This window comes from Dreissena polymorpha, chromosome 10, assembly GCF_020536995.1.
Source record: "Dreissena polymorpha isolate Duluth1 chromosome 10, UMN_Dpol_1.0, whole genome shotgun sequence".
In the NCBI taxonomy this organism is placed as follows: Eukaryota; Metazoa; Mollusca; class Bivalvia; order Myida; family Dreissenidae; genus Dreissena; species Dreissena polymorpha.
Genome location: NC_068364.1, coordinates 6,761,648 through 6,813,334, shown reverse-complemented (window position 1 = coordinate 6,813,334; position 51,687 = coordinate 6,761,648). Strand labels below are relative to the sequence as shown.

At 33.9% G+C, this 51,687-nt stretch overlaps 1 protein-coding gene and 1 long non-coding RNA gene across 2 annotated transcripts; both read right to left on the bottom strand.

Moving 5' to 3' along the window:
* Nucleotides 1-12,139: 12,139 nt before the first annotated feature.
* LOC127848347 (uncharacterized) lies at nucleotides 12,140-20,751 on the bottom strand. Its single transcript, XR_008034459.1, has 3 exons — nucleotides 20,676-20,751; nucleotides 17,317-17,494; nucleotides 12,140-15,796 (listed from the first exon to the last, which is right to left on the bottom strand). It is a non-coding gene; the product is annotated as an uncharacterized LOC127848347 (long non-coding RNA).
* A 22,198-nt stretch (nucleotides 20,752-42,949) lies between these two features.
* LOC127847951 (C-C chemokine receptor type 3-like) lies at nucleotides 42,950-44,131 on the bottom strand. Its single transcript, XM_052380202.1, has 2 exons — nucleotides 43,474-44,131; nucleotides 42,950-42,978 (listed from the first exon to the last, which is right to left on the bottom strand). The coding sequence occupies exons 1-2, from the start codon at nucleotides 44,129-44,131 to the stop codon at nucleotides 42,950-42,952; spliced, it is 687 nt and encodes a 228-aa protein (XP_052236162.1).
* Nucleotides 44,132-51,687: the final 7,556 nt, after the last annotated feature.

Here is a 51,687-nt window from a genome sequence, read left to right as displayed (position 1 = left end):
GCCATCAATAATCAATTTTGCCTGTCATTGAAAAGGGATTTCCATTGTAGTTGATAGGCAAAAATGAAAATCGATGTCAGCTAAAATCGATTTTCGGTTGCAAAATCGTTTTGTGAACACGGGGCCTGGTCAACTGGAAATAAATTACATTTATCTCTTTCACAAGTATTTACTTTACAAAAAACACTACCATCACTCAAATTGCTTTTGCCGTTTAAACCCACAGTTGATTAACATAGCTTATTCAAATAAGGCATGATTTTTTCTTCTTCATAACAAGACGACACGTGGGTTTTTATTTCCACTGTGAAAAGCTTATGACTCACATTGGTTTGAAACAACTTGTGTAGGTGGTAATGCACTAGTTTATATCCATAAACAGATCATCAATGTTGTCGCATTTCCAGTTTTCAGAAGCTGTCAGCGGCAGAGATACGTCTTATTTTGTTGTTGACCACATGACATAATAAGGTATCATTCTATGTTACTGCTTGAGTCAATACGTACGGGTTTTCCTAAAATCAATAACTACGCGTGACTGTATGTTTGTGATCAATTCTGAACTTAGTGTTAGGGTAGACTTATCAACATAGCCCCCAATGCTTTGATTTTACGGCCCCAATGCATCGTTGACAACGTTAACTATGTAACAAGTGTTTGTTTGTATGTATTTCCTTTATTATATAACAATTCATGTCGGTAACAAGTAGTTATTCATGATACATTTTCTAGATTGTCCTGCTGAAGCAAAAATTCTTATACGCGTTCCATTTGAATATTGTATTTATATTTGTTTCTGGTTTATCGCCTGATTTGGATATGTATTTTACAAATATTCAACACTTCATTGGATTTATTAAAAATATGCGCTTGCAATAATGTTTATTACAGCTTCAAAAAAACTTATTAAGTGTCTAACTACGGTTTACAAAATCCATCAAACTCGTGAAGTAGAATAGGCTGTGAGAGGGTACTTGTATTGTTAAACTACCATTTTTATGCATTTTCAGAGTAATCTAGTACTGATGTATGTTATCATAGCAAGATGTAGGTACAACATTTTTTTTCAAACTACACGTGTATTACTATAGCAATAAGACTGACTAATGGTTAGGCATCTCAATTGCTTACAATGCATCAGGATAAGCATATTCAGTTATGAGTAATGGCAAGCTGAAGAAGTAATACATTCAAAATGTCTGTTTGACGTTCTACATTTTTAATTAATATTGTCAATATCAAGTGCATCATTTTCAAAAATTTATTACAAATCATTGTGCAAGAAAGTCTATATGGCAAAGTGATATTAGCAAAATATCCCTCTTGTGTAGTTCCCGAATTTGAATCCCAGTTTGAACTATTTTGTAATCATGCTGTTTTTATGCATGAGCTCTTTCAATTTAATGTTAAAATATTTTAAGTTTTAAGTAAGATATCTTTAAAAAAATCAAAACAACATCAAAACAACGTATTGTAAAAAAAAGTATCCTTTAAAATAGGCTAGATATAAGTGTACTTATTGTAATAATCGTCGTGTTTGTGATTAAACGTGAACTATGATAAATAGAAGGTCAAATGCTTGAAAGTATGCATAATAACAAATATACAGGACGTATCAACCATTAATCGATGGTATCATGGGGATGTAATAATGATATCAGCATACGTCTTTTATCAAAGAATTTGGACAATGGCTCACCAGGCTCCTTGGGAATTTAATTGACTTTACTATAAGTTTGAATAATTGTTTACAATTTCCGATTTTAAGTTGTAGTTTAGTGTTGGGGCTAGCTTAATAACGGCACACCAATCGTTATACGTAGCTCGATAATGAACAAATACAATTAACCTGTTGTGATTATAACATCGTTGTATAAACAAATTCAGTATTGGAAATTAAGAGAAACATTTAAACGTACGGTCCATGAAACGCGCCTTTAATAGATGGGAGATAACTATTTTCAATGTCTATAGAACTAAAGTTCGACCTTGCTGTGGTTTCTTCTCTGTATTGCACTAAGTGATCGTAAAATGACTTCCTCAGTACAGAGCCAAACGTTTTATTAAAAGAAAAATTTAATAAACCTATGAAATATTATAATCTTGTTCGCAACTAAAATCATAATGTTGCATTCTGTTTTTGAAAAAAAAGATTCCCGTACTACCGACTAAGAGTTTGATTAAAACATTGTGATTTATAGTTCATTTATCTAAGGCATTAATGTTTGATTGCTTGCAATTTCCTATAATTTTATATTCGGCACTATTGTCTTGATTACGGATTGAAACATTGCCTTTTTTTAAACGGTTAGAAAGCTATATGTAACCGAAATTCAAACTACGGAGCGCTAGCAAATTGAGAATACGTAAAGAACGTTGTGTTAGTTTGTTCTGGCGTAATTTTACGTTCCAACTGATCAGCGTATACTATTAGGATTCTTTTTGTATACCTACTCCCGAGTGATATTGAATAATAGGTATATTTTCGTAATCGTATTTTCGAATTTTCGTATATCGATTGGATCATATAGACGAATAAAATAACATGTCTTTATTGCAGAGCATATTGACCGAGAAAACATACTTAAATGTCTGTATAGTATACTTACTTACTTTACTTAATAAATTATATAGAGTTATATAAACATTTTTTTGTTGTTGCCCCGGTTAAAATGGTACACGAATATACATTTGCTCATTGTGTTTCTTTGTTTCGCAAAAATGAGAGTTTTGAGACAGAAGTGGATTGTGGGGGCATCCGAGTGTCCCGGGCACATCTCTTGTTGATTATGCAAAACTGTTTCGTTCTAAGCCACTAATTCCAATGTTTCATACTAATAAAGAATGTATTGATAGAAATTACCAGCAATCTAGAAATAATTTGTTCTTAAATGTATTTCTCAATGTAACCTGCATGAAAATCGTTTCATTACATTAGCAAAACTTTGCAGACGGACAAACCGATAATTTAATAGTCCTTACACATAAAAATCATTCTACTTTTTTTCCGTCCGTTCTTCTCACACATTGTTTAATGCTTTTAGTGATGCGGTAAGTATGGTCAGTGGAGTATGTGGTTGAGTCAAGATGAGTCTCTGGTCAAGTTTAGTATGTGGTCAAGCGGAGTCTGTGGTCAAGCGGAGTTTGTTGTCAAACGTAGTCTATGGTCAAGTGGAGTCTATGGTCAAGAGTAGTTTATGGTCAAGCGGAATCTGTAGTTTAGTGGAATATGTTGTCAAGCAGAGTGTGTGGTCAAGTGGATTATGTGGTCAAGTGGAGTCAATTGTCAAGCGAATCCTTTGTTCAAGCGGAGTTTATTGTCAATCGGATTTCGTTATCATTCGGAGTTTGTTGTCTTTCGGAGTCTGTGGTCAAGCGGAATCTGTGGTACAGCGGAGTCTGTAATCAAGCGGAATCTGTGGTACAGCGGATTCTGTGATCAGGCAGAATCTGTGGTACAACGGAGTCTGTGAGCAAGCGGAATCTGTGGTACTGCGGAGTGAGCAAGCGGATTCTCTGATTCAGTTTAATGCGCATAAAGGTTGTTAAATTACAGCCTTGAAATATAAATTGTAATAAATGAAAATGTTTGTTTTGTACAATTATTGTTCGCATAAAACAACTGTTACTTTGGGGGTGATTTCTAAGTAAGCATCGTTCCGTGTTGTGTTTATTTTAAAAGAGTTTCAAGTTTAAAGTCATGGCGTCATTTAACAGAAAATTTATTTCCTTTGATAATGAAAACTCATTGGAACTCCAATAATGTAATACCTTGCATGTATTGTATTGCAGAGATTGCACTTACAAGTTGAAATGGAATGACAGTTATTAAACGAGATTTCCTATTAGCACCAGCTGGTAAGAAAACTGTGCGTATAATGAGTAAGCGACAGTCAAATATTACAAGCAATGATAATATTTACAATACAATTCTCGCATTTTAATTGGTTATAAAAACGGAAACTTTTAAATTATACAAAAATGATTTTGTGTAGGGAAGTTTAATGAAGTTACACAATAGACTAAAAATTATTTTGGGTTATCATGAGTGGTACACTCAACAATGTAGTAAGACCAGACAAGATAAGATTTAATTAATATCTATTATTTCTACAGCGTATATTTAGTAAGATTGTCATTTGTCAATGTCTTGACCATGGACGCTCGAAAAACGATCGGAAGTCGATACCGCTGAGATCATCATCATCATCATCATCATCAAAATCATCATCATCATCATCATCATCATCGGCAGCGTCTTTATCATCTAAATCACCATCATCATAATAACACTCAAAACCAATTCATTTTTATATAGTATTATACAAAGCTAAGTATGCCTGACCCGTCATTGTCATTCGACCGTAAATTTGGACGTTGACATTTAGCATAAAACCAGGGGTCATTAAAAAGTACTATTATATTTCTAATCGTAAACTACATGTTGTTGGAAATAAAATACATAAAAGCAATCTACAAGCTTAACAATGTTTGAATGATCGTTAATATCAAATTTTCATGCGATTACATATTGTTCATATATTGTTAACTTAAGAGTACATTATTACTTTCTCAGATAAAAAGTTCATTATAAACGTACACACTATTTTTTCTGAACATGTTGCGGTAAGAAAAACATTAGTGAACAAAACCTTATGAAAGCAAATGTTTTATATGAAACATGTAATAAAATGTTATTGCAGGTTATATACCACGATGTTGTTGCTTTCACATTGCCCTACAATTATGGAGTTATTGTTAACACTGTGACATATGGACTCAGGGTTTAGTACTCCATCAAGGGTCAAAACAGTTAGTTTGTTCTTGCCCTCGTTATCCATCTGCACGATATTGTTTGATGACCATCCGCAGACTAGTACATGGCCGGTAGAGGTCACATGTACATCCCAGGGCTCCTTTAGCTCAGGGTCAGCGAAGGTGGATATGATTGACCCATCTCTGGTAAGGGTGAGAAGTTTTTGTTGTTCATTGTTAGTCACAAAAATAATGTCACCTTGACGGCTCACAGCACATTTTACCACTGGAAAACATAGTACGAATTTAATAATATTGATACACTGAAATAAATAAACAATAAAACTTTCGTAAATACGAATCTATATTATGACAGTTGCTTTTGTAATGCACACGCAATACATGAATATGCTTATTTCAAGAAATGGTTCTACTTTGTAAAATCGGACAGGCGTACTTGAGATTCGAAAATGTTAATTTCATTTATTCCTTTTATTTCTGTGTATCATTAACGTTTTAATGATTTCATGATTTCATTGTCAATATTTGTCTTTAATGTCTCTTTTTCGTGATCTTTAAATTATGTCGTAAATATAATTTCTCGATAGACCAAAACTAACAAATGCAAAGATTCGTTAAGTAGGCTTTTTCACTCAAGAACGTAATTTTAAGCACTTTTTGCTGCATTTTTTTTTGTTAATTTTATTAGAAAATGATAAACAAAGGGAAAATACAATAAATATATCCCATTATTTGACTTGTTTCAATTTTTAGTGTTTTTTTATTATATACTAAATATTATGTTGTTTACACCTTTTTTTTAAAGTAGAAAACACATGCGGTATAGTTTTGTCGTTTTTGTTTTTCATTTTATTACTTCATTTGATGGCTCAGTATTGTCAGCAATTGTGTGCCCATTAACGTAATGAAGATAAAAGCATACGATAATGATGGAATGTAAAGCGCAAGAATAGGTACATGTTTGAAACAATATTTACTTATTTGAATCATACGTCAAAACGAACACGTCATTCCAAACAGTCCAAGATTGGTTTCTTCCATTTAAGGTAGTGCATATGCAATTCATTTTACAAAAACAAGTAAAATAAAAGCATCAATTTCGACTTATATTTTTGATTTTCAGGATAGGTGATTTTTTACTATAGCAAATGCACTAGTTACAAAAAAATCTACACCGTTTGGTACAGGAATGAAGGCAATGGAATAATAATTGTATTTATCAATATATTCTTGTTTATGTGTATTACCCTAAGTTATTTATTACAAAAATGTATCATATGTTTATACACAATTAGTTATTGAAGATTGAAATTGGTTTAATAGGAACAACTCAGATTATTAGATTTATATTTCATTTACATTTAGTGTCAGCCACGACAAAAATGTCATTCTTAGATATTCATTTTGACATGTAATCATGGAATCATATCTACAGCCTGGTAAGAAAACTGTGCGTATATCATATAAGTTAAAATGGTGACTGTCTTATTAGGTGCAGAAAACAACACATGAATTTCTAATATCCCGACTCCAAATATCATGATGAAACAAATTGTTTAACCTGTCAGACTACCCGGTGTATCTTCATATAGTTTCCTGACTAGTTTCCCTCTCAACGAGTAATTGTACAACGCAGTTCCAGAAGTTACAAACAGTTCTCCACGGTGGTGGGCAATACCAATACAATTATGTTGTAACTTAAATGCATGGCCCTCAACCAGCTGCCCACCGATAACATAGAAAAACCTTACTTCGTGTATGTGACTACGTGAATCTGTCAAATTACATGTAATTGCAAACTTATTGTCAGTAATTTGACACATGGCCTGTGGATATGAAAACATATCGTAGTGACTCATCTCTTGGTACTGCTGGTCTAGAATCTTAACGTTTCGATTTTTGAAGTCGGTAATTAAGATTTTACTATCACGAAGAACACAGATTCCCGTGATATTGCACAATTTTCTTGTATCATTTGGTAGTCTAACATTATACTCAGACCTTCCCGCCACCCTAAATATATTTTCCGGACTGTGGTGCACTGCTGACGTAAAAAGTTTGGACAAGCGCTGCTCTATGTCAATCCTGGTTTGAAATGTAAATGGAATTTCAACCGGACCAGATTGTTCCTTTACATATGCATCAAACTTGTGTAACTTGTCCAGATATTTCTGCCTTGAAATAAAGAGTAGCTCCCCTGTGTCATTGTCAATTGTCACCTGGATTGCTTCATGAAGTCGTTTCAGTCCAGCCTTAAGTCTTGTGCATTTATAAAGATCATTTTTTATAAGATCATGCAGGCTCGTAAGCGCATCGGCCTTCATAGTATTTTTTTCGAGTTCGTCTAAAATTATATTGAGTTTTCGACGCATTTCCCGCAACTTTTGTATCTCTGCTGTATATGAACTTTGCAAAGAGTGCATGTTGGCTTCCCTGTTGTTTTGAAGCTTCTTCGTTTGCTCCAAAATAGCTTCAAAGGCCAGTGATAATTGATGCACATAAGCTGTTTCTTGTGTTGATAAATCTAAAATTAATCCCATGTCGATGCACTCTCTGAAAGGAAAATATCTCCAGAATGAATTACATTTAAATACAATACTTTATGAAAATGTCCTTATTTGGAGCAGACTTATGATTCAAATATAACTAACAACCTTTTGCCCTTGACTGACTGTTAACATATCTTTAAACTAACTGTTGGAAATACCTGTGATTTATGGAAACACACTCAGAACAGCATAGCTGGCCATGTCTTTCGCAAAACAGTTCCAATGTCATGTCCGCGTGTAGTTCACATGAAAGAAGAGAATCCTCTGCTTTCCGGAAAACTGTACCCTTCATCGCCTCATCCCTTCTATACGTGGTACGATGTGTGAACAAGTGTCTATGGCGTTGAGCGCATTTTTCACAGTAATACTTAACACATTCCTCACAATATAAGAGATCACATGTCTGACTGTTCTGTTCCTCACACATAGAACATCTATATGCCATAACAACACCAGAACTGGTATCTACTGAAAACTGAGAGCATGTCGCCATTGTTGAAACAAAAAATACACTTTTTGTACAAAGTTTATAAAATATTTATATATTTAGTCACGTATCACTGTCAATAATGTATTACATTCCAATATATTGAAGGTATTTAACGTGAAATTACATCTACACATGATAAGGCTTATGGCGTAAGCGTGTGGTGGGTTTATAAATAGCGTGTTATAACATCGTTTACAGTTGAGTCTATGGAACGCCTTCACTGTCTTATAATACCAAAACTTGTGATATTACGTCAATCTGAGTGTGCATGAATGCCTGTAACCATTATATATATGCATAATCACAATATATACATACATAATTTGAATGTATACAGATAATTGATTAATATATAAAGATACAGTTGTCTTATATACAGATAAATCATTAATATATAAAGATATACATTTCTTATATAGAGATAAAATGTAAACATATACAGATAAGAATGTATTATACACAGATAATTTTCCATTGTATAAAGGCTTTACTTCTTTATATAAAGGCAAAAGATTTTTATATGAACATAAATCGTTATGATATAATGATAACGGATATGTTTTTATTATATATGAGCATAACTTGTTTATATAAAGGCAAATGACCTTTATATAAACATAAATCGTATTTATATAAACACATATCGTCTTTATATGCAGATACAATTTAAAAAATACGTTAAACATCTTAAATATATAATACCAATACGAAGATTTTATTACACACGGGAGACACATTGTTTTGCATCATTTTACAACAATGGATATGGATTTGATACTTGAGCGACTTGGAGTGGAAGAAGGAGTGATACGGCGCTTCAGACAGGAGAAGATAACACCGGACATCATATCACTTATGTAACTGTACGACTTTAATTGCTTGGGTGTAAATGACAAAACAACTATCATGAAATTGCGTGTTGAATGTGTTTGTTACCGGAATAATCCGTGGGCACATAATAATGATAGTACACGGTGTCGGAATATACGTTTTGAAATTTCAAGTAACATGATTGAAACATTGTTCGAAGCCGGATATTCAGTGAAGGACACTAGTATTGCACTTGGGGTTTCTGAAAGTACCTTATTCCGGAAGATGGGTCAATTTGGCTTGTCAAAGCTCGCATTTACAGAAATTGATGAAGAAGAACTAAACATTGTTGTTGCCACGACCATCACTGAATTTCCTAGGTGTGGAGAAGAAATGCTGCGAAAAGTTTTACTTCAAAAAGGAATTAAGGTACCATAATTTTACTATGCATAACTAGATCTTTTTATAATTGAAGGCGTATTCGGTACATTGTTAATTGATTTTAGAAGACAGTCTATAAATAAACAGATACATTTGTCCGTGCAGATTCCAATAAAGTATTGTCAAACAATTGAAAACTAACTAAATTGTTAAGACTAGTTTTAGAGTACAGTTTGATTTGTGCCAAACAATCATACCTGAAACGGCTATCGCTTTAATCTATTAAAAATAAGAATTTTGTTAGATTTTTTTCATAGAAAATTCTATTGTTTCTAAGGTACTTGGCTAAAGGTAGAAGTAAATTAAAGCATATTCATTTTTGAATAAAACCAACATAAAATATTATTTCTTATACAGGTTCAGCGTTTCAGGCTTCGTCAGTGTCTGAAACACCTAGACGAAGATGGAATTCGTGCACGAAAAAGAAGGCGATTACGACGTCGCATTTACAACGTTTCAGCTCCAAATTGTTTATGGCACATTGACAGCAACCATAAATTAATTCGATGGCATTTTGTTATAATAGGCGGCATTGATGGTTTCAGTCGTTTAGTTACATATCTTAAATACACGGACAACAACAAAGCGGAGACGGTTTTGCATTGATTCAGAGATGGTGTTTCGAAATTTTGAGTTCCTGACCGGGTCAGATCAGATCAAGGCCGTGAAAATATGAAGGTTGCCGACTTCATGATAAATGCTCGCGGGACAGGACGTGGAAGTATGCTCACTGGTAAAAGTACACACAATCAACGTATTGAACGATTGTGGAGGGACGTGTATGACGGAGTCTTGAGTTATTTTTATGACTTATTTTACTTTTTAGAGGACAAAGGCCGGCTTGACATTTTAAATGAAATAGACTTGTTTGCACTTCATTACGTATTTATTTCAAAGATAAATGAAAGGTTAAACACCTGGCAAGGTGCATGGAATCACCATCGAATACGAACAGTGAACTCAACACCAATGCGGCTTTACACGGCCGGTATGATGGACAACCCATCAGCACATGTTGATGATATTCTTCCAAACACTCGTACAGAATCTTCGTCTGATGAGGATATGGAGTCTCTGGACAACAGGCCAGTATTATCATCTCTTCAAATTAGTGTTGAAGAAAACCGGATGCGACGGCTCCACGAGCTATGTCCTCAAAACTGGAGGTCAAACAATCACGGCATAGACATCTTTTTGACAGCTAAACAGATATTAACTGAATGACAACACAATTGATTGCTTGATTATTAAAAGCTGCTTTATGATTTCCAAGCGAAGTTTAAGTGGCCTGTTCATAGACTTTTTACCTTTGCAGAAAGTGTTTTCGTGACTACTATACCAACATACGTTTCAATTATCAAAGCAATTTATTTAGTCCCCGATATTTTAATTGACTTAATTAAATCTACAAAAACTCAAGTATTAATTTAAATAATATTTTGTACTTAACTATGGTTGTTATGGTGTATTAAAATCTATACTTCAAGATACAAATGCACTTCCTTCATTTGCGCGATCAACGTAACATTTTCATTTTCAATATTAATTGAGAATGAACAATTTTATGATGACGGAGGTGCAATTTCAGAATACTCCGCCTGCACATTATTTTTATCACATGCTATCCCTTGCTTCCCCATATTATATAGCCATTACGAAAAGTTTTATAATAAACATGTGTAATATACCTTTAAGCGTTTTTATTGGCTAGTTTTCATTAAACTGACCACGTGATAATACGGAATATTACGCTAGTCAATTGTTTCAATTGTTCCGCCTCAGAGACATGCCTGTTCGTCCGTCGGAACTGACATTTACCCAGCACATTACAATGTATGTGACCTACTTTTCGCCACTAATGTATACCTCAAGGTTGCACCATTTTATGACTAACAAGCATAACAAAAATAATCATATTTATGGTTTGTTACATTCATTTCCTCGTTTATGAACTACTGTAGGTCAAGAGGGTTGATGTGAATGAGGAAATACGGTGTTATTTTGTCAACACCATTTCAATCATATAACGGAGTTCAGCTGCTTCTTAGCGCAACAAGCAATTTCGTTGAATTGATATCCCCCGCCAATCTACTTCTGGACACAAAAGAGTTATATTTGACACTAAAAAAGCTTTTTTTGAAGATACAAAGGGCCATAACTCTGTTACTATCAGATGGTGTACAATGCCATTTGGCGTGCATCATCCTATTATCAATATATATACTCATACCAAGTTTCAATGAAATCCGCAAAAGCACTTCCAAGATATGGCTCCGGACACAAAAGTGACGGACAGACGGACGGACAGCCGGACAGCCCCAAATCAATATCCCTCCGCCTCTGGCGGGGGATATATACTCGTACCAAGTTTCAATGAAATCTGCCAAAGCACTTCCAAGATATGGCTCCGGACACAAAAGTGACTATAGTAAAAAGCATTTTTTCAAGATACAAAGGGCCATAACTCTGTTTTAACAGATGGTATACAATGCCATTTGGCGTGCATCATCCTCTTATGCATATATATACTCATACCAAGTTCAAATGAAATTCGCCAAAGCACTTCCAAGATATGGCTCCGGACACAAAAGTGATTGTAGTAAAAAGCATTTTTTCAAGATACAAAGGGCCATAAATCTGTTTTTAACAGATGGTGTACAATGCCATCTGGCGTGCATCATCCTCTTATGCATATATATACTCATACCAAGTTTCAATGAAATCCGCCAAAGCACTTCCAAGATATGGCTCCGGACACAAAAGTGCCTATAGTAAAAAGCATTTTTTCAAGATACAAAGGGCCATAACTCTGTTTTTAACAGATGGTGTACAATGCCATTTGGTGTGCATCATCCTCTTATGCATATATATACTCAAACGAAGTTTCAATCAAATCAGCCAAAGAACTTGCAAGATATGGCTCCGAACACAAAAGTACCGGACGGACGGACAACGCCAAAACAATATCCCTCCGCCTCTGGCGGGGGATAAGTACATATCTCATGCTGGCTGTCTATAATTTCCTTGGGCATTTTCATTTTGCTTCTAAATGAAGTAACACAGACTTACCTCAAATAACTAAACATTTAATAAGATTCTCAATTACATAAACGCAGCTCGTGTGCATACTTTCACAAAGTTGTACAAAAGAAATATCACATGAAGTCATTCACACGGACACGGGCAACATGTTATTGCTAGAACTATACCTTTAGCTCATTAATTACGTCTTTACCTGCACCATATGGTCTTGTCTCAAAAGATTGCCATTCATGCTAAGCAATTACAAGTACAAGTCGCTGTCACAGACCACAAAGTTTATGCTCCCTGAATGTGCATTGTCTCTAAATTTGGCAATACACCTACAACAGTGGCTGAAAAATGGAACATGTGTAAGGTTCAGAGAACTTGCGCTTAACAACATGTAATAACATAGGAATCTTTAAAGGACAATAACTCAGACAAGAAGAACTAACAAAAAGGAATTATAGCCCTATATCGCTCACCTGACTTGTTTTTTTATACATACGGAAACTTTATTCCTTGCCGGTTGAGAGAAAAAGATTGTTTAGTTTTTACTTATTCACTGTGACTATAAATTCTTAAGGAAATCACATTTGTGCCTGGGGTGGGCCAAACCAGTGATATAATTAATGCAATCCTGGTAGAGGTCCACTAGATGATGTTTACTGTAAAATATCTATGCTCTTGTGGTCTTGGTCTGGTGGTTTCAGAGATGTTTAAAGTTTTCACTATATACACACAATTAAATTTATTTGCACCCAGTGGCATAATTTAAAAAGTCTCAGTAGAGATGCACTAAATGAAGTTTTAATATCCAAATATTTAATGCCAAATATCTGCTTTGCCTTGTGGTTTCGGAGGCAATTGCTGAAGTTTTTCCAATTTTCATATAAAGAAATACATTTTACTTCAAGGTGGGGCAAATTTTGCACTAGGGCATAACTTGAACAAGAGTTTTGTCACAGACATGACGATTCCCCTACATGCCGCACTGAATATTTAACTGAATATTTAACAGGTTGTTTTCACAAAGTAAGAGAAACTAATTTTATTTTATTTTAAAGAATAATTTATTATCATGAAAGTGTGACCTTGACCTTGGAGATATCGGTGTAGATCTTTCACATTACACACTGTTCCATGATGGTGAACAAATGCACTGAGTCATTCACAAATCTCACAAGGAATGACATAGTTATGGCCCAGACAAGGTCAGTTTATGGCCATATATGAAGTTTGAACTGAAGATGTGACCTTGACCTTGGTGATATGGACAGAATTTTTTCGCATCACACACCGTGTAATGATGGTGAACAAACCTGCCAAATGATTTAAAAATCTCACAACAAATGACATAGTTATGGCCCAGAAAAACTCGTCTATGGGCATATTGACCTTCCAACTCAAAGTGTGTCCGTGAACTTGGAGATAGTGCACAAATTAACCAAGTCATTTTAAAATATTAAGATTAATGACAAAGTTATGGTCCGGACAAAGTTTTGGGACAGACAGACAAAGTGATTCCTATATAGCCCCCCCACCTACCACCAATGGTAGTGGGGGTAAAACAGATGGGATTTTTTAAAGTTTTTCCTTACACTTGCCATGGCAACAAGAGCCAGAGTTATTCATGGAATGCTTTTGTTTGAAAAACTTTAAAAGAGCTTCATGCAAGGAACATTCTTGCCAAGTTTAATTAATATTGGACCAGCTGGCAAGGAGATGTCCTTTAAGTAAATATGTTGACACAAGATACAGGACGACCAACAAAGACAGGCCACAATAGCTCATAAGTAACAATTTGTGAAAAAAAACTTTTAAACAATGAAAAAGATATCACAAAAATATGACAAAAACATGGGGTTACATACCATTAGGAACAAAACCAAATTACACGTCATTTTTATGATTTTGATTTGGGGAAATGGTCAAAATGTTAAATATGCGGAAAAGTTACCACTGAGGAGATAATATGGTTTTTAAAAGTAAATTTGAAGGTTAACAGCATAGTTTTTCTTAGGTAAAAGGGTCAATATACTTTGCTGCTGCAAAAGAAGGAAACAAGCCCAGACAACACTTAAATGAACATCACATTTACAATGTAAACAAGCAAAATGTATTGCATGTAAATAAGACATAATTAACAACATGCTAATAAGCAAATTCAGAGAATTGATATACTTTACACATTGTGTACACTACAATACATTAAAATTTGTAAATGTTCATGGAAAAAAGGCTTATTTTCATGCTCAACCAACAATGAACCTATCATTAAAAAAAAACATTATTACAAAATTACATGAAGATTAAGCATCAAATTTGACCTCTAGTGTTCACATGGTTTTTCTTTTTTGACCTAGTGTTTGACATCTAAATGACCCAATTTCAAACAGAGTCCAGATACCATTGGGACTAATTATCTGACCAAGTTTCATTTAGATCGGACAAAAATGTAGACTCTAGCGTTCACATGGCATATATTGACGATGCACAAAAAACAAAGGACTATCACACAAGCTCAACGTAGGGGCTATAGTGCTTAGGAAAGGTAATAATGTTATGGGGACAAATGTGCTGATCAAGTTTCAAGATTGCAAAAAAAAGGTTGTACTCTTGAGGGTTCACAAAGTAAATGTTGATTACACCAATATAACTCACATACTACATTCAAAACATTTTTTACTACATACATATACACAACTAGAGCTTTGTCACAGACGTGACATATACCACAAAATGCTGCAATGACATTTAATATTTTGCATGCTGTCTTCACAAAACAAGAGAAGCTAATTTATGGTGATTTGGAAGAATGATTATATGCCATTGTCTTTAATGGCCATTTTGACCTTTGAACTCTTGAATTCTTTTGCATTACATGCCGTCCAATATGAATGTATCGTTACAGCCCTAGTTATGGTCCAGACAAACTTTCAGTTTAAAACGCAGTTAGTGACCTGTGACCTAGTTTTTGACCTGGCATGACCCATATTCAAACTTGACCTTGACAACATCTAGATACAACTTCTGACCAAGTGTGGTGAAGATAAGATGAAATTTTTGGGACAGACAGACCGACCGACTTTACCTTTGAATTCAAAGTGTGACCTTGACCTTGGAGACATTGACGTCCTTCTATTGCATGACACACTGTCCTATGATGGTGAACAAATGTACCAAGTGATTTTAAAATCTAATGATAAATGACATGGTTATGGTCCGGACAAACTTTCGGTTTAGAACGCAGTAATTGACCCGTGACCTAGTTTTTGACCTGGCATGATACATATTCAAACTTGACCTAGACATCATCTAGATACAACTTGTGACCAAGTTTGGTGAAGATTGGATGAAATTTTGTGACAGCCCGACTGACCGAAAGAGTGATTCATATAGCCTCTATTACCAATGGTAATGGGGGTATAATTATATGTGAATGTCATTTTTTATTCTAAACCAAAGAATGTGTTACAAAATGCTAGATCAAACAAATTGAACAGTTCCTCTTGCAGTGGTAGTGGATTACTTTCATCTGGCAATGATAAATTCATTCTGTTTATGCAGGTATTTGCAGTGGGCAGGAAATTAGCACTTTCCATAAATTGAATGGAAGGCTGAAGAGCAAAGCCCAAGGCAGGTTCCTCCTCTGTACCAGTGGCAAACCTTAATATGCTCCCAAGATTTACAGCACCTCTTCTTCCACCTGAAGATATACATAATACTAAAATAATTTGGGAAATGTTATACTGTGTATACACTCTTACCACTCTGCAAGTTGCAATATTAAGGATATATCAACTGTTACAATCATGTGTGTGTGTGGGGGGGGGTGGGACTTTGATGTGAAATAACTTTTTAGGAATGATTTATGAAATTTTAAATTTTCATAATACTTACCTTGAAAATTTACTGGAATTAGCTTACTTACTTAAAACATCCAACAAGCTTTAACAGTATTTGAATGCTTGCTTTACAGAAATTATTCTATAATGTTTTGGGCAAGATTTTCTTTTAAAAGGTATGACATATAATGCATAAATATACTGTAGCACCAACAGACAGGGCAAAAACAATATGTCCCCCAGAATAGACTGGGGAAGGTTCAAGGTTTGATGAATCCGGAAGTCAACCAGTGAATAGTTTACACAGAAAATAATATGGCTGCCAAATAACATCACACACCAGTTTAAAATACAGTTTAAGTATTGCCAGCAAATAAACACACCTTGCTGAACAATTAACAGGAGGGTATATATGGAGGCTTATAGTGGTACACAACTGAGACTATAAATAAAATGCACAAACAAGAGTAAAATAACAAAATAATCGTTAGAAGATCTGTGTAATATATATTACACAAGTAGTCATTTCGCTTGCAATTGGAGTGTTCAACTGCAATATAGCGATTGAAATACTAAACACCAAATTATGCTCTCTGGTGATGACAATATCATTTAAGACAAGCATAGTTTGTAATAAAATATGCGTTGGACAAGACTACTTGGTTTCTAAAAGATTGACCTTTTTCAAATTAAACATAACCATTATGAAAATTTGAACTCTTTAACTATGGATATATACATGACCCTGCCTTTGTGAAGATGAACAAAATATCTTTTGACTGCTACTGTGCAATTGGGGGATAAATATAAACATTACCAAACACAGACAAGAGGATCATGACAATAGCTTATGACAATCTTTTCCTTTGAAAAGTGGAGCTATTTAGACACAATTAAGACTAAGTGTATACAAGATGTGTTTGTGAAACACAATGTCCCCCTATATGACGTTTGACCTTGAAGGATAACCTTGACCTTGTGAAGGATGACCTTGACCTTTCACCAATCAAAATGTGCAGCTCCATGAGATAAACATGCATGCCAAATACATGTATCAAGTTGCTGTCTTTAATATTGCAAAAGTATTCATAAAATAAGCGATTTGGGCCACATATATTTGACCTCTGACCTTGAAGGATGACCTTGACCTTGACCTTTCACCACTCAAAATGTGCAGCTCTATGAGATACACATGCATGCCAAATATGAAGTTGCTATCTTCAATATAGCAAAAGTTATTGCAAAATGTTAAAGTTGGCGCAAACAAACCAACAGACCAACAGACAGGGCAAAAACAATATGTCCCCCACTACTATAGTGGGGGACATAAAAAAAAGGATGTATACCACAATTGAATGTATAAACACTGAATGGAACTTACTTGCAGCTTCACGCGTGTATTTGATGAACAACGTGTATGTGGAATTCTCTCTCTGTCTTCTGTTTGACCCTTCAGCACTAAACTGTGGCTTCAATAGGTGTGTCAACATCTTCAACGTTAAAGGATTCAACTGTTGAGGTGTGAACAGTTGAATAACAGCTGGCAGTTCTTGAACGAGCTGAAAACGAAGGTTCAACAAAATTTTGCTGTTCAAAAACTTAAACTCAAACTGCAATTTCTATTGCAACTAAACAGGATTTTAATGGATATACACATTCCAAAAACAAGATAGCCATAATATCCCTTAATCGCTCACGATAGTGATTGTTTTAAAATATAAAATTAATGTGCTCATAAGAATGGATTTGACTTTGTTATATTAAGATACATGAAATTAACTACAAAAAAAGCCAAGGTTATCTTTCTTACACATTATTAACTGCATTCTGAAACAGAGATGAATATTATTTTGCTGTTCACACAATATATTAATTTCAAATATCTAGAGCACTACAACATATGACAATGTGCGCTGCAGCACTGAGATATTCATTGTGTTAGCCAAACGAAAAACACACACAAATGAGCAGTTGTGCAGAGAAGCTCTACAGGCCTTTTTCTAGAGATTCTGTGGGTCAGAATATCTTACCGATTCCCAATACAAAATATGACTCAATATGTTTTCCTAATTTGTATGCAATTTTCAAAATTATATAATAAAAGCCAAAATTATATATAAAAAAAATAATCTTATAACAAGACGGCCATGATGGCCCTTTATTGTTCACCTGAGGATTGAGTCAACATATTTTTGTCAATATTATAATATTTTTGTCAATATTAACATGTGCCATATTATTTCAATATGGCACATGTTCTGAACAAATTTTATTTTTAAGATTTGGTCAAACATGTTGCCTCTAGGGTAAAAACAATCTTTCCTAAGATTTGACCTAGTGACCTAGTTTTTAACCCGGGATGACCCATTTTCAAACTAATTTGAAACTTCAATGAGAATCACATTCTTACCAAGTTTCATAAAGATTAGGTAAAAAATGTCGCTTCTAGGGTGTCAAAAAGCTGTTCTAAGAGTCCTAGTGACCTAGTTTTGGACAGCAGGTGATTTTTTTTCCAAATCGTCTTTAAAGTCTGCAAATTCATATAACAGGCCAGAATCCTCATGGACGAGATTTCTTACTAAAAGATTTCATTCGGAACTCGCGCACTGTTGTTTTGTCCGATTTCTGAGCGCGCGCAGTAGGTACAATCATGGTCTTGAGCAAATAATTTTCTTCTATTTTTTTAGATGACATTTAAGGAAAAACATCGCAATAGGGCTATATACATTGACATATAAATAACCAACTTATATGAATCAATATATTAGTTCTAGTACTACGAATGGACTGAGGATATTTAAGTTTTTGTTGTTTGGTACTTGTCTTTATTATTACCAATACATGTGAATAGTATAATATATATACGATAAAGTAAATGTCTTTGTATTTCCGTTGACAAACTTCCATTAAAACTGTATGCCCAGGCCTACACACAATTGTATAATTATAATGCAATGACATAATTACGTCACCAAACCGGTTTATATGTACATGCAGCATTATCTTAATATTTTAACAAATTAAACACAATCAAAATGTGTTCATCTCATCATAAGAAAAATGATTTTTCATGGATTTTTAATAAACTATAAGTTACGAATGTTTTAGTAGAAAGTGGTATTTACTATTCAAAGATATAGTAAATATTGATTCATTCTCGTTTTGAAATATGCACATCCTGCAGCTTTTGTTTGACGCATGCTCAAATATCAGAACAAGAGGGCCATGATGGCCCTGTATCACTCCACTGCTGAAAAAAAGCTGAATCAAATATTTTCTGCATGCGCAAATACTTAAATATAGGCCCTATTTAAGCACATGTACATATTTTGTGAACCCCTGGGTTTGGTCAAATTTAACCCCAGGGGCATAATTTGAGCAAACTTTGTAGAGGACTACTATATCTCACTATATGTACATACAAAATATGGTTGCCCTAGGTCCTTGAGTTAAGGACAAGAATATTTTAAAAGTTTTCACAAAATAAGCAAGATATAGGCGTATATAATGTTCAATTTTGTGACCCTGGTAGAGGACTATAAGATGTTACTGCATACCAAATTTGGTAGCCATAGTCTGAATGGTTTTCGACAAGAAGATTTTTGAAGATTTCATAAAATACAGGGCCCTCAATCTGCCTAATCCACGGCCGAAATTCGGCCGCATTCCCCCCCCCCCCTGAAAAGTATACTTTTTTCCCCTTTTTTGGGGAAAAATTCCCCCTAAAAATTTTTTTTTTTTTTTTTTTATAGATAGATGCCTCATGATTACTATATCTCAATTCTATTTTAATTTAATCTTGTCAAACATACTTAATTATGAAATAAGCAATGAATATAGTGCAAACATGTACAAATGAAATAATTAGAGAGTAAGTTAAAAATCCCCCCAAAAGGGAAACGCCGCGAAAATTCCCCCTGCTATGGGTAGCGACCCGCTTCCCCTAAAATGGATTGAGGGCCCTGAAATAGGCGCTTTATAAGTGTTTATTCAATTTTGTGAACCCCCAGGGCAGGGTCAAAGCCCTAGGCCCAATGGTTATGGACGAGAAAATTTTGAAAGTTTTCACAAAATTGGCCTTATATAAGCATATGTTCAATTTTGTGATCCCCGGGGCAGGGTCAAATTTGACCCAAGGGGCATAATTTGAAGAAATTTGGTAGAGGACTATTAGATGTCTCTACATACCAAATATGATAGCCCTAGGCCCAATGGTTATGGACGAGAAAATTTTGAAAGTTTTCACAAAATAGGCCTTATATAAGCATATGTTCAATTTTGTGACCCCCGGGCAGGGTCAAATTTGACCCCAGGGTCATAAGTTGAAGAAATTTTGTAGAAGACTTTTAGATGTCACTACATACCAAATTTGATAGCCCTAGGCCCAATGGTTATGGACGAAAAGATTTTTTAAGTTTTCACAAAATAGGCCTTATATAAGCAAATTTTCATTTTTGTGATCCCCGGGGCAGGGTATAATTTGACCCAAGGGGCATAATTTGAACAAATTTAAAAGAGGTTCACTCCAGGAACATTCCTGAGAAATTTCATCAGAATTGGACTAGTAGGACCTACTTTAGGAGAAGATGTTTTAAGGAAAAGTTAACACACGCATGCACTGACGCACAGACGACGGACACAGGACCATGACATAAGCCCCGCTGGCCTCTGGCCAGTTTTGCTAAAAACCCAGACTGGACCGAGTTCCGAATTACAACTATTGCATTAGTCAAAACTTACAAGTTATGCTATTCCAGATATGAAAACACTATCACTGTTTCGATTCCAATTGTAGCCATATTGAACTGTGTTTATTGAAAGCTGCATAGTGTTACGTCATTGGTCGTTTATAAATAACTTGTTTATCTATACATAGCATTGGCATTCCTGCCATAAATTTTCAGACCAAATCTGGGACTTTGACTTCAAATTTTCGGGACATGTATACATATAGCGATATATATAGACATACATGTACGATATATGCACTTTTGGTACGCATTTTTTTCGCGATATCTTAGCTCTGTAATTAAGTAAATTTCACATGTAAATTACCTATAATAAACAATAATTAACATCCATGAGCTCAATACACAAACAATAAGTTCAAAAGCCTATCGGAAATACACTAGATCTATTAACATCAAATTAAGCATTACTACTTTCATTACTAGATACAAGCCACATGTTGTTGGTGTTAAAAAAAGGTTGCGAAGTTGCTTTTGTGTACATGGTCACATGATCTGCAGGAAACACGTGGGCATATCAACTGCCACATAAAAACTTTGTAGTAGATCTTTACTATTGTATGAAAATTATGTAGCGCGTAGTTGTAAAATAAGGTGATCTTTACCATAAACGATACTTTTACAGATAAAATTTTGTAAAACAAGCAAAATGCTCCTTATTGGTTATGCCTATACGTCCCTGGTTATGCTTTTTGTCTATTAGGTAGTTCAGTGCTGATTTGATTTTCATTCACTGTACATGTATACACTCAAACAAGGACTGTGTGTAACACATTTGCCAGATTTCCGATCCGGAACATATGGCAGGTATGGGATTGCATTTGGATGCAATTAATATGCCAAGAATATCCTGTCGATTTAAGATGATTTTTTTTATTTTGGCATGTGTGTTTATTAATATTTTGCATTTCAGAAAGATTTCAATTGTGTAGTCCTTTGTGTTAATTAGCATTTTTGTTCCTTCTTTAACTAGTACCGGGGAACGGTACCTTTCCCAAAGCCTACCGGAGGCTTCCCAATTTTAGCATCGGACTTTTTCCAATCTCCATATCTACCGTTTCCAACAATCCTCAGTGCCTTTCCCAATGGCCAGTGCCTTTAATGTTCGCTGAAAATATCTTCGAGCCTTTCATTTTCGGTCCTTTATTTCATAACGTAGAAAGTAAACAAACTTTTCAAAGCGGCGCAACTCTAACCGTCGTGTAAAATGTGACTGGTTTACATAATCGTGATGTTTGATTGATTTTTCCCGTGAAAGAATTTCATCGTTACATAAATCAGTCTTCCTTACATAAATAAACTTTATCAACACTAATTTTTATCAGCAATTTCATCAAAACAAATCTTAATTGGACATCATAATGAGTCAATTAACGCCAAATACTACCGGAAACGATTAAAGAAAGAAACAATGACCAGCTGTTAATAGAGTTTGAGCGATTGCTTTTAGTTAAATGTATCTTTGTGCCTGTGTCACTATGAGGAGAGATAAGTTTGACTTTGATCTGATTATCACCTGTTTGGAATTAAACATATTATTTGATAATTCCTTATTATTATTTTAAATTGTTATTAATTGATATCACTGAAAATGTTAACACAAAAATTACTTTCCAGGGCTTGTGAGACTTTTAAGGGCTTAAACACAATTATTAATATCATTTTTTATGCAACCTCAGTGATAATGCTTAAAAAATTTCCATTGACAGGCACATTCCTACTGAAGTGGCCAGGGGTTCTGAAATATTTTAAGAGTCTAATTGTCCACGGACAAGTTGGACCCACAAATTCACTTGTCCGTACCAAAGAAGTACTTGTCCGTACTTTTAAGATAGATAAAGGAAAAGGTCATTACTAATTAAGCAAATAATACAAGCATACACTTTTGTTAACTTCTATTTTAAATTATAAACATAGTTAACTAGAAAATTGAACAAAAAATACAAGCAAGATGTGCATATAATAAAATCACGTTTAAGTCACACATGATACTAGTCTTATTTATAAGACGCGCAAAGAATTTAGAGATACTTTTTATGTGGGCTAAATTCTTTGGAACTCCAAATATTACCAATATAAAAAGTAGCTTAATATTTGAGAGCGTAAACAAGTTCGACTAACATGATACATGTACCATCTCGGATATTTAATAATCTCAACATGACTACACAATTCACTTGAAATAAAATAATATTTAATAATCTCAACATGACTACACAATTCACTTGAAATAAAATAATCTCCGTTAATTATAAGTATATAATTATCCGCTAATAAAGGAAACTCCTTACGAAGTTTACATTTACACACATCGGCAACGTTTCAAGCCAAGGAAAATCAATTAGCCAAGACTCAAAAAATTCTCGTTTCCGCTTGGCGTCGTGTGTTTATCATATTCATACTTGGCTTTTCTCTTCTTTTCCGACGCCGAACTGATTTTATCATTGGTCTGATTAGCGTCATGGCTAGACGTTGAAGTGGTTTTATTATATAAAAATCGAATGCAGGTCGTTAGAACATGTATGCGGCCATTTGCGATGTACGAAAAGTGTTATCGTAAAATTCTTATGCGTGATTGGCTGTTGCTATACACATGTGTGCTGGTTTCTCTATTAAAACAGGGACATAGGTCCCTGATTAAAATTGTTTTCTTATGCGTGATTGGCTGTTGCTATATATACTCGTGGACTGGTTTACCACATTAAAATATTATTATCGGAAAATAACATACCTCCAGTTAAAAAAGTGTGCTAGTCCGCAGATTAATCATAAGCTATTTATATAAACTTCGTTTTTTATTTTCGAAAAATATTGAAGTTTCGTTCTCGAAACAAATTTTACCACGGAAATTTTACTTGTCCCCGGACAAGCCAGCTTTCAAAAACTGCTTGCCCGGAAGGGTAAATTGACGACTCGGACAACTCGGACAGCATATTTCAGAACCCCTGGTGGCAATTACAAAATTTTCACATGACATGTTATGATTGTCAAAATATCATCACAGCGATTTTCCTCCTTCTTTATAAAGTACCGGTAAACGGCACTTTCCCAATTACGAAAAAAATACAAATTTCCCAATTGCTGTCCTTAAATTCCCAATTAAAGGTAAAAAAAAAAAAAAAAAAATTTTTTTTTTTTTTTAAGCAACATTTAGTTAGTTTCCCTTTGCAGCTCTATAGCTTGAACCTAGGTTTATATAATATTGACAGCTTGAAAACGCTTGGTTATCAATTTTAAAGTATTTGGGAGCAAAAAATCAAATACACCAATTTCCCAATTTGAGGTTTTCACGACTCGATTTTTCCCAATTTTGAGGTTTTCACGACTCATTTTTTCCCTATTGGACCGGTACGGGTACTTTTCCCAATTGGACAAGGAAAATCGCTGCATCACTAGTAGTTTTTCTGTTAAAACCTAGAGCTTAAAATGCTTTGTGATGCAGAATATACATGTACCCCCTAATGATAGATAAAATGCATTTTAAGGATTCCCAATTCATCAATTTTCCAACTCCATATATTCCCAATTTATTGATTTTGCGACTTGTTTTTTCCCAATTTGAAAATTTAAAGACGCAAAAATTCCCAATTGGGGGAAAAAACGCTGTTAACTGATTTTAGCAAAAGATTAGAACCTGCACATAAGTATCTTTTCGTCCGAAGTAATTTTATATTTAAGAGTAAGAAACAAAATCAATGTGTATTTTGTTAACAATATCTATTTTAAATATCTACAAAGTGATATTCTGACATAATTCACACACTTTTAAGGGGTAATGGTGGTCTTTACATGTAACTAATGATAATTGCATGTGTTAGCAAAGATTAAACAAGAAGAACTGAAATAAAATTTGAAAAACAATTTGCAATAGGAAAACGATCGTAAATTAATCATTATTTGGACTATATAAATCTAAGATGGCACAACCATAATTTTGATTAAAATAGTCCAGTTTAACAAAATAAATCAAAGTTTCAAAGGTAAAACATATTTTGCTGTTAACTTGACTTCAATTTTCAAATGGCCTTGTGACTTGTTCGACATTGGTTTGCATTGGCATGTGGATTTGCTAACGACAGACAGGAAAAACAATGACACTGTACTGAATAACCAAATAAACATTTAATAAAATAGATTATAAAAGTGTACCTGTCGAGATCCTAGATCCAGATGCGGCCGTATCGCTCTCAGCCATGGGCATGATGGGCATGGATTGGGCATGGGGGTATACGGGTATCGGGTCCGTTCGCCCTAGTTACACGTTCGCCCTGGGTCCGTTCGCCCTGGGTTCGTTCGCCCTATATTATCATGTGCATATCGGGGTATGAACAGTTGATTGTTCACACATATAAGCAAGTTTGAACCTTAAGTTTTCAATAATTAATATAGTAAGCAATTAGTGAAAATAACTGGCCTTGGTTACAAACACGCTTACAAGTTAAAGAGCGCCGTTTTGATTTTTCACACATGTAAGCAAGTTTGTACCTTAGATTTCATCATTAATTAATATAATAAGCAATTAGGGAATATTACTGGCCTTTGTTACAAATACGCTTACAAGTTAAAGAGCGCCGTCTTTTATATTTCGGTAACACTTTTTTGTTTGATATGTTCGGAATAACCTACCTGTGAATTATCACAGTATATAAAATGGAGCTCAAATGTCTGGTTCTATTATTTCAAAAATGGATAATGTGTTGTGCATTTCGTGCAATTTGGAGGTACGACCAAGACAACATGCGATTACACGCGACGTTTGTGAACGGTGGCAGCATCGGCTATGTGGAACTGGTTAGTTTAATTTAATTTGTCAATTGATTATAATAAAAACATATCGTACGTACTGTTTCTATATATTTTAATGTTCCTTAAGGATTTCATTATTTCCATCTAATGTAACTGGTAACGGGATCTTCATTTACGTACGATAAATTATTTAGTTCTTAATAATTTGTTCTGTCCATTACGGTCTTAGTGAATGTTGTCTCTATCGTATTTCATTTTCAATTAGCATTAAATGCTACCATTCTTCGACTTATGCGAATTAGCGTTAAGCGCTAATATCCTTTGATCCATTATAGATGTAATTAATTAAAGAAGCTTACGTTTGCGTTCTTGATTTGGTAAACAATTTAGATTGGAATTTGCTACTCGCTCTCTTAGCTTACTAAACTGTTTTATTATAGTACATCAATGTATTTTTCCATATGTTAGAGTTTGTAGCTCACCTAGCACAAAAAGTATGCCGATGTGGTTTTGTGAAAAATGGGCTTAATGCGTGATACTGACTGCGCAATTCCTTAAGTATTTCTAACAATATACAATAGTTATTCTAAACAATATGCAATAGTTCTTTTAAACAATATGCACTAGTCATTTTAAACAATATGCAATAGTTACTTTAAAAAATATGCAATAGTTACTTTAAAAAATATGCAATAGTAATTATAAAATTTTGTTAATTGAAATTAAGTAAAACTTTATTAATTATGATTAATTAAAATTATTAAATAAGTTAAAATGGAAATTTAAATATTACAAATATGTACACAATATAAAGTGCATCATTAATTATTCTATATATAAGCTGTATATATTAAATTTATAAATTATTTGTACATTTATATGTGTAATATAGTCATTAAGATTATGAGATTTTGAGTGTAACTTCTTGCGTTGTTTATGGTTCTTTCATTCAGCAATATATAACCACCGTCTGTCGGATTATCTAAATTCTTGTATTCTTGTCGATCCCTGCATAGGCAAATAAATTTAAAATTCATATGAACTATCATTATATCTAAAAAAAAACATCATCAATATTCAATTTACTAAACTGATCAACTTCCAATAATTCTCGCGTGTATTGCGCGGTGTGAAGTAGCAACCGGCCTTTATTGATCGGTGTCGATCAATTAAGAGATTATAGAGATAACGATCTGTGTTAATTGATTGATTGAGTGTCGTATTTACCTAATATAGTTAACATTGAGAACAATTACTAAATCATATAGAAATTAGTTATGTAGAATATGATTATTAAGTTGAAACTATTATCCTAAAGAGTATACTTAATATTGATGCATGCATAAATCATGTTTATAAAACAGAACTGTTATTATCATTTTTTTTAGAAATTATCTTTAATATGATTATTAGCGTATGATTTAGAAAATAAACATAAATTATGTAAATGAAACAGAGCGGTATATTTTAAATTGTGTAGAAATTGGTCTCAAGGAAAATGTTCAATTATAATAAATACATTAAGTAATAAGATTATTATTAATTAATTATAACAGAACTATATTTTAAGCAATTAAAGCCGTATTGTCAGTGAAATTTGCCGATGTCATTGTAAGTTCATGAAATTTGTATATATCGTCCGCAGAAAGCAGGCCCCATATGTATATACAAAGAGAACTGATGTATTTATGGAACGTGAATGATATATAAATCATTTACGTTTTTAAATAACTAAACAATAAGAGAAAATTACTGGCATTCGACAGCTTTGTTACAAACACGCTTACACGTTAAAGAGCGCCTTCTTGTTTTTTCACACATATAGGCAAGTTTGTAGCTTAAATTGTCATTTATATATTAAAATGTTATAAAAGATTACAAATTTCGTTATATTTATTGCTTCCCTGCTTTGATAATACAATTTAGGGCGAACGGACCCAGGGCGTACAGGTTTTAGGGCGAACAGGATTTAGGGCGAACAGAACAGAACAGAACAGAACAATACTTTATTACTCCCAGGTATACATAGATACAACATGGGGAACATATAATATACACAGTACAAAATACATTGTTTGTTTCCGGTTCAAGTGCGGGACATTTTGGTATAGGGGGAAGTCATATTTATATAAGCAGTTTGAATCACTTAACAGTTTTAACAGTTACATTGATTGTTTGTTAGTTTTAAATTAAGTTCGCAAAATGGGAGAGATAAAAATTAACATTGGTTTTCAATAATAGCATTTGTGCTTAAACAATAATTTAGTAATAATAATAGTAATTAAATAATAATAATAATAATAATAATAATAATAATAATAATAATAATAGTAATAATAATAGTAATAATAATAATAATAATAGTAATGATAATAATAATAGTAGTAGTAATAATAATAATAATAATAAATATTATTATGATAAAAAAAATAATAATAATGATATTGATAATAATACGCATAAGAATCATGCATGCACAGAATAACCCTATACATTATCATTATTTACATGAAACGATTTCATAATCAAGATATTCATATTCACAATCTCGTGTATTTTAAGCAGTGTCATAGTCATTGGTAATATACATCAACATAATGTTAGGAATAATTTAACAATAGATAATGTAAGTATACATACATAAATGCTATTCATTGTTCATCAGAGAAGAAACATCACACAATTATTAACGTGATAAATAACAGTGTTTTATTTACTGGTGTATGGTACGTCTACATAGATTATAATTGTAAGTGTTTATAGAGTCGATGCGGATCATTTCGTGGAATAGCCTCATTTGCGGACTATAGTAAATCACAGGTGACGTCACTGCACTACTGCAGTATTTAACATACGGGTCTTTGCGACCTAGTTTGAGACCGTGTACAGTTAAAAGTTATGGATCACCTCGTGTGATTATTATCGGTTTAGACAGACGCGTGTTTTTAACAGATGTCGGTGCAAAATTAATTGGATATCACCCGCGAATTGAGGTAAGCCATTTAATAGTTGGAGAGTAAGTAATATATCATGCTTTAAAGTTATACAGTAGGCGTTCGATAAACTTGCATCGTGAGTAATTAAAGCAAGTGAGTTCGGAGGCATTGGCGTTTTGTTGTTGTTGTTTTTCGAAGATATAAAACTCAATGCAATAGTCTAATGCCTGATAAATTTCTTCATTATAATTCTGCTAAATTTCGAAAGCTCTTTCATTTCTAATATTGATGACGGCGTCATGATTTCGTTAAATGTTGCATGCCTTTCTATTTGGTTTCCTTAATATCGATGCCGTTCGTTATCAAAATAAGGGCATGTCATTAAATAGTGTTTTTCAGTAGCTATTTCGTGTGTGTTACATAGGTTGCAAAGACGATCATGGAATGGAATGCCTTCATAGCGGCCAGTTTCTACAGGGAGGAGGTGGTTGGCAGTGCGGAATCTAAAGATACTTTGGGACTCATCGGGATGAATTTTAATCAGGTAAGGCTCAAACTCATGGTTACTTTTATAACTGCTGTAGATGCGCCCTTTGTTGCTTATTTGTAGTTCAGCGTTCCATGATTGCTTAAATTGATCAATTAGTGTTTGTTTTATTTGTATGTGGATGTTGTTTTGTGTAATTTGTGTTTGGTTTTGCCAGATGTCTGGTCTTCCAACAGATGTAAGGATTTCTTTAATTTTATTTAACCATTTGAAATTTAAATTTGGTTGTGACAACATATGTTGGTAAGTTAGTAAAGATATTTTGCTTTCTTTGCCTGTTATAAGTCTATTCCAAAAGGAGATCATTTTTGTTTTAATATTAATGCTTAAAGGGTAGCGTCCTAGTTCACCATATAGAAAGTTGATTGGTGTTGACCGACGGGCTTTTGTGATTTTTCTCATGAAATCTTTGTGAACCTGTTCTAATATTTCTAAATTTTCATATCCAAATATTTCTGAGCCATAGGTAAGAATGGGTAGAACAGTATGATCAAAGAGTTTAAAAGCTAAGTCGATAGGTAAATTTGCATTGTTAACACGAGTCCAAAGAAGGTGCATGGCTTTTGAGGCTTGTTCTTTTACATGTTTGCGGGCGTTTAAGAAGGATCCATTACTAGAGAATGTGACGCCAAGATAGTGATAAGTTTTTGTTATTTCAATTGTGTTATTTCCACATTTAAAATTAAAGTTCCTTGTTTGTCTAGCGCCAAAGATAATAACTTTTGTTTTTGTAATATTAATATTTAGGTACCAGTTTTTGCAATAATTATGAAACGTGTTAAGGCTGTTTTGCAGGTCAGAGGCACTACTTGAGACAATGACGGTGTCATCTGCATACAATAGGACCAGAAGCTTAAGCCACAATATTGCAGTATCTGGGTTGATAAGTTCAACCCCAACAGATCCATTTATATGCAGGTATGAATGAAGGTCATTTAAGAAAAGCGAGAAAAGTACTGGTGATAAATTTTCTCCTTGCCTTACTCCTATTTCTGACAAAAAGTACTGGGAGCATTCTCCATTTAGGGAAACGCATGATTTTATGTTACTGTACATATTTAAAAGGACTCTGAAAAAGTTGCCATTAATTTGCGTGCCTAGTACTTTATGCCAGAGGCCAGCTCTCCACACTTTATCGAACGCCTGCGAAAAATCAATGAAGGCGCAGAAAAGTTTTTGTTTGCGTTTTTTAATTATCTCTATTAATGCATGAAGGGTGAAAATATGGTCTGCGCAAGAGTAACCCTTACGGAAGCCAGCTTGATTTTCCTCTAAAATGTTATTTAATTCAAGAAAAGTGTTTAGTCTTTGGTTCAAAATTGAGGTAAACAATTTGCCCATACAGCTGAGCAGTGTTATGGGCCTATAATTGCTCGGTTCAGTTGGGTTCCTTTGTTTTTAAAAATTGGGATTATAGTGCCTTCAAGCCAGGATAGTGGGATGATACCTGTTTGTAGGACACAGTTGAACAATTTAGTGTAGAAAGGAAGCAAGATATCTTTTGTTGATTTGATGTATTCATTTAATATGTGATCGGAAGGACTAGGTGCTTTTGAATTTTTCAGTTTTAGTATACATTTGCAAATTTCATCCTGGCTTATTTCCATATTTAAAAATTCATTTGTGTTGGGTATATCTTCTATATCATTGTTGAAACGGTTATCGTCTATTGAATTTTTATTTATCTCTTTGAAGTGTTCGTGAAAAGATTCAAGTGGTGGAGAGCTGGATTCTTTTGTTTTTGGTTTGAGACCCCTAATGAACTTCCAGTATTTTTTAGGGTTTTTGTCATTCATTTCACGTAATTTAGCACTGGTGCTTAGTTTTTCTTTATTAACATAAAATTTGATAGTCCTTTTATAATGATTGCTGGCATGTTTCAGACTTAATTTATTATCACAATTTTTATTAATATTGTATTTGGCTTTTGCTTCATGATATTGATTTCTTGATTGGTGACATTTGGACCCAAACCATGGTTTATTGTTGGGATAATTGTTTCTATAATTTAGATTTTGGTTTATAAATGTTTTTGAGGAGGCATTTTCAAAGATGTTTTGCAATTCATGTGTGATATAGTCCAATGTTTGTTGTGATTGAGGGTATGTATTTAGGCTCAGATATAACTCCTCTAATTGGGGTTTGTTAATGTTAATTATAAATTGGTCTTTTTGGTCTTGTTTCCAGGTAGGGCAGCTAGAATTGTTAGTGTTTACTGGTTTTTTGCTTTGGGGTTGTACGGTAGAGATGTCCCATGATAGCACATTGTGACCATCTGAGAATAAAGAGTCAGTTTCTATAATTTCGAAGTCTGTTATATAATTGAAGCTCTCTGCAGTTGCCAACACATAATCAATGACTGATTTGTCCCTGAAAGTAAACGCGCCAATTGTTTCATCCTTAAATAATCTGCCATTTATGATGAACATATTATTGTTTTTACACATATCAAGCAGTAGGAAACCATGAGTGTTTGTACGTTTGTCCAAAGAGTTTCTATTTAGGGGGACAGAAAGGTTTTCAAGTAAAGTATGTTTGTACAGGTCATTTTCGAGGTCAACATCTATTCCAAAAAGTTTATTAGTGTGGGGATCAGGAAGAATGAAATCTTTAAGTGTCCCTACTCTACTGTTCGCATCTCCAGCTAGGAATACATATTTATTATTATTACAATATGAGGACAGTTCTTCTTCAAGTATATTCAATTCATCGGGAGAGTAAAAACGCGAATTTTCAGGAGGTATATAAATCGATCCTAGTATAAGGTCTTGGTCAAATCCAGTAATTGTATTATCAATTTTTAGCCATAGAACATAATCTGTGGAATTTGGTAAGACATTTACATGTGAAGAAATACTTTCTCTTACAAAAACGCCAATGCCTCCGGATTTTCTTTTATATTCTTTAGAGCGGTGCTTATGAAAGAAGATAAAATTTTGAATGTCCAGAATGTCGGTTTCATCAGCATGAGTTTCAGAGACACAAAATAAATCATAATTGTTAATAAAGTTTTGAAATTCAGGTATAAACAGTCTTTTTCCCAGTCCACTAACGTTTAAGCAACCTAATTTAATGTTACTGTTTTTCAGGATAGAGGCACAGTGTCTTCCCCCGGGGTCCTAGTGAGCTCCGCCCCGGTTTGGTGTGTTCCTGGATCCAGAAGTGTCCCATGGGCGCTGTATCGGTTGTTGAGGCTGCGATGAGCCAAGCTGTTGAGCCGTTTCCGGCTGGCGGTTTGGGGAATCCCTGCGAGGTGCATGTTGGGCCATTTCCGACTGGCGGTTTGGGGGATCCCTGCGGGGTGCGTGTTTGGCCGTTTCCGACTGGCAGTTTGGGTGGTCCCTGCTAGGTGCGTGTGGGCGAGGATTCCTCCTCCGGGAAGGCGATGGCGATTGTTGCTTTCGTGGAGTCCCGCGCTCAAGCACAGGGGAAGCATCGCGCTGGCTACGCTCCTGCGACACAGTCTTGTTCGAGTCGTTGGACTGGGCACGAGAAGCCTGTGACATGGCTGGCTGTGTGTGGGATCTGTTTACATTTTTAGCTGGAGCATACTGTGTGTTTGTGAAAAAATTGTTGTGCTTTGTAACACGGCTGCCTTGCATGATCGTATCCCAGTTCGGAAAGGCATCAGCGACAACGCGACCATCTTGAATGATTTTGGCTGGATATATTATGCTGGCCTTGCTTTTTGGATATTCTTGGCGGAGGCGCTTGAAATGTGGCCATAATTGCTTGCGAGCATCAACAATCTCGCGTGGATAATCTCTATTTATGTGAAAAAGTGTTCCGCGGAGCTTGTTGGCATTCGAGAGGATGTGCTCAGTATCACGGAAATCCAGACAGTATATAATGATGGGTCGTGTGGAGCCGTGCCGGAATTTCCCCAGTCTGTGTATTCGGGGGATGGGAGGACAGGGGTCGATCTCAAGTTTCTCTCTCAAGAAAGTTGATATTTTATGGAGACAATTTTCATCCCTGTCCTCTGGGATACCACTGATTAGAAGGTTATTTCGGCGACACCTAGCTTCGAGATCTATTGACTTGTACTCTAATAGCTTAATTTGCCGATCATGGTTAGACATTGTTGTTTCCATAGTGTTTACTTTGTTTTGCAAGTTCAGACAACTGTCAACTTTATGAGATATGCCTTTCATTTCATGGAACAGCATAGACAGCTTAGCATCAAGTGAGAGACTCTCGTAGTCCGACAATTTTTGAGACCGTTCGTTTCGTACTCACTGTTACTGCTGCCCGTGTTTACCCGAGGCCGCTTTTTCTCTCTTGTAGCCGTTGACCAAGGTCCGCCATTTTGACTGAAAGTCTCATTGTCCAACACATTAAAATCGTTTCTGGTGAGAAATTGTGATCGAGCGTCCGAGTTTTGATGTTCCATGTTTGTGAAATGCTTGAACTTACACTTGTGCACATTAACATACCATTATTAAATGTTCACAACATTGTTTTCGTTGTTTTTGCTATTTTTTTACTCTGCGAACGGACCCGGATTCGGGCATGGGCATGATGCCTGCACTGCATTTTTAAACTTGATTCTTTCACCAATGGTCACCAGACCTAAATTTGTTAACTGGTTATCTTCTAACGATTTACAAATCTCAATATAATCTATTTTTTGACTCATAAAATTTTGATACAGTGAATGTAAACCAGTTGAATGCAGAACACTCCTTACGGCGGCGTCTGCCATGATGTAGACTGCACTCTGGATCAGCAGACGATTTATTTCATAAATCAATCTTATCCTATCTTACGGCACTCTGGATCAGCAGACGATTTATTTCATAAATCAATCTCTGGGTTAATTATAGTCGCCATCTTTCGAACTACTTTCAAAAGTACAACAACAACAATAACAGTAGAAGACAATTTTAATTGCGAAAAGTTGAAAAATTGAGTACATGTGTCACGGTTGTTGAGTGGAATAGTGTTATTTTCAACTGTGTACGAAGCATGTGAACTGGTAGTGGAATAACCGAATTGTTGGTGGAAATGGAATTGAGAAATATATCTAATAATTCATCATTTTTCATGTCATGATCGTGTAGAATTATCATCAGCATCATTTCTGTGGAACATTGCAATATTCAAAATACAAGTGTTTCATAGCTATGGTGCTTTTGACATAGTTCACTAACCATCAAGACTGAAATGATTCATGCACACAGGTAAAGTAAATAATTGAATTTGTGCAGAATGTTTATTTTTTACAAATTATTATTTAATTTAACCAATATATTTTAGATAGATTGCACTGAAACTCAAAGTCTAAAGCTTAGTAAGACACTTAAGCCAGTTTTCTGAGAAGAAACAATACTTGTTCAGAGTATAGCAGGCTCATGCCGCCTCTGGTTTATTTATTTGGCCTCGGCCTTTAACCTGGGTCGCTTTGATTTCAGGTGTTTAGCCCCCATATCAACAAGGCTTTCTTGACCCTATATGTACTTATTCATATTGTTTAAAGATTTTGAGAACCCTCGCTCAGTGCCAGTGGGGATAAAACAGGGACCTTCTTATAGCTAGATGAATGCATCAAATATGCCATCAACACTTTATAATCAATAACTTTATAATTGATGATTCTGTTCTTTTAACTACATTACTAATTTTATCAAAACAATGTGAAACACATTTTTATGCTCCCAAAGGAGGGCATATAGTGATCGCACTGTCCGTCTGTCTATCCGTCACACTTTGCATTTAGGTTTCGAAAAAATGCTCATAACGTCTATGTCGCTTCATGCATGTGTATATGGACAAGGCCTTCCCATACACACACAAATTTTGACCCCTTTGACCTTGAACTTAGGGTCGGCGTTTAGGTTTTGAAAAATGCTTATAACTTCTATCAAAGCGTTTATCGGGGGCGTATGTCATCCTACTGAGACAGCTCTTGTTTTTGCTACTGTCCTCTGCACAAACCATGATATATCTGCATATATGCATCCAAACAAATCAGTAAAACTATTTGTCACTTAATAACAGTAAACTTATTGCATGTTAACTTTCAAACAATATATATCAAGATCTGTTATATACATGTATAATTATATATATATATATAATTATACATGTATATAACAGATCTTGAAAAAAACACACATCAAACTTCAAATTGTTTTAGTAAATTATAGGCTTTAATTGGTATTGTGACATTGACAACACTCATGCATGCGACTATACAATTGTACAACTATGGAACACATTATTTATGAGAAATTCCAATACATCAACATAACGTCTCAGATTTAAGGCAGATAATCTAGTGCTTTTTTGCTGCCATTTTTACTATTACACATTTTTTCATTTTATGTTATGATGCATTGATCTTGTTTCTAAATTAACCAAGCAATCATGTTAAACTTTTGAAGAAAGTTGTTGTCTGATAAATATTGAAAATAAAATCACTACAACGTGAACAAAATTCAGTTGAATACTGTGACCAACGAAGATTTGCCAAAGAGCAATTCAGATCATGATTTAAATTAAATACAAGTAATATGAAAGTCTGCCTATTGGATCCCAGTTATGACTTATTTGTCAAATCTGCACATTAATTTGCCCTTGGCCATGTAGAATTATGGACTAAATACCATCAAGTCATGTAAAAAGGAGCAGGGTATAGCACGCTGCTATTGATCTCTTGAGCTTTCACATGAATTTTACGGGTAATTTTCATACAACAAATGATATTAAATAGTGTAATGATAAAGCATTATGAGCACAAATTATATCTCTTACTAGTGGTGCAAAAATCAATTAAGTGTCACATTTCAAAAGAAAATTTATATAAAAAGGTATTATTAATTGTTAAAACGTTATAAAAGGTTATTTCAATTCACTAAAGCATTTAATTACAAGAGCAAGTGCATTTTATGTCCATAACAATACATGTAACAGTATTGGCATTGTATTTATCTGCATTTGATGTGCTTTTAATACACTTAAAAATGCAGACCAGACACACTTCTAACAGAAACAAATGTAATTTTTTCTGCATTTTTCCAGCATTAATACTCTTCAAGTGTATTTTTTATCATCCCAAATACACTTTACCAGGAAAAAGGTATGTTAAAATGCATTTTTAGTTTGTTTTAAGTAAATTTTCAAATGCATTAAGACACTCTTTTGCAAAAAATGTTGAACAAAAACTTGAAAATATTTAATATACTAAAGTGAAGTAATAATTAAAGTTTTGTATGAGCATCAAAAACAGTTTCAAATTCATACCAGTGCCTATTTAGTAGCAGTAGGCCTTATATGGTCTACTTGTGGTAGAAATAATGCATTTTGTATAATACAACATACATAAATTAAAAAATATAGCTGCCCATACAGTTCAATACAATGTTCAATTAACTACACTATGCAAAGTTGAAATATGACATCAAGCTTGGAATAATCTTTTCAATAATGTATAAATGCTGTTTTAATTTATAAGTGAAATAGACACTTACATATAAAAACTGATTTACATCAAAACTAAATGTTTAATTTGATTTTTAGCTCCACTGGCCAAAGGTCCTGTGTCCATCGTGCGTCCGTGCATTAACTTTTCCTTTAAACATCTTCTCCTTAACTACTGGTCCAATTCTGATGAAATTTCTTAGGAATGTTCCTGGGGTGAACCTCTTTCAAATTTGTTCAAATTATGCCCCTGGGGTCAAATTTGACTCTGCCCCGGGGGTCACAAAATTGAAAATTTGCTTATATAAGGCCTATTTTGTGAAAACTTTCAAAATCTCCCGTCCATAACCATTGGGCCTAGGGCTATCAAATTTGGTATGTAGAGACATCTAATAGTCCTCTACCAAATTTGTTCAAATTATGCCCCTGGGGTCAAATTTGACCCTGCCCCGGGGGTCACAAAATTGAACATATGCTTATATAGGGTATATTTTGTGAAAACTTTACAAATCTTCTCGTCCATAACCATTGGGCCTAGGGCTACCAAATTTGGTATGTAGTGGCATCTTATAGTCCTCTACCAAGTTTTTTCAAATTATGCCCCGAGGGTCACAAAATTGAACATATGCTTATATAAGGCCTATTTTGTGAAAACTTCAAAAATCTTCTTGTCCATAACCATCTGGCCTAGGGCCATCACATTTGATATATAGTGACATCTAATAGTCCTCTACCAAATTTGTTCAAATTTAATCCCTAGGGTCGAATTTGACCCTTCCCCGGGGGTCACAAAATTGAACATATGCTTATATAATGCCTATTTTGTGAAAACTTTTAAAAAAAATCTTGTCCATAACCATTAGGCCTAGGGCTACACAATTTGGTATGTAGTGACATTGTATAGTCCTCTACTTAGTTTGTTCAAATTATGCCCCAGCGGTCAAATTTGACCCTGCCCCGGGGGCCACAAAATCAATTATATGCTTATATAGTGCCTATTTTGTGAAAATTTTAAAACTCTTCTTGTCCTTAACCATAAGGCATAGGGCTACCAAATTTGGTATGTAGTGACATGTAATAGTTCTCTACCAAGTTTGTTCAAATTATGCCCCTTGGGTCAAATTTGACCCTGCCCGGGGTCACAAAACTGAACATACGCTTATATGGGGCCTATTTTGTGAAAACTTTAAAAATCTTGTTGTCCATAACCATTGGGCCTAGGGCTAACAAATTTGGTATGTAGTGACATCTAATAAACCTCTACCAAATTTGTTCAAATAATGCCTTTGGGGTCAACTTTGACCCTGCCCCAGGAGGCCACAAAACTGAATAAACGCTTATAAAGCGCCTATTTTGTGAAATCTTTAAAAATCTTCTTGTCGAAAACCATTCGGACTATGGCTACCAAATTTGGTATGCAATAACATTGTAAAGTCCTCTACCAAGTTTGTTCAAATTATGCCCTTTGGGTCAAATTTGATCCTGACCCACGGGTCACAAAATTGAACATTATATACGCTTATATCTTGCTTATTTTGTGAAAACTTTAAAAATATTCTAGTCCTTAACTCTAGGACCTAGGGCTACCACATTTTGTATGAAGTGAGAAATAGTAGTCCTCTACAAAGTTTTCTCAAATTATGCCCCTGGGGTTAAATTTGACCCAGCCCAGAAGGTCACAAAAGTGTACATGTGCTTAAATAGGGCCTATATTTAAGTATTTGCACATGCAGAGAAATTTGTTTCAGCCTTTTTTTCAGCAGTGGAGCGATACAGGGCCATCATGGCCCTCTTTTTTAAATACTCAAAAAATGAAACCGTGTTCATGCTTGCATGAACACAGTTTATAAATGCTGTCAGAATAATAAAATATGCAATTACTATAAATACAAATCCCAGGGAAAAGTGCTTTTTGTACTAAAAAATTCGAATGAATATTACAATAATACATTCTGAATACTTTGGTATGTAATTAACAGTTTTGTCTGAGAAAATCACTAAATTTTATATATTTATTCAAATTCACATAAATCATATTTCAAAAACACATAATTACTTCAAATCATTTCACACAATACTGAAAAAATGCACAGTTTCTGATTGTTATTGATTCTTTATAAATTTATACATATACCATTTTTTAATCTTGATGCATCCTCAATTGTATTATGCACATCTTTATCTGTTTTAACAATTATAATTTAAAGATAAGGCTGACTCAGTAAAATAATAATCCATGATTTCTGCAGTACTTGCAGACAAACTAGGAATACTGCTGTGATATTATTTATCTATCTAATGGGATATTAATTTGGCTTCAATAGAAAAAAATCAAAGCATACACATGTATATAATGTGTATGTGTATATATATATATATATATATATATATATATATATATATATATATATATATATATATATATATATATATATATATATATATTCGTTAAACTTAAATTGATTGACCATCGATAAAAAGATATAATAATATATGTATATATATAGATATATATATACTTGTAAAACTAAAAATTAAATATGTATGTTTCTATTACATCATTTAGGACTTTTATTTTCAGACAAAGTAGAGTGAAGCTTGAAACAGTATCCAATTGTAACAGTCAATTTGGGAAAATCAACCTTATAATTATTTTCTGTGTTGATCAATGTCATAACTGGTATAAAATGTATATTGAACTGGAAGTTTTCTTTATTTTAAATGATAACATGCTTGGTTAGCCATAATTGTCACAATCAAGTGGTCTTTTTACACTGTAGTTTTCTCACTGACTATGGGTTTGGTCTGAGAATGAGCCACACAAAGTATCGTTGGGGAGATGAGTTGTCAATTTTATGTTTATCAGTCTTTCATAATCCAGTATATCTGTAAAAAGTGAATTTGTAACTAATAATCACACAATCTACACAATTAAAATTGTATGCATTTAGATTTATTTAGTACTGCACATTAATCATTTTCCAAAAATATGTAGCAACATTATATTATATAATGCTGCAATACTAAAGTAATTTACTAATTAAAGGTCGCTGATGTGTAATTGATGTGGTGTCCACCTAATGATCTGGAGGTCACTGGTTTGATCCCCAGTGTGGGAGCATTCTTAAGAAATCTCCAAGAGACACCCAAGTACTGGTTCTAGGCCCAGGAAACGAACTCAAGAGCATTTCACATACATGCATGTAGTTAGTACTTTAAATTTAATCGAACTAAAAATTGGATAAAAATTAAAAACTGAAACCCTTATAAATACATTTTATTTTGAATCAAGCAAATGTGGAAATTCATTAAAAATAATGAGAAAAATTAAAAAATTCTACTTTAAAGTAATCATGATAATTTAGATTATTTTCAGAATATTTAATGATGATAATGATACAATAATGTATAACCTAAATGATAAAAATAAAACATGTAATGTTAATTTATGAAAAAAAACGTTTTAATTTTATCAATATCATGGTAATTACAACTAGATACAGGCAATTAGATCAGAAACGTGCATTAATTATATTAATGATCAACCCAGACATTTGTAGTGATTTATGGTCACTATTTTGATTAACGTTCTATACATGACCTGTCATAACAGGTATTTTTTAGCTAGTACTACAATCGGCAATGATAGTCTGTATTGCATACATATTCCACTGTCTATTATCGATTCGCTTCCTCAAACTGAACAAATATTTAATGTTTACATCGCGAAACGTAATGCATCTAGTTTCACTTTCGGTTTGGTTGGTTTTGTAAACACCGTAATTTCATCTTAAAAATTGGATGATAGGGTAATTAAATAATAATGGAAAAGTAAATCACTTGGATAATAGGTCAAAATGCAACACAAATGAACGTTAATAGTGCTCTTAATATCAAAGTTTCGGTAAAAAGTTTGGCGCTAGTTCAACGCGCATCGTATACAGCCTCATAACAATAGACTGACAACCTTTTGGGTAGTAAAGTAGTAATACAAGGCAATATGGCGACCGTTAGCCACGAGGCCTATCTTACGGAGGAATCCGAGATAGCCGATGTATCACGATTGATCTTACGGAGGAATCCGAGATAGCCGATGTATCACGATTGATGTAGACTGTAGATTACCGCGCAATTTTCCGGTGCGTGCAAAATATTTGACTTGTAAAATTCACTTTTTAGTAGTAGTAGTAGTAGTATTTTAATGAGGAAAGCACTTTATATAATGATGAGTGACCAATACATAAATAACGGATAGCTTCGTATATTAATGTCTAAACTTCATATAAGAAAATTAAAATACATATATCTTCATATCAATACATAATATCTATGTATCGAGGTATAATACATATATATATAATACAATTTTATCTGTATCTCCCAATGTTTTATGTATATATAAGGATCTTTTATAATTATTGCATAACGATTTATGTTCATATAAAGATCTTTTACCTTCATATAAAGAAGTAATACCTTTATATAATGGAAGATTGTCTGTGTATAATACATTTGTATCCGTATATTTTTACATGTTGTCTAAACATAAGAAAATTATATCTTTATATATTAATGCTTTATCTGTATATATTCAAATTATGTATTTATATATTATAATTATGCATATATATATAATGGTTACAGGCATTCATATAAAGATATTTTGCCTTCATATAAAGAAGTAATGCCTTTATATAATGGAAGATTATCTGTGTATAATACATTTGTATCTGTTTTATTTTTACATTTTATCTATATATATAAATGCTTTATAAGTATATATTCAAATTATGTATTTATATATTGTGAGTATGCATATATATATAATGGTTACAGGCATTCATGCAGAGTCAGTTTGACGTAATATCACAAGTTTTGGTATTATAAGACAGTGAAGGCGTTCCATATGAGTCAGTTTATTTAAATCCGATACTCACACGGCTATGGTTTCAATTTTTGTTCACAGCAAATAATAACATCGATTAGATTTCTTGATTTAACACTAATGTTGTTGTATTAAGAACACGGTATTCAACTTATCTTTATATCATGAATTAAACTCTTTAAGATTACTCAAATATTCGACTTATAAAAGTAAAATAAATGCTGTGCATTTTCAGTTTGAATTAGTAATATTCATATATAAATAAATATATATATATAAAGAGAGAGAGAGAGAGAATGGAGAAATATTAACACATATGGCCTATTTCGGGGTCTCTTATTTAAAAATAGGATATAGGGCTCAAACTTTAAATACATATATCTCCAAACCCTTTTTTTATCGGATATAAACACAAAATATGGTATATAGGGGTACATGATATATTATTATATATATATAAGTCATTTATTTAACGTCTTATACAAGGAAATATATAGCGAAATTGATTGCGAGGTATATACAAGTTCAATAAAAGACGTGATTGTGATTTTCTATCTAAGACCTTATTGTGAAATTTGATTGCATTACCTCCCCTACCCTCCCCCCCCCCCTTACATAGTAATTAAAGGTGCTTAGAACGCGGGGTTGTATACATACCCCGTTTTTTAAATTGACCCCATAAGTATAGTCTGAAAACTACTAAGACCGCGTTACTGGAACTATGTATTAGTATATATATATATATATATATATATATATATATATATATATATATATATATATATATATATATATATATATATATATAATCATCAATCAAATTGCTATGCCATTTAAACGTTACTGTCACACTTTATTATCGTATATTACTCACATTCTTTGTACACGACATACACTAGTGTTGATAGCCTCTGTTAAAAGTTTATGACTTACATTGTAGGTTAAAAACATATGTCTGTGTTGATGCATTAGTTTATCTAATACCTTATCCCTTATGTCGGAAGTTATTGCATGATACGTTTTCTCGATTGTCTTTTTGTCAATAGTCCGTATGGCTGGAGAAGTTGAAGTTCCATCATGTGTTACATGTGTGACCATTGGAATATTGTATTTGTTTTATCAGGTCTATCGCATGTTATGGAATTTACATCAATCTAGCACTTAACTGGTTGTATTGGAAACATAAAAAATAATTTGAACACCGTTTCAATGAACTTTATATGAAGTACCCAATTAAGGTATAAAAAAGATACTCCAAAATCGTGAAAAAAGGCTGTGTGAGAGTATTCTGTTACTGTCGAGACAGTATTTCGAACCTGAATATGAGACAGACAAGTCGGTTTGGGTTCGTTCATGTTATACTCTTCTTCATTTTACTTGACATTGTTCCTTCTACCTTCTGCTCTGCTTGGCCACGTGCTTGATACAAGGTTTCCAATAAAACGGTCTTTATCATTATCAATTATGAAAAAGGTATATTACAATATGAAACGACTGGTAATAAAAAGTAGAAAAGTGTCATTTTATATACTATAATCACAAAACATTTTTTAAAGAGATATCTAGTACTGCAGATGTTATCTGACCAAGAATTATGCAAATTGATTGTTCAAACAAACTATGTTGAATAACTAAAGCAATATTGCTGACAAATAGTTTGTTAGATTGCAATGGTTAATAATGCAGCCGGATATAAATCGTCAACATAATAATATTCAGTTTCCCGTCTCTTAAGAGGTTTCTGTCTCATAAGGCGAACCTGAAGAGCGACGTGTAGCAAAAACATGTAGATTATGAATATCATAATTAATATAAGTACTTAAAGCGCGGATCGTGTCATTTTGTGGTTGGATTTGTTCACTTCGCGTTTGCCGTAAAGGTTCGATCACAGACACTGTGGTACCCGGCAGTTCCGATCCGCAAAAGGCATTACGAAGGCGCACATAGGCGCTTGAAGAGAAACAACGCCACTCTTGTTTGAAAAGAGTGCCGCTCACGAAGTACACGAAAAAGTTGAATGTGAAATTACAATAAAGCAAAAGCACTGTGATTGTTTCCGTAAGTCTCTGACGAGCGTATTCACGTGGTTCGATCGCCGGGTATAATTCCTTGTAAACCCGGAAGAACGTGAAGGGCAACGTTGTTACCATAAAGAAACTCGATAAAATGAACAGCATTCGCGTCGAGGATTTTTGCCTTTTCTGTGCGACCGAAGTGCCTATTGCGGTATTCGGTGCCACGCGCCGCAACTGACGCTTCTGTTTTACTATCGTGGCCAGTATGGCCAGGTTACCCGCTGTTATTAAACACATAGGGATAATGTTGAGCACCACCAAAATCATAACCTTCCACGGGTACTGATCAAATAAATAGTATTCACCAGGTAGCGGTTGGCAAGTGTTCCTCGTTTGATTGATGTGGTTTATAGCAAGCCGTATCTCGAACCCGAAGAAGTAGTGCACTGGGAACAAAGCACACACGACCGCCGTTACCAATGACGCTTTCAGAGCATTCCGGCTCGACAGCCTTGCTTTGGCGACGTACGGCCATTTGGTGAGAAGAACGCGCTCGATGGTTAGTAACACGAGAAGCCAAACGGAGAATCCTGCGGAAGTGTGCACGATCCAGTTGTTGGTCTTACACATAAAGTTAGAGGTGACCTCTAATCGTTTTCCCGTCATCTCATGCACCGTTTCTGCTAGGCACGAGCTCATCATGAACAACATGTCAGAGACGGCGAGGAACATAAGATAGACGCTTGTGGAGAACTTCCGGATTCGCTTCCGGGATAAGATGATAATGTTCAGGGTGTTGCCGACCACCCCGACTGGAAGAAACAGACCCGGTACCGTCGCCCACAGCCAGTAATCTATGTAGCAGGCCCGGAAGTGGAACGGCGTGCAGTCGAACATTCTCTATAAAATATTAATTATTTATACTGTTTTTGTCGTTGCTGTAAATTCTAAAGTATTTTGAAATAAAAAACGCAATTGCTCGTGACAAAACAAATACAAATGAATTCCGCAGTTGTAAACCCGTCGTTTGGTTTCGGGAGGACTTTCATTGTATCTTTATATTGCATCCCAGATAATGTTTCCATTTCAACCATTTTATATTTTGCAAACTTCAGTTCATTATAGTTTATGGTTAAGTTACAATCGCTTAAATAATTTTTGAGCATGATGTTTATTTTAATTTTCTTGTTTAAATATATGTGAAGACACAGTAATTAAAAAAAAATAACCTCTTTGTTTAAATAATAGTTGTTTTATTATGTTTTTAGTTGTTTAGTTATTTTTACTTCATTGTTCTCAGCTAAACAACTAATTTTACTCGTTAATTAAGAAATAATAATGCAATTATGTATGTTTTGATGATGTATAATAGAAATATATAACAAATAACATAAATATATAATAATATAAAAAGATAGTACAAATTAAAGTATCTAGAAATAAAAACCTTACTTACGATAAGTAGTATATTTCAACACACGTTTGCGTTTATTCTAGTTCACAATATGCCATTGTTTTTCTCAAAGCTAGCAACAGCGCCGTGATCAGACGAGTCCTCAATTTAATGCGGTATTTGGAGTTCCGATCGATAAATGCATGTGCCATTTTTTCCATTAGTATGAAGTTACATAATATATAATGTCAGAGAGCAATTTATCGAGTATTCTGAGTGTCGTTTACAGCAATAACAATAACAATAAATTAAACTGAAAGAATTCCATATAAAACATCTGGTTCGCATCAATTAACTTTGTGTACGAGATGTCTAATATTTATATGTGTCTTTAAATACTTTGATCTTACTGATTTAATCACTAACAGTTATAGTGTGTTAAAATTTAATGTGTTTTTTAAGAGCAAATAGATTAGTTACCACACTGGTGACCAAACCTTTTCCTCGTTTTATTGTCATGAAAAGATTTCTTCAGCAAAATACCACAACGACACATAAATAAATGTTCAATTTTAAACGATATAAAACGCCAGTGTTATTAAAAGCCGTACTTCAAATATAAAAGTATGCCAACAAATCATTGAAATGGTACATAATGGCAGGTAATGGGACGTATTGCAAACGTTCGGGAACGTGATACACAACTCTTCCATACTTCGATCATACTATTGGAGGGCTAAAAACATATTCCGTGCGTTTTGGAGGACGCACGATATACATAAATAATGGCAGCTTAAGTTTTTTATCGCCAGCCCTAACCTAGAATTACTCTCAATTATGATATATTTGTCCTTTCTATTTCACGCAGAACTTATCCATTGCAAATAAGTAGCTTTTCGTGTATCTGTACGTAGCATCTGTTCGTAGTTCTGGAATAAAATAACTTGATAGAAACAACATCAAGGACATCATGGTTGTTCATTACTGCAATTATTTCAAATCACGTTTTATCTTTTTTTCTACTAATTTAGAAAAAAAACTCTATGATTTTCTTGAAAAAAACACTGTGTAACCAAATCGATATTCATGCCACCGAATTGCATTCATTGACTTATCCAAGATTTTGAATTTATTATAATGCGATAGTATGCACTGACGCGGGCTGATCTGTTGCTACACTGGCAAAATCCATTTCCCGCACGATTTGGGATATTTTATATAAGAAAAATAGCGGCATAAATTATCATTTTGTAAGACAACGTTAAACAACACGTTTTTTGGGGATCACATGTACACACAATCAATTATTAATATCGGTGTAAATTATATTTAAAAAAAAACATTACCAGCTTCACGAATCTTTAGAAGTCTGAGATTTAACTTTATGAACAGCTATATTGAGAACTCGTGCCAAATTTCTGAAATTAGCCCCTTGTACTATCTTTTGTCTTGAGATGCCCTTAGAAAATCTAGTAATTATTACAATAATTGGTATTAAAATCAATAAGATAATCAGGCTTAATGCATACACAACCCTATTCTGTTTTATGTATTTCTGACTGACTGAGTTCTGTGGTTGAGTTACCTATCATTTTTGCTATATTCCATCATATTCGTCAAATTAAATTTAAAAACCAATAAGTGAATGTTGAAGAAGTGCCGACAGATCTATGTCATTGATCATTTTTTACAAAACTTGAAATAACTCGTGTATTGTAAAACTAATAAACGTTTAGCCGACCTAGGTTCCATATATTTAAGATTTTGTTTAACAAAAACACACAATTATTTTCAAATTTATGATCGAACGCGATGATCATCAATTGAAATTGTAAATAATTAGAATGTGATGCTTCACATGAAAGCTATTTACTTTGTTTAGGTCGCTGTGGGGTAGTGGATATGGTGTCCGCCTAGCGACCGGGAGGGCAAGGGTTCGATCCCCACTTTGGGTGGATACAAGACACAAGTACTGGTTCGAGTCCCGGGAATCGGAGTCGAGAGTGTTTCAAGTAAGCCTTTGGCTTTTGGTGCAACCGAGCTAAAACTACATTGAAAAAGAATCAACCACGAAACCATAAACGTGCGAAAACCCAAAATGCCAAATGAGAGAAAAGAGAAAATGTGTTTCCGATTTTCTTGTATTGATCGGAAAAGACCTTAACAGATTCGCATTAGCAATTGAGGTCTATCAAAACATGTAAACGCATTTTTAAACATATCTTTTCAATCGTCGTTTATTTCAATACTTTATTGTTCGTTTCTGACGAAAATATGATGATTATGTTCGCACGTACCGCAAATGGAATATATCCGTTATTTAACGGTTGGTACGAATTACATAGTTAACTTACATTATTAACTCAAGCTTTAGCGTGTAGAAAATCAATACCAAACATTTAACTGACTTATTTCCTTATCGTAATTTATTGACATATTTCAATGCGTTTATATGGATTTTGTTTAATAAGTTTTAACAACTATTTTAGTAGTGAGTCTTTAAAATCTTAAAGTGAAAGTATGTTAGCCTGATTGGATTGATATTGGAGCCAGCTGGCGAAAATGTTTTCGAAATATTGTATCGACATTTACATTTTTTGGTATCATCGGTATTCATCGGCTGTAAATCAAGTTCTTGTTTTTCGCTTCTGCAGATTGTCACAGATCTTCTTGATGACATGTCAAATAAATTCAAATATGGTTTCAGTTACTAAGGCAATAACTGTCGTCATTTTCATACGTATGTTTCATTCGATCCCAAACGCCATGTGTGGTACGCGAGGCCAGATCGCCATATGTCGCTCGCGAGGCCAGATATAATATTATTAACAAATGCAAAACTTAAGACACAGGTGCGACTTACTATTTGCCTGCGTTAAGTAAATGCCAACTTGTCAGAGTAACGTATGGAATGAAAAATCACACATACAGGGAATTTTGTTGGTTTCGGAAGATTATAGGTTGCAATTCAAGAGTGACCAGATAAAGTAATATTTATTTTCTAAGATCATGAATGAATACAAATTGGTAATCTACCTAAATCAGGGAATGTTCTTGTATTTGATGCCTTTCCACCGTTGTATGATGCGTAATTGAAAAAACAAACATATTTCCCATCTGCTTCCAGAGGTAGAATGAAAACCTAAGCGCAAGGTAAGCGCCTAAGTAGACTAGAACACGCATAAGGTATGCTGAAAACAGGCGACATTTATACAGACCAAACAAGACGTTATACCGTTTGTGGGGATTCGTTATGTCAGTATCGTGCGACATCCACTGGTTTTACAGGAACACCATTGGTGCAACTCGGATTTTTTATTTATAATTGGACTTATACAACTCAAAATTAATAATATGATATCTGAGAAGGTAACAAGTTAGAGTTTGAGACTATCCGTTCTTTAAACGGAAAGAAATATTGTTCTGCTACAAGAGGTAGAAACTTCATTATAACTTCGTTATAGAAGTAAATTCAGTAATAAACAAAATATAGATGAGAATTTCAATTACTATTTTACAGAACATTTTCTTAGTAAAAAAGATTAACTTGCAGAATGAGACATGTGATAAGCTTTGGCGCCTATGAAACATGTATCTACACATTACATGAAATATACTATACAAACACGTGTCTTGTGTTTATTTTGATTTCTTAAATACTATACCTGTTTCGGCCATAGCCTTCACCAGTAGACACAAATAACGAAAATAAATATGCACTTATGATTATTATTCTTTATTTTTTAAAAGCATAAATGTTTTTAATGAATATGTATCACCGGACTTGTCATTCGATATTTACTGGATGGGCATTGTACAGTTTTTCTCGATTTTGTAGACGTTTTGCTTCATCTACCAATCTTGTACAAAATCGGACGTTTTGAGACTGTATGTAAACAACAAACGTAGCCTACTATGAGTAATCCCCTTTGTTCCGAAAAGTGCTCATCAACGTTTTATTACCAGTAATACTGTTCAGCGCTGCTCATTTTCAGACACTGCATGCACATCCGCAAGTGTTCCAATGCATGGTTGCTATGGAACAAAACAGAATGATTAGCTGAATTATGTTATGTCTGCAAAACCGGAAAATATCTAGTTAATTGATAGCCTCAGATATCTTACCGCCAGTAAATAACAAACATGTATGACAACATCAACATAGAGTACGATAAGCAGTTTGAAAAGGGTTTTTAAGACATTTCAAAATTATGAAAAACTATTCAAACATATGCCAACAACATAATTCAAATCATAGACTCTTTAAACGTGATTTCTTTCAGCCCTCTTGAAGTTCCGCAGAGTCAGAGACTTACAAGCAAAGAGGTTGAGTGAAAAAGGCAATGAGTCACTATTATGAGACAGGGTCTTAATAAGACTATTCGTGGTTACATCAATGATATTCTCAATTTTATACGAACAGCGATTTGTTGGATCTAAAATGAGCTATTACTTCGTATTTGAAACAAAAGCCCGTCCTGCAAGCAGCAGATTTTTTGCATGAGATCACGTCCATGAAGTTTTACTACAAAGATAATTAAAACTGAAATATTAACGTGAATATCTGGGCGTCGATTGTCGTTTGGTGTATTTATCATCTATATTATTTGTTGGAAGGTTTTATTTCCGACGGAATGAAACGGGTATACAATGAAATTTACTTATAGGATGTATAGACATACATTTTTAAGAAATTAATATAAGAGATATATGGCAGACTGTATATTGATGCAATTACATACTGAATATCAGTTACTGAGGGGCCGTTGAACAGATGTATAGCAAGGATAAAGAAATCCACAAATAACAAAGAAGTGAAGAAATCCGAAAGTACGATCACAAACATAAGGTATTTACTGCTTTGCACTTGATTTCTATGTATATATTCAGTCAGTCAAGTATTCATAAAACTCTTAACTTATTAACACTTAATTATTGTTATGGTTATTTTATCATATTTAAATCACTGATAAACAACATCAAACATGAACAATAAGGTCACAGTACTTGAAAATTCTACTAAATATTACATCGATCAGGTTTATCTCCAAAGATTCTCAGGAATTATGTGAATACATCATACCGATGTTCTAATGCGTAAACTACACATACTCATAGAAATAATTCATTTTATTTAGTATAGTTACATGTCATATATATGTGCTATAGCACAGACGGTTCATCCTGGGGTCCTGATACGTGCTAGTAATAAGACTTGGACTTAAAGAAATTTCCCTTTGTTTTAATTTTTTTTGGCAAGGGAATATATTTAATTGATTATTGATCGAATTTGCACAAATACCAGCACAGCGTTTAGGATATCACTGTCTTAATTATTCTATCGAATTTACAATTACTTCATAGAAGTATCTAAAATATTATTGTTAGTGACCTTGTCCGAAAAGTCGTTTAAAAATTCGTTGACTTTGTCACTGTAAAAGGAGTTATGGGTAGCTTAAATGTATGTTTAAATTTTAAATTACTACTTTTAATATAAATTTATTATAATAAAATGTATTTTTAAAGAAGGATTTGAGATAGTTTCATTCACGTTTCGAAACAAATATATTAAAAGGTTGAATATTATCAAATGCAATACAATGTTCTGAGACCGGGCATTTCATAATAATTCGGGTAAGCCTGATATAAATATGTTTTGTGCCTCCGCCATCTAGTTATGACGGGATTAATTAAACGATTGGCCCGTCCGTTAGTCCGTCCGTCCATCCGTCCATAGGAGGTTAACCGTACCTGACACGTAGAGAATAGCATCAATACCGCTTGCATGGATGGATGTTCTATTACGGACTCTTAACACCCCACATCTCCTGACCTAATTTTGGCCTTGAACAAATAACCTGCTTTTATTCATAAGTCATATAACATCATTACCGTTGGCTACGAAGCTTTACCTTTCCTCATGTTGACCTGACATTGACCTATATTTAGGACTAATGCTGAAGATTCAACTTGTTTGTTATCCGACAATGACGCGTTTCTGCGGACAAGCTTCTTCTGAAAAATTGCTTTGAAACTTTCATGATAGTAATTTATATAAACAATCAATACAACCTATTACCATGACGTCATTTTTACAAGGACATTTCGCAACTTTTATTTACTATACCAGTAGGTCCACATAATTTTGCTAATCCAAAATGAAGTTTTTCTTAAAAAGTCAACAATAATTTCCACAAAGCTTGCATGCTGTGAATAGATGATGTATTTGAACATGTTAAAACCACCCTTATAACCTGACCTGATAGTTACCTTGCCATCGACATACTTTGGACTCTTCCTTATTAAGAAGGTCCATAATTCTTGTTGAATCCAAAATGACACATTTCTTCAAACATCCGTACTGCTTGCAGCCAAGCGTTGATACATGCATGGAGGTTTTCTATATAGGCTGTTCACTCAGCCCAATCACCTAAACTTATTTTGACCTTTTTTAACAAAGTTTTGGCCATAGACTAATTTAGAAGGTCATTATGCTGTGTAAACCCATATTGACCGTTCGAATAACATCAATATTACTAGCTAATTTTGTACTTCTAAATAACGTGCAGCAGTGATATATCACCTGTCCTTTCCTTTACCTTATCATTGAACTAATTTTGGAATAAGACTTATTCTTGCGGGCCGATGACAAGACCTCAACAAGGGGCATCATAATGCATTGACAAAAGATCTTTTGTTACAACACTGATCAATATCATTGTATCGCGAATGGAAATGTAGATGTACAAATAAATTTCCGTTATTATCAATGTATAAGTTTGCTCGTAAAAACTCCGTCAGAGCTTCTCTATTATTTTAAGCCATAATTATGTCTTTTTTAGACAAGTTATTAAAAGTGTAACGTGTTTACATGTAACCTGTTCATACACTCCTGCGGATAATTGACCTCTTAGTTTGTAGACAAAACGGAAAGCTATAATTATTCAATTTATAATTTTATTTAGTCGTTTTTTTTGTGTGCGAAAACACAAGAATAGGTCTTGAAGTTAAATTGCAAAACATTATCATCTCACGTTTCTAGTCTATTTCAGTATGTGGC

What these genes read in the sequence shown, in the direction of transcription:
- LOC127847951 (XM_052380202.1), bottom strand. Translation starts at nt 44,131, where the DNA reads ATGTTCGACTGCACGCCGTTCCACTTCCGGGCCTGCTACATAGATTAC. An exon ending in CACGATAGTAAAACAGAAGC is followed by an intron (nt 42,979 to 43,473) that starts GTCAGTTGCGGC and finishes GTCGCTCTTCAG; the next exon opens with GTTCGCCTTATGAGACAGAA.